Below are 72089 nucleotides of genomic sequence, written 5' to 3' on the forward strand. Positions count from 1 at the left end.
AATTTTGATATTTTTAGGTCAAACCGTTCTTGTCTGTCAGTCATATAATGCAGGTCTATGGTCACTGTCTCGAAACACAAGCACAGAATCCAAATTAAAACAATTCCCCATCGTCCAAATGAAACAATTCCCCATCGTAAGTACACATTGATGGCCTAAGACACGAAACGAGCGGTTTGTGTGAGAAAACGAACAGTATTTATATCGTTGTTATCTCTTGAAAACAGCACACGTCCAAATGATCTGACGGCGCGGGCGGGTATAGATGTATACACTAGATGTCGCCTTGGCTACTGCAGTTCATTGGAACGAAACCGTAGCCAAGGCGACATCTATGTATATATCTATACCCGCCCGCGCCGTCAGATCATTTGGATGTGTGCTGTTTTCAAGAGATAACAACGATATAAATACTGTTCGTTTTCTCACACAAACTGCTCGTTTCGTGTCGTAGGCCATCAATGTGTACTAATGATGGGGAATTGTTTCATTTGGACGTGGGGAATTGTTTTAATTTGGACTCTGTGCTTGAGTTTTGAGACAGTGACCATAGACCTGCATTATATGACTGACAGACAAGAACGGTTTGACCTAAAAATATCAAAATTGAAACTACTGCTGAAACAAAGACACCTACATCTTGGATGCCCTTGAGGTAAGCTAAAACATATCAAAAATTAATTTCAAAGTGAACTATCCCTTTAAACAGATGGGACCATTTATCATTAAAATTATCAAAATGTTTCTCACAAAAAGTGTTCAAAAACTATATATTTTTTTTCATTATGACAATGATTAATTCTACATTTACAATAAACTGCCAGGTGTCAGCTTTCAAATGAGACCATACTTGTGCTTTTAGTACAAAGGGTTCATGAACTGTATCTGTTTCAGTTTGGGTATGCCATTTCTGGGGATTTTTCAAAAGTGGGGTTGCAGCTTAACAGGTTAAAAAAAGGAACATTTTGAACAAAAAGCAGCGAAAAACATGTTTTTGTCAAAGACTATGTCTAGATCATATTTAGAACGATTATCAAAACCAGTCATATAGCTTGTCCTGGGTCAACATTTCAATGCCATGGAAGTGTTGTTTCATAAATGACGGAAAATTTGGTCAATGGCAGGGAAAGAGTTAATTGCCTTCAAATAGATTTTTAAAGTAAATAATTTACAAGCCTGATTTTCAACTCACCTGGAATTCATGCTGATTGCTTGAACTAACCCCTTCACTGTCACTCTCCAGTCTGTTAACAACAAAATAATTTATTAGTTTCCTCAGAATATGATGGTGATGGTCTTTAACACACACACACACACACACACATACACACAGACACACACACACACTGTGGGTGATGTGTTAAAGGGGTGGTTCGGGATTTTTGACATCGGACCTCATTTTTAAGTCAGCCTGGTTGTTATTCATCAGTGGAGACATTTTTTTTTTTAAATGATCCAGTCCTTATATTTGGATAGTTAGCCGATGCTAGGCTAGCGCGAGTCAATGGTATATGTTAGCCAGCCATTAAAAACCGTTTTACCCACTCCACAGTGCACCAAACGCAAATCAATTATAACACTAGACTATCGATGTATATGTCCGTTGAGAGAATAATGTTAGAAATCAAACTTACCTTTCATCACATTGCATTAGTTATAAGTTGTTCCCTGTAATCATAAGCCTTTTCTACAGCAGCAGCGGAGTGATATTGATTACCTAGGCAACCGAGTGAGCCGGTACACACATGACGCAAGTGTATTTACCTGTGTTTACTTTTTGCCGTATTACTAACCGGAGCAAAGTAAAATTCCGCAGCTGCTGAGAAACTAGTTCCTTTAGGATCATTGAGATGAAAGGTAAGTTTGATTTCTAACATTATTCTCTCAACGGACATATACATCGATAGTCTAGTGTTATAATTGATTTGCGTTTGATGCACTGTGGAGTGGGTAAAACGGTTTTTAATGGCTGGCTAACATATACCATTGACTCGCGCTAGCCTAGCATCGGCTAACTATCCAAATATAAGGACTGGATCATTTAAAAAAAAAAATGTCTCCACTGATGAATAACAACCAGGCTGACTTAAAAATGAGGTCCGATGTCAAAAATCCCGAACCACCCCTTTAACTTTACATTATTGGTTACAACAGCTCTGTGATGTTACGGGAAGGTTTTTTTTTTTTTTTTTTTACACACACACACACACACATCAAGAATCAGCATTTGAATATCAACAACTATGACAAACAGTATATTCAGATAAACAGATCAACTCTTGAACATCACAAAATCATTGAGAATCATACACTGATGCTTGATGTCTGTATGTCTAAAAGATAGAGTAGTTCAAAGTTTTTTGATCAGAACACCTTTTAAAAATTCCTCTTATGATATTGAAAATGGCAGATCTTATGCAGTAGAATCAAAGGACTGCTGTAATCAATAAAATAAATCTAACTTAGAGATTCAGGTCACAAGATGATGCTTTTTGACATAATCATCATCTTGTGACCTGAATCTCTAAGTTAGATTTATTTTATTGATGGTCCTATAGCCATTTGCAGTAATACACCGCTCCCGGTCAGAAACAACCAATCAGAGCCAGGAGGAATGTCTTAGCAGTGTCAATCAAGCTCATGTACGCGCTGATCACACTCCTCTCTTGCACAGCGCATACCATCGTTCAAAATTGTGCTAATGGTGGACAAACAACCAAAACTGCCAATTTCTCGAGTGGCACCTGCTCATACAACAAATACAGGTAAACGGAAAAAGACCGATGATGATAAACAAGCCCGTCGGAGCCCATTGACTCAAAAACTCTAGCCGCATAACATACAGATAAAATGTCACGCACTGTGCAAAGCCACAATTGAAATCTGCTAATTCACTGGTTTGTCATGTTTCTGAAATAATGTACTAGCTAACCTTATTTAGCATTACATATCGCTAGAATAATTACTTGCATACTGTAACGTTAGTTACCGTTATATTATCTTACTAGCCATTTATAACTTATAGAAAGAGTGCAATGTTATAAAGTTACATTACATGTATTGCAAAATACGTAATGATTTGAGGACTGAGTTTGTAGTCAAAGTATGGGCAGGCCATAGTCAGTGTAAAGCATATTGTTGATGTTTCGTCTCTACCAGTGAATGTGCCATAACTGTTTATCCGCCGTCATCGGTGGCCCTGCTTACTAGCCTGCGCGTTCACGGCAGGCTCCGTTGAGGGCGAGGAGTTGTGGAGGCAGGGCTGTAGCGCAGCAGAGAGCAAGGGGGAGTGACCTGTAAGTTGTGCTTGTTCAAATGTTCAGGCTAAGTCAACGTTTTCTAAAAACTCCTGTAGCTTTAATTATCTAATTAATTTTAACACTCTTGAGTTCAGACTCAAACTTTGATGAGTTAATTTAGCACCATGGGACAATGGTCGCCTTCAGATCTATAGTGTTTACTTCACAAGTAGCCTGTTTCTTTAAAGTCTGTGTCTATCTTTAAAACTTTTTTTTTTTTTTTGCAGAACTGCTTAACAGAAATGAACTGATTTAATAATTGACAATCTTTACAATGGAACTGAATCAACACTGAACTGACTTCAGCTGAACAACAGCCGAAATGCATTATTTTCCTGTTATCACTATAAAGCTGCTTTGAAATGATCTGTAGCCTATTGTATAAAGCAATATAAATAAAGGTGACTTGACTTGACATAAAGTTAAGTATATCACAAGCTACACTGCCCACATGATACTTCCATATACCCAAACCAGTGTTAAAGTGGGAAGCGGAGTAACGAGGAAAACATAAATTGAAAAATACATTACGCTTCTGATACTGGTTTAAACTGTTTAAAAGTGCAACTGTGAATGTTTCTTTCTAGGTGGATATCAGTTAACCAACAGCTGAGTAACATCAAACTAAAACCCACAGAGCACTGAATAATAGTACATAAAACAAAAAGGAAAATTGCCTAGGCCAACATATTCGAAAAGTCGACTCATCGATATCCACGAAATAAAAACATTTAAACCACCAGATATATAAGTATGTCTTAGATTCATAATTTCAATGGTTTAACCATGAATACAGACAAGTCACCATGATACCTGCACCACCAAAAGTAATAAATTGCCACACTCATTTTGACACGTAACACACACTCATTGCGGCGCGTTTAACAGATGCATAACTTTATGGTAAGTTAGATCTGCTTAAACTGCAACCGGTAACAAAAACATACAGTGTGAAATTATCAACTAACTACGACCAATTATATAGCACTTTAAACATGAAATAAAAAATCATACCTATAGCCTTCTCAGTAGAGCTGGGTTCTTCATGCCAATAAAAATGTGACTTTGAGAAACAGACTGTCCTTAACTAAAATGTTGCTATAGTGCCCTAATATTAATGCTAGATAGCCTATGCACTTAGCAATTAATATATATTTTAAATAGTCAATTTCATCATCAAAAACCATTTCCACATTCATCTTGACTGAGGGGGCAGGATAGTCTGGGACATTATTTATCACTCAAAAACGGTCTCATCAAATACAAACTACGGAATGGGTTCAAATGCCACACATATCAAGGGTTAATACACAGATTATTCACTGGCCATAACATACAGAGGAATAAGAGTGAACGATCTCCCTTACCTCCTCAGAGAAAACACTCCTGGGTCAGGTTAGAGAATAATCCAGAAAAGCAGAGATATTTTCAGTCAGAGAACCAACGACGACTATTATGGGCCTACAGATGTACAAGTTTTATCTGTAGACTTTTTGAATCTTCGGAAAAATGTTAGGCATAATGGCATTAGAAGGTAGTCAACCAACATTAAACTATAGTCATCCTTAGTGATTTCACGTTATGATAGGCTATTGGTTGAAAACAACCTTTGTACTTGTTATAGGGTGCACATGATTTTTGAGAATTATCCTACAGATAAGATTACAGAGAGTTTTACAATCTTCCTGGTTCTGATAACCGTTTTGATCCAGTTTACTTAAGAATCTCGTATAATGCTTACAGTGCTGTGCAAATGTGAGTTTTATTTTTGGTGCACTGCAAAACAAATCTTATTTCCCCCAAGTATTCATTTATTTTTCAGTTCACGAGTTCACACTTACATATAATTTGAAGGGGTAAAGTTTAATGCGTATTTGGCGTGCTGTCCGGAGGGAGGGCTCCGAGCTCGGAGTTCGGCCCGAACCCAGAGTACTCCCCCCGTATGTAAGTGTTTAGGACTAGAAGCGTGGAGAAGGGGTGGTGGAGGGATGCTGCAAAAACTGTCAATGGAATGAGGTGAGACTGCTGAGTATATATACACCTCTTACCATTGATTGCTGAGTGCTCTCCACCTGTGTTAATTATCTGAACGTGCTCCTCCCGAACCTTGTTAATAAAACATCATTTAAAATATCTAATCAAGACTGTTTTCACCCCTTAATTTTATAACAGAATGTTTGCAATTTAAACACAAAATGTTTCATTAGATACATGGCAACTTCTGAATGGCCAGTAGAGAGACAGCACTGAGGCCAGATGGTGTAGTAACGACTTCTAACTTTACCCATTGGCAGCAACTTCAGAGGCTCACCTCACCTTGATGAAGTCATTGCTTTTTTATTATTATGTGTCCCAGTATCTCATTTGTGAGAGCACACTTGGAAAAAGCTCTTCCTGATTTGATCAAGCCGATGGTGATTCGTCAGCATAGTCTTCATGCATGCAAAGCACAAAGTGAATGACCCGCAGGATTGGGATTTAGCGGGAATGGTGTGTTTCCGCATGGAAACGTATCAGCAATACCGTTACACAGAATGGTGTACTAATTCATTTATGTGAAGTCATTATGCAAAACAACTGATTGTGGATTTGTCTATTAGCCCTTATGGAATGAAAATATATTTCCATATATTTATGATCAATATATGAAATGGTTTAAATATACTGAAAAACATATTAAATAATATATGGCGTTAATATATTGTGTTAATAGTTTACAATATATTGAATAATACATGAGGAATAGCCGCTTTTCATATATTGAAAAATTTATTTGATAAATTCAGTAGAAAACATGAGGAAGACAATTGCCTTAAATGTATTAATTTTAATTTTAATGTATTAATGTATAAAATATTAAGAATGTTTTACTCAAAGTTGTAAGTTGTTAATACAAAGACATACAAAAGAGTGTTGGGACTATGATAGACTGTGCATTTATTTGTATTTATTAAACTGCAAATACTTTGTGCACAAAACTCAGAACCACTTTAAATACCAACAGAAAATGAAACACTAACAGATCTGTCAAGATCTCAGCAGAGGAGGATTAAACAACTCCACAAACAGCATTACCAGCTTCACTTATTGCTAACCAGATTGACTTTATTTCTGTATACATCTGCAGAAATTCTTATTGAGAATCAACAGAGGTTTAGATGTTGATGAATGTTTGAAAATAATAAAGTTTGAAGTCACCATTATGATGATCGGTGTTTGCTTTATTTGAGCCCTTGCTTATTTTTTTTCCTTTTTTTTTTTTTTTTTGGGCTGCTGTGACTGTTTGTAAGATACAGACATTATGGCAAAAATGTTAAAAGAAATGCTGTGGATAATCTGTTGGGTGTTTATTGATGATGACATAATCAGCATTGAATAGTCTGGGTCACGTATCTCATCCCAAGGTTTATCACTGATCAAAACTGTGTTAGATCATTAAATGCATTTTAAATATAGTAATATAAACACTTATAATGTCATAAAATATTTGTGTATTTTTTTAACAATAATTATGTAAAGAAAGACAATCTGAGGGAAATAACATAATAAAAGCCAAGGAGATAAAAAGGAAAGATGAAGATAAAATGTAGAAGAGTTTACCACAAAGGATTAACACAAGAGTAAACACATCAACTTTCATAGATGTGACATCTTTTGTTAAAACTACCATCCATTACCCCAAAATGTATTGGATTGGAATGGCTTGCCTTTTAATACTAAAAGCAGATGAAAATTAGCTTAATCCTTGAATAAACAAAATATCTCACTACTTTCAGATCTACCAAAAGTCAACTGCATTGATTTCTCATTTTATTCAGTCTTAATTTTAATTAATTCATCTCTTTTCTTCACTTTCCCACCAAAGAAATGTTCCAGTTTGACAGGCCTGCTTGAAGATAACTCAGAGCGTCTTTATTGGCTTCTTCAGCTTCAGCAGTTTTCCTCAAGTCCTCCAGCTCTCGGACCCAGTCTTTTTTCCCAGCCTCTCTCAGTTTGGGGATGAAGAAGTCGAGATGCTGAAGAGTGAAGGCCGAGTCTGGCTTTAATGCGATCTGAGACAGATGCTTGATGGTCTTGTAAGCATTGAACAGAAGAATGAATTTTTGGTCCTCGAGCTCCTGCAGATCTTTGTCAAGATCATTCATTATAGCCAAAAATCTCTGTAACTCTTCTTGAGCTTTTTCATATTCCTTTCTAAAATCATCAAAATCTATCATCATGCTCGAGTTTTTGATGACATATTTCTTGTCTTCTTTGACGTGTTTGCTGTGGTGACACTTCCCTGTGCACACGGTACAGTAACCGTTTTTCATGACTTTACATTTGCTGGGATCAGAAACCCACCAGCAGTCAAACTCATGGCAGTTTTCCTCACAGACGGTGCAGATAGTCGCCTTCCTGTTCTTCCATGAAGCACTTTCAATGGGAACCTTCTCTTTGACAGTCCTTTTGAATTTAATGGTGAAGTTTTTACGCTCCTCAATCTTTTCCTTGTTTTCGGTCATTGCCCGCTGAATCTGAAGTTTTTCAGCCCTTTTCAGCTCTTTCTCGTGAATTCGCAGCTGTAAGTTGCACATGGACGCTTCTAATATAATGCGCTCTATCAGGACATCGGAAGTCAACTCTAAACTTATTCTGTTCTTTTCATCCAGTGACTGAAGAAAATGCTTAATCTCTTCCATGCTGTCCTCCCAGGCGTCTCTTTGAGCACGAATATAACGTGTCTCATTGTGGTGGGCATCTGCCTGCCTGTTGTTGAATAAGAAATAAACAGGTTGGCCGCTGTGGTCTCGTCTGCAGGGGATTCTAGCTTTATTAATGGCACCGATGACGTTTTTGGGTGGTAGACCATCAGAGTGTGTGATTAGAAACACAATGTTGTTCACAATGTCTTTTCCAAACAAAGAAAGAACTGAACTGATAATGTAATGCTGTCTGTCTGAGAGACGATTCTTAGACGCTTGAGTCACAAAACACACAGCGTCAATATGACGAACCCCATCATTATTCTGAAACAAAGCAGATAAATTCTCAGCAACTTCCAGATCTTTTTCCAGTCCTCTAGTGTCTCCGTATCCTGGAGTATCAATGATGGTGAGAGATATGGGACTCTCTTCAGGACAGACCTCATACATGGTGATTTCAGAGGTTTGTGATTCTGATTGGTCTCTGGCTTCTTCTTCTGTGATTTCATACCATATTTCATCCTCAAACTTCACTCCCATTAAGTAGTTGACCATGGTGTTGATGAGAGTCGTCTTGCCAGCGCCGGTTTCTCCCACAAGCAGAACAATATTGTTTTTTTTACTGGTGTCTTTTTTCCCATAAGTCCATTTTCGGACTTTTCCATGATCATCTAGCACTTTTCTCTCTGTGTGTAGACAATATCGTTTTGGAGGACCTTGATCAACCAGAGTTGATCTGTTTAGTGGAAGACTCTGCTCTCTGTAAAATAAACACGTAAATTAATAAACACTAAACAAATATCAGATTGTTTTTGCAATGCAGACATTTTGAATTATATACATTTTCAACATGAATAAAAATGTAAAGACACAATATTTAACTGTAATATTTAACAATGTTATAATTGACATTTAAAACATTTATATTTATCTTGAGGTCAACAGTCTTCTAATGGCATGTTTCCATGTTAAGTTTAGATATAGATGGTTGGAATGCAGAGTTTTGCATTAATTATTTTGACTTAAACATATGAGACCACTAATCATTATCAAAATTTTTCATCTCAAAAGAGTTGGAGGAGAATATGAACTTTTGACTGACAGCTCCACTTACTGTCTTACTACCACTTACTACGGTGGTGTTCAACAGAATAAAAACTGCATCATAATAATTGGGCTTTAAAACTGGTGAGCTAAATAAGCACAAAGATCACAAATTCTCAATGCTTGTTTTTAAAAATGGACATTTAAAATTGAGCGCCACTTTTTTTATTTTAATATAGCGTCACGTTTAAGACGTGGGTGCAATGGTCATGTCAGCTCATGTTCACATAGAAAAACAATGAAAAACACACAGTGGACTGCAAAAACAGAACTGATGCTGTATAATCTAGCATACATTGCGTATCATCATGACGTGGACTCTAGGAGATTGATGTAAAATCATAAAACATATATTATTAACTTATATTATTATTCAGTGGGTTTCAATCCTGATTAAACCACCCTCTACACATTTTGTAAGTCTTACTTATTTAACACACCTGATTCAGATCATCAGCTCGTTCAGAAAGATCACCGTGAACTGAACTAAGGGTACGTTTACACGACAATGATGTACTAAAAACATAAGTTTGTATAGACAACAACGTCGTCCAAACGATCCCCGTTCACACGGATCCACAAGAACAATTAAAACTCTCATGCCAGGCCAGTAGTTGGCAAAGTCACTTTTTAAAGAAACACCACGCACCTATTGTAATTCCGATTCCCACACCTTCCATGATTTCTGCAGATTTTTACATGTTCCCTGAAGCGCATTAAAACTCCCAGAAGAGAGGCTCCCAATGTTGGTCCAAGAAGGAATTGAAATATCTTTAATGTCCCCAAGGGGCAATTTGGTTCACAACAAGTAGCCAACACATACACATTCGCACAAAACACATAAAACCATGAGATAATAAATAGATAAAAACATAAATACACATGTACCTATAGTTTGTTGAGAAACCCAACAGCTAACGGTACAAATGATCTCAAATATCTGTTGGACCTGGCACGTTTTCGGTAGGTATACCTCCTTCCTGATGGTAGGAGGCAAAATTCACAGTGTAATGGGTGAGTGATGTTAGCCAAAATGGCCATTTCCCTCTGTGTAGCTCTGGCCTCGTACATATGCTCAATGCTGTTGAGATCAGTGCCAATTGGGGTGTCATTGAGGCTTCGACCCTGGAATTGAAAGGAGCAGTTGAAGACTAAACGACTCTTCCCATTATGGATCACTAAGTGGTGGGGTATGTACCACGACTTATCTGTGGTTGAGGCTTCCCTTGGGTCACTCTTCTTGACAGCTCCTGTCTCCATCAACTTGCGATTCGCTGCACAGTACTCATCTGCTCGTAGGGGGTCCCAGGCCAAACGTCCCTCCAGACTTCTGAGGCTGGGAAGGACGGCTTCCTTGGGAGCTTGGAGTGGGGGAATGTTTCACTTCCGTGTCTGAGAACACCTGCTACCTGTACTCGCCTCATCTTGGCCTCCAGGAGCTTCACCCATTCCTTATCCTGCTTTGATCTCATAACCAGTTTGCTGCTCTGGTATGGCAGTATGAAGTATGAAGAGACACTGCTGGGTGCTCGGTGCCCACTGGGTAAGGTGTGCGGTTCCTTAAAGCATCCATCACAGTCTCGCGCAAATGTCCACCGGTCATCCATTTTCACCGGCTCGATAGAGGCAAGTAGATGGGGGTAGTCAGCACCAATTACCTCAAGCAGCTTTACGTGATCAAATGGTTTAAGTGGGAGGTCCGCCAGGTGCTTGTACTTTCTCTTCAAGCTGGCAATGGGGTAGGCGTGGTCCCTTCTGGGTTTGGACTTCCTGACGAATTGTGCAGAGAGCAAGGTCCCCAGGCTTCTTATGCAGGTCCAGTTTGTCAACCAGCTCAGGGAGGAGCATTGTACATGAGAGTGGGTTGATGGTCTGTCCAGGTAGAGAAATTCCATACTGGTCCTCACCAGACAACTTTTAGCCTTCAGCTGCTCAGCCTTGGGGCGTGCGTTGGCATCATGCAGTATTTAAGAAGTGCTCCGTGCCCTCACAATATGGACAGTAGGGTTTTGATTTGCCCTTCCATCATGCCGTGGATGCGCTCTGACCCTCTTGGTTTGGCATTTAGCTCTCATTTAGCCTGATGGCCCTTGGGCACGGATGTCTGAAGTTATTGTAACCTTGGCACCAGGACTTGTATCAAAGACATTCCTCCAGGTCAAGCAGAGCATGAGCTCATCTCTATCGGAAGCTTGGTGAGGATACGAGCCACATGTAAGCCACATCTCAGCTCGACTTCTCCATCTGGGCCCAGTGTCTGTAGCATGTCCACAAGTTACTGTACATACAGGGAGAACCTCTCAAAGGCAGCTATATCTCCTCTTCTGATCTCATAATCCATAACTGCAGCGGTCCTCTCCAAGGCTACATGGTGCAGGTGGCCGAACTTCTCAGTCAAGGCTGCCAGGGTGTCCCTGTACGGCCTGGGTGAGTTGATAAAGGAGTTGGCGATGAGACAGGCCTCTTCAAGTTTCACATGATCCACAAGAATCTGATACTTGAATAGCTCTGTAGTGTCGGCGGGTAGCAGGTTTGCTAGGGCTAGTTTCAGCCGAGAGAACTCCATTGTGTCCTTATGGACGAAGAGAGGAATTTTCTGCGCTGGACCCCTTTACTCTCCTCCTCCCAGCAGTCGCCGACACCAATGAGAACTGTCTTCCTCGGGCGAGGCATGGTTGGTTTGTATCAGGCCTGTCTGGGTATTGAGTTGAGGATCCCGCATCCGTGTGATACATACTGCGCTGCGGACGGGAGATGGGTGAGTAGGATTCTGGCCTCGGGGTGTGGGACCAAACATGATACACTTCATGACCTCATCTAGACTCAGGAGGTTCAAGCTACAAGTGATAGAATGTGGATGAGTGTGGGCTGTGTTTCTGGATGTTACACTGTCCCTCATGAGCTGTAGCTCGCTCATCATTCAGTCTATGATGATGACAACTCGCTGTTCCTAGGCAGCCTCAGACATTGGAGGGTAGTCAGACGAAGATCATGGCGGAGGGCAGTCCCTCGTCATCCTCCTCTTTCTTCTGGCACTGGCCATCCAGTAGTGGAAGGGGTGGCATTGGCCATCGCTCCGAGGACTGATCCTGCTGCACTGCTCCTTGCTCTCTGTTGACTGTTGACACGCACAGTTCCCTTCTAGTGTCATGAGATGAGGCTCTGCTCCATCCTCAGTGTAGGGCGGGGTGTGTGGGCATCCTAAGCTTGTGTTGTTAAATCTCTCAGAATAATCGTCCTGTGCGTTGTGGGGCCCACTCCACTTCACATGAGGCTGTGAGCTCCAATCTTCCGCTTTCGAAATGTGTGGTGCCAGGCTTGCACGCAATGGGCCACGTATCTTTGGAAGAGCCAAAATGTATACAAAATGTAGCAAAGTGCTACCATAAGCTGGTAGGGCTAGTTTCAGATCGCACAGGTCTTACTAGGCCTAAAACACTGATTAGCTGGTTCATGACTTAACATTATAAACATTATAACTCGGAACATTGTAGGTCGACAGATAAGTTATTAAAGCTAGCACGGATGAATTAGCATCATCATGTAACATCACACAGCCGATAACTGCGCCATAACTGATAACGAGCATACATCAGGGAACATACTAGGATTAACAGAACTCACTCTTTTAGGACGCACACGAACACAAGATACATCCAATCAGAGGCCGATAATGACTTTAATGCACGTCTTCAGAAGTTCTGAAACTTCTCACACTATGTGCTTTCATAATAAGAGTCCCTGCTATGGTTAGCGTGACAGCGCTCTGGCATTCTTTTACTCATCAAGTGGCCTTTTGCACACCTATAGACTGAACACGTACAGTAATACGTATGCGCATGCCGTCACCGTCTTCACAAATGTACGTTTTTGTAGTTTTTAGTGACAGTAACAGTATTGTTTTCAAAAGTGTGCATTTTCAGGCACCCAAAATGCCATTGTCATGTAAATGAATGGCCCAAACATAAAAAAAAAAAAAACGGTGTTGTGTAATGTGCCAGATAAGAGAGAAATACAAAATGTGCAGAGCAGTCCCCAGAACCAGGATTGAAACCCACTGTTATTATTAACATAACCCAGATATAGATACTGATGCTTATTCTGTTGATCTTTGACACAGTCAGTGTTGGAAATATCAAACGCAGCGTTAGTTCTCACAGGTCATGTTAGTCAAGCTCACATCAGCTGACTCTCAGCTGATCCATGTCTACCTATAGGAATATGACACCTATCACAGCATATATATATATATATATACACTACCATTCAAAAGTTTGGGGTCAGTAAGATTTTTTAATGTTTTTAAAAGAAGTCTCTTCTGCTCACCAAGGCTGCATTTATTTGATAAAAAGCAATAAAAAAATAAACAGTAATATTGTGAAATATTATGACAATTTAAAATGATTGTTTTCTATTTTAATATATTTTAAACTAATTTATTCCTGTGATCAAAGCTGAATGTTCAGCATCATTACTCCAGTCTTCAGTGTCACATGATCCTTCAGAAATCACTCTAATATGATGATTTGATGCTCAAGAAACATTCATTATTATCATCAATGTTGAAAACTGTTGTGTACAATTTTTTTTATTTTTTTTTTATTCTTTGATGAATAGAAAGTTCAAAAGAACAGCATTTATTTAAAATATAATATTTTCTAACATTATAAAGGTCTTTACTGTAACTTTTGATCAGTTTAACTCATCCTTGATGAATAAAAGTATTGATTTATTTCATTTCTTTCCCCCAAAAAATACAATTAAAATTCTTACTGACCCCAAACTTTTGAACGGTCGTGTTACAAAAGCTTTAGATTTCAGATAAATGCTGTTCTTCTGAACTTTCTATTCATCATAACATCATGAAATAAAAATGTAAAAGACTGTTTTCAACACTGATAATAATCATAAATGTTTCTTGATCCTCAAATCATCATATCAGAATGATTTGTGAAGGATCATGTGACACTGAAGACTGGAGTAATGATGCTGAAAATTCAGCTTTGATCACAGGAATAAATTACAATTTACTATATATTCACATAGAAAACAGCTGTTTTAAATTGGAATAATATTTCACAATATAATTTTTTTTTTTGTATTTTTAATCAAATAAATGCAGCCTTGGTGAGCAGAAGAGACTTCTTTTAAAAACATAAAAAAATCGTACTGACCCCAAACTTTTGAACAGTAGACTCGGTAGTGTATATATATATATATATATATATATATATATATATATATATATATATATATATATTTACAGGGTTATTGCAGGGTTATTGCTGCTCTTATTCATGCTAGGGAGTTCTTACCCAGAACAGAACTGTATCGCCAATCCAAACTGTATGCTAATTGCCAATCATTATTGATGATAGTGGCCCTGACAGAGATATAAGCTATGACTGTTGGATTGATATAAAAAGTCAGTTCACAGACTATCACAACAGATGAATGTAACAGCTGATTGCCTTCAATTTAATTAAAAAAAAGTAAATAATTTACCCGCCTATAAAAGTATGTTAATTTCAACTCACCTGGAGTCCATCGTGATCAGAAGACATTCACTGTCAATCTCCAGTCTGCTTACGGCAACAACAACAAAAATCATTAGTTTCTTCAGAATATGACTGTTTTAACTGTTAAAATTGTGTATTTTGTATGTTATATATATATATATATATATATATATATATATATATATATTACAACTATACATTCTAAAAAATGCTGGTTTATTTTCTTTACCAAAGCACTGTGTAGTACTGAGCCTTTTGGGTCTTTTTTTGCCAATTTTTGCCAGTTGAGCGTCCAACATAACAACAGCCCACCCAGCTATTGAGTTACACAGAGCGTGGGATTTTTGTATCCTCGTCGGGAGAGCTTCTCAACGCCACAGAATTGGTGCATTTATTCTGCGAAATAAAGGTTTGTATACATTTTATTTAATCTATAAAGTCGTTACAGTGCTGTAGCCTAATTCATTTTATATTTTGTGCAACGCAAAACACACAAGATGTCAGTCAGCATCTGTCGTCTCCCATGATGGAATCGCCTTTGCCTTCGCCTTGCATAAATAAACTGATTTTATTCTTTATAATACTGAATCTAACTGCTCTGGATATTAAAAGATGTACTGTTTGTTTATGTGCAGATTATAAGGAGCCTGTCACAATATCTTTTGCCTATGAGAAATGCTCAGCGGCCGTCTGATGTTCACATGTGATTTAAAATGTTACTTTTAAATGTTTAATATTTACTTCTAAAAATGTTTGTTAAAGGAGTTTAAATGTAGATGGTAGACATTAATGCAAACTCTATAAATGTGCTATATTTGGTGTATTTTTTCTGAAATAAAGGATGTATCGTGTAAACAGTGGTTGTGTACTGTATATTGCACATTTTTTCAAGATACAGTAAGTTAAGATGTAAACCCATTATGTCAAGTTAAATGAACATCTCAACATGCTATGTGTAAATAACTCACGGTTGGGTTTATTTGACCCATCACTGCAAAACAACCCAAATTACAAGCTCTAATATGCATTTTTAGGATGTTTTCCTTTAATGTTCTTATTTTTCACGTGTCAAATCCAGACTACTGAATGCCTTCAAATGCCACACATATCAAGGGTTAATACACGGATTATTCACTGGCCATAACATACAGAGGAATAAGAGTGAACGATCTCCCTTACCTCCTCAGAGAAAACACTCCTGGGTCAGGTTAGAGAATAATCCAGAAAAGCAGAGATATTTCCAGTCAGTGAACCAACGACGACTATTATGGGCCTACAGATGTACAAGTTTTTCAGAAAGGTGTAAGAGCATTAGAAGGTGCTCAACCAACAGTAAATCACAGTCATTCTTGATTTCATTTGATGAAAACAACCTTTGTACTCGTTACAGGGTGTGCGTGGTGTTTGAGAATGATCGTACAACTACAGAGAGTTTTACAATCTTCCTGGTTCTGATAACCGCTTTGATCCAGTTTATTTCTGAAACTTGGAAAACACTTTCAGTGCTGTGAAAATGCAATGCAAAACAAATCTTATTTTCAGATATATATATATATATATATATATATATGTATATATCTTTTTTTTTTACATATTAAATTAAAACATATAAACGAGATTTGTGTTAATTATATAACAAAGTATGTGCAATTTAAACACACAATGTTTCATCAGATACATGACAACTGTGATGCCCACTAAAGTGTTACCACCACATTTGTGGTAGTTTCTGGAATTTTATAATTAATGTTTTGAATATTTGTTCAGGGGTAATGAACCTGTTTCCACCATCCTTGCACTAAAATATTTTCTATATTATGTCAGGAGTGACTGTGGGTCGCCAGCAGGGGGCGGTGTGTTGTTTATTGTGCTCTAGCGGCTTTACGTCAGTTTGGTCCGCTTTGCAGCTCTCCTCTTTCTGCTGAGCGAGATGAAAACCGGACGCAGAGTTTGCCCTGTCTCACTTATTTCTCCTGTTTCCAGGTTGGTGGAATAGTAAATTAAGCTAAGTACCTGGAGTATAATACGTTGACATGTTGCTTAATGTTTTAATGTCAGCTAATAAGGCTGTTTTATGAATATGTGGACCTGTTGCTACCAAAGTCACGTTTTGGTAAAATCAAAGTTCTATTTTTAGCTCCTTGAACATTTTTGTAAAGTCTAATAGTTTTGAAATGTATGATATTTTGTAAAATGTGAAAAGCTAATGTTAAAAACTGAGTTTATGTAATGGTTAAAAGCTAATATTAAAAACAAATTTTATATATTTTAAAAGTGGTTAAAAACTATTTAAAAAAAAAATCTGTCAGCTCATGCATTTTGGAAGAGTAAAAATGATTTTAGTTGGAAATGGAAAATGCATTCAGGAACCATGTAAGTGGTAACATAAGCTATGTATTATTTTAAGTTGAAAACAGACAACTTACAGGGTAACAGTGGTTATTGTCATTTTGATTTATTTAATCACACAACACATATAACTCAATATTTGCTGAAAGATGAAAAAAAAAAGACAAATTGTATTTTATTTTGAAGTCGTGTTTATTTCATAGAGACCACTGAGTGTTTTTAACAGAGGAGGATTTAAATTGTGAATGTTTAATAAATCCTCTCTCCTCTTTTGCCCTGTCTCACTTATTTCTCCTGTTTCCAGAAAGAGCATATACGCTGTTTATGTGGTGCCAGCCGGTCAACATCACTGTGGCCAGATGGTGTAGTAACGACTTCTGATTGGACGACTAACCAGACAATCTTTACTCACTGGCAGCAACTTCAGAGGCTCACCTCACCTTGATGAAGTCTATGCACTTCATTAATATGTGCATCAATACTTCATCAACGCAATATGTAAATTCACCCTCAGCACATTACCCATAAACACCTCTTCTGCAATACTGCATCTTGCACATAAATGTGTTTAGTGACTTGCACATGTACACTGTAAAATCTAATTAGTTAACTTTACTTATAAACGAAAGCATGCAAACCGATTGCCTTAAAAAAAAAAAAGATAAAAAAAAAAAAAACTAATGGTGTATTAATTTATGTAAAGTCATTGTGGAAAAAATATCCATTTAGCCCATTAGGGCTCCATGTATGACCCATTTTGTGAATAATTAAAATAATAATAAGTCAGATAAGTTAAATATTAAAGCTCATTCACTTATATAATCATAAACAGAATAAAAATTATAAAAGTTCTAAGGTTCACACTGAAATATTATATTGCTTCCAGACGCCACTGAATGCCTTCACTTTCATTCATTCAGGGTCTAAAGTCAAACCTCACCAAGAGCCAAATTATGGCGCATTTATTCTGCACAAGGAACTGCAACATAATACATGTTTACATGGAGCTGCAAGAGCGACAGATATTGATGGAATGATGAGATTCATATCAAACCATTTACTAAAGAAAACTTCACCTCAAACGACTCCTAGCTAATCATTCCCCCGTGGAAAATCTGCCATCAAAAGTTGGCACATGCCTACATGTTTTTGTTTTTCTTTTCTGACAACTTTGTGCAATAGGCTATAGATGATTTACAAAGAGGAACAAAATCATAATAATGCAATGTATGAAATTATTAAGGGCCTGTACAGTAAATATACCTGCAGTTGACCAGTGTGTGGCTAAATGTTTCTAACTGGATCTCTGCTATCTTGTGTGATTGTTGTAAATGATTAACCATCAGCACTCTTGCACAAATGAAGTGAGTTCAGTGACTTTCGAGAGTTTTGAGACACACAGATATTATTGAAAATAAGGTAAGACTGCTGCCTCTCTCTGTGAAAAAAATGTACTACGTTACTTTAGACCTAAGAGGTCCATGCTGTATTATTATTACTCCATCTTGTTTCGTCATAATCATTAATTCAATGCCTTTGTCTTGGTCTGGAGATGACAAATACTTTTTCTAAGCACAATATAAATACACCTGCATCATAAATGAGAGAATTTATATTTACTTTGATCACAGACTCAGGTGGAAATATTGTTTAATTTAATAGGAGGAGTTAACTAGCTATTGTAAACAATGGTTAAATGCGACCTAAATAACAGAACGGAAAAGACGAGATGGATTTGATAAATGTTTCACAGCAGCAAAATTGAAATAGAAGAGTATAAATGGGCCTGAATCATGAAACAAGCAGGACAAAAGTCAGTCAAAATCTACATTTATCTTTTCTTTGCATTCACACGGATTTTTTTGTTTTCTTTGTGCTTTGTAAATAAAGCCATTATAAGAAACACAGGAGTGTTTGGGACTGTTCGCAGGTAGTGCAGTATAAAACTGGAGTTTTATTGTTGTCATTCTAAATATTCACATTTCCCAATGTGATTAGTGATAGGCAGTGGATTTAACCAGTGACATTATTAATAGATCTGCTATAATCCGGCATCTTCACGTCTCCCCCTCAGTCTGCTTCCCTTAGTGTTTTTACATGTAGAAAAGGCGAAAAAACGCATTAGATTGTCCAGTTTTCTCCCTGAACGATGATGTGGGTTATATGGCAATTCTCCGGCACACTCAGTGTCCGAATTCACTCACTCGTTTTCATGCACTCCTTCAGTGGACTATATTAGTGGAGTGATGCAGAGGCGGACAGAGTACACAGCTTCATTACTTGAGTAAAAGTACAGATACCCCTTGCTAAATTTTACTCAAGTACAAGTAAAAGTACTACAGTCAGATGTATACTTAAGTAAAAGTACTGAAGTACTTGTTTTTAAAAGTACTTGAGTATCAAGAGTACAAGAGTAAATTTTTTAAATATTGCATTACTACTGCCACAGTGCTTACATTGGTAAACACAGCAAACACTTGAAGCGAAAACTATCATTAACTTGTTCAGAAAATTGAAATAGTCTGGCGAGGTGGGGCCACGGGTTGGCACATTCCCGGGATGGACCTGCTGCGTCTTCATCCATTGTTTCATCCATGGTTTCGTCTCTTATCTAAATCTGACCATGGAGTTGACTTTTGGCGGAAAGCTGAAGGTGATTGCTGATAGGCTGTCCCAATCAGTGGTGCCTGCACAATCCAATCACGTTTGAGAGGGAAACAACAAATTGAGGGTTTCCGAGATTTCCTTTTTCTTTTTTAGAAGTAACAGGTACTCACGGTTATGGATAGAAATGTAGTGGAGTAAAGAGTACAATATTTTCCTCTCAAATGTACTTGAGTAAAGTCATGAGTACTCCCCAAAAATGATACTCGAGTAAAGTACAGATCCCTCAAAATTGTACTTAAGTACTGTACTCAAGTAAATGTACTCCGTTACTGTCCGGCTCTGGAGTGATGTAGGGAATAGTGAATGAGGGTGTATTAGTGGGCGATTTCAAACACGGCTATAGAGCAAAAGAAGCACATGACATGATCACATGAGGAACAAGGGAATGACATGACATGACACAACAGGAAACTTTAAAGAAGAAAAGAAGAAAACATTAACCAAAACCAAACACATACGTGACAGAAAGCATGTGTGATGTCCTTATATATACACAGACATAAAATCCTTCTCTACTCAAACTTTTCGCTTTGCAGAAGTTTCAGAGATGGGCAACAATCAGTCAGAAACCAAATATCCCGGCTACACATTAGTGAGTGAAGACGAGCAGATGATCCTGGTGAAAAATGAAGGTGGAGATCAGTTTGTCATTAAAAAGTTCAGTGTTGGCCAGGTAAGACGGACACAAAGGTTATCATGATATTTTAAAAATAAAATGTTAAATGAAAAGAGAGATTCTGATTCATATGTGTGTCTGTTTTTAGGAAAATGTATTAAACTCTTTCCTACAACTCAGTCATCCACACATCGTCCATCACAAGGAAGTCATCGGAGGTTGAAAGAAACTTAATATTATTCATATTCAATACATCTAAAGTTAGCTATAGGAGTATATTTATTCTTGTAAATCATTAAAGTGTTGAATGAATCTGCTTTCAGATGGTGACTGTCTGTATCTTGTACTGGAGCACTGTGAGGGTGGAGATCTCGCTCAGAAAATCAAACGCAAAATACAGGCTGCAGAATCATTTGAGAATGAGGTATGATTGTGAGGTCAAATATACAGGTAAATTGTGTAATATTCTAATGATACCAAACTGTATAATTAACTGCTGTCCCCATGACTCAAAGCATCTGAGTCAACAAACAATGATAGTCAATCTTTTCATGCATATAAAATGTAATAGGATGTCAATAATCTTGTAAATATATAACCCACAATCAGTGTTGGGAGTAACGCGTTACAAAAGTAATTAATTACTGTAATGCATTGCTTTTTGCTGTAACGCGGTAATGTAAGGCATTACAGGGGGGGGGAATGTAATATTTTACTCGGTACAAATGTCAGTAACGCGCGTTACAAGCAGTTAACCTGGAATAAAGTGGTAGTTTTTTTTTCCTTCATGCAAATTCGCCAAAATCACCGCGAGATCAGCAGAGGAGAAACGTCCGCGCAAAATGTTTCACTCCGTTTCCATGGCAACTCTGCGCCGCGGCCGCTCCAGTGTTTGAAAAATAGACAGTATGGGTTTGAAAGCGACATGAATGTTCAAAGTTCACGCGCACGGCCATTGATTAAACCACGTCAAAATCATGCAGCATTTACAAACATCTAGAATTAGAACATTACTTAAATAAAAATCTCATTAATATTACATTATACATTTAAAACTGATTTTGGAGATCTATGACTCGTTCATAGACCAAATGGCCTATGCCCACACTACTGCAGTCACTCACAATAATAATTAAAATAAAATAAAAATATTTGGCTTAGTTATTTTTATTTTTGCTAAAGTTTAACCCTAAAGTTTACCCCGGGCTTAAAGTAAAAAGATTTCTGTACCATGCGTCCATGCAAAGTACCATGGTAATATTTGAGGTACCAAGGTTATATCTGAGGAAGTATGTACCATGGTAATATGTACGGCAGAATGTACCATGGTTATATCTGAGGTACTAGGGCATGTACCATGGTAAATCTGAGGTACCATACTATGTACCATAGTAACATACTGTACAGTATAGTACTTCAGATATTATCATGGTACCATGATAATATCTGAAGTACTATAAAGTATGTACCATAGTTATATCTGAGGTACTATGGTATGTACCATGGTAGGTACCACGGTAAATCTGAGGTACCATACTATGTACCATAGTAACATCTACAGTACCATGCAATGTACCATGGTACCATGATAATATCTGAAGTACTATATAGTACCATGGTTATATGTAAGGTACCATGGTACTACCATAGTACTACTATGGAATACCATGGTATGTACATCATAGTAAAATTTCTTATGGGTCCAAGCTCAGTCGGATACCACATCACCTTCTACTGGATGTGTAATGAGCTAATTGAGCATCATAAGCTACATTTAGATTTCCAAATCCATATTTGCAGTTATTTGGGTGAGAGTAACTTAAAAGTAATGCAATAGTAGTGTAATGCCTTACATTTTAAATACAGTAATATTGTAATGTAACGAATTACTTTGAAATGACAGTAATAAGTAATAAATAACGCATTACAGTTTCGAAGTAACTTGCCCAACACTGCCCACAATACTATTCCTACAACAGGTGGGTAGTTTGTAAACTCGGTAGTAGCAATCTAATATAAAAAAATAAATAAAATAATAATATGAACGTGTGTATACATACTTAAAATCTATTAATATGGCCTAATAAAGAAACATATCCAAATAATCCATACAATTTGCAATGCTCTAAATAGTGATGTATAATGTTCTGTTTATGTGAATTAAGAAAAAAAACAAAAATGTCACAGTGTCACCATACTTGTATAACAAAAAATACAAAACTATTGCAAACACTTCTGATTTGATTTTTGATCAATTTACAGATTCTGGACTGGACTGTGAAGATTAGCATGGCATTAAAGTACCTGCATGATCAACAGATTCAACATAAAAACCTGCAGCCCAAGGTACGAATGCAAATCAGATAATATCTGAAAGCATGTTTTCATGTTTCCAATTTGACTGATATTATTGCAAGCCACTCATTCCCACCATCCTCATCAACTTGTCAAATATGTGTTTTCTCATGACAGAGCATATTTTTCACTGCATGTGGAACCGTTCGTCTTGGAGAGTTTGGAGAGATTAATGAATGGTAACTCTTCAAAACGAAATGCAAAATAGTCCATATGTGCAAACATAATGTTCTTTACCATATATTTCTGTTTTTATCAGGTCCAGTGATGCACAGACAGCAGAAACTCAAGATCTCTCATATGTTGCACCAGAGAATTTGAGTGGCAAACCTTATGATGAGAAATCGTAATAAGCATCCTACATTTGCAATGTTGACTATTTATATTTCCATATCCGAACCCCCAAAACTCAAGCCTTTATAATATTCGCTATTTTACAGTGACATCTGGAGGTTGGGATGTGTCCTCTACGAGCTCTGCATGCTGAAGTGTGCTGTAAGATCTTTGGTTTAGTTTTTAAGATATTGCAGAGATTTAACTGAAAGAATTTATAAATTCCAACACTGTTATATTGGTGATAATTCATACAAGTTATCCAGTTGGAATAATATATAAACAATATTCTGACTGCAAAAAATGTATTATAAGGTCCATCCATGCTAAGAACGATAACGTCTCGGTTACGTATGTAATCCTCGTTTCCCTGAAGGAGGGAACGGAGACGTAGTCCCGTCGCCACTATTGCTGGATCACCGCTGACTCCGGGCTCCACTCGGCTCCTCAGCGAAAAACAAGTGGTACGTGCATCTGGAGCCCGGAGTCAGCGGTGATCCAGCAATAGTGGCGACGGGACTACGTCTCCGTTCCCTCCTTCAGGGAACAAGGGTTACATACGTAACTGACCCACTCAGACAGACTTGGATAACACTGGGAAAGCGTGCCCTTTCGGGGGAAAGGGAGACGCTGCGGAAGCCACATCCTGCCCGTAGGTATCATGTGGAGGTTACACATATGGACTGGGCGTTTCAGATTCCACTTCAGGTTCAGGTTAACAACAGGTTCCACTTCAGGGCGTAAGCATGCCTCGTAGAGGGTGCTCTCGCCGAAGTGATGGTGTTCTCACCGAAGTGATGGTGTCTACGACAGCTTGTGGTAGATCACCTAGAACCTCCGCGTCCCGTCCAGGGACCAGACTGTCGAGAGGAGCATCAGTTCGGGGAACCAGGTCCGGTTGGGCCAATAAGGGGCAACTAGCAAGACCTGCTCCTCTTCCTCCCTGACTCTGCACAGTGTCTGTGACGGGAGCGTAGACCACCTTGATGGTTGATGTACGCAACGGTCACATTGTTGTCCGTACGGACCAGTACATGCTTGTCGAGCAGCAGCGTTTTGAGGCGTCTCAGAGCAAGATGTACTGCTAGCAACTCGAGGCAGTTGATACGCCAATGCAGTTGGGGGCCCGTCCAGACCCCCGCTACTGCATGCCCGTAGTACATGGCCCCCCAGCCGGTGTTGGAGGCATCTGTGGATACTTCAGCATACCTGGACACTTGTTCTGGGGGCACTCCGGCCCGGAGAAACGAATGGTCTGACCACGGGCTGAGGGTTTGTTTCCGCAATGGGAACATGGAAATTCCACAAAAGCTGCTTCAGCGTGCTGTAAGCACAAACATGTGATGCATCTATTGTGACCATCAGCTGGGGACAGGAACGACCGCATCCAGAAACGCACGGGTGGAATGGCAACTTGAAAAAGAGGCAGATACACCCTTGTTTCTCTTTCAGGAAATAGTGCTCTCAACCAGTGCCGGAGCACACAGGGGAATGACCGCGGCAACACTGACAGGAGAAGATGCAGCCTGTACCAGTGAAGCCACTCACCCTCTTCACTCTCTAACCAACCGTCAGAACAAACAAACACAAAGAATGCTGTTAAAACAGCAGTTAAGAGCTCAGAGGGATCGTGATCATCGCTGCACTCGCGCTGTAACACACCAGCACTGGGAGAGACTTCCGGAAGAAGCACGATACACTCGCTCGTTGAAAACACTTCAACACTCTTCAGAGACAACGACATCCGATTGGCTCCGAAGCGAAGGACAAGTGGTCCGCTTCCGTATTTATACCCGAGCTGCGGGGCGGAGCGCAAGATGCAAATCTCACACGCCAATGTGCATTGGCTCGTTTTTTGAATACTCGAATATGACAGGCTGATATTGTTTCTCTGTGTTGTTATCTGTTATTCTTTTATATTTAAAACTATATCTTTATAGTTATCGTCCTTGGTGTGAATGGGTCTTTACTCTTATTGAGACAAATCAATCAACCTTTCATCACATTTTCAAACCAATACAATAAATGCAATTATTTTAGCTGGTTCTTTCGGGTTAGATTGTGGTTTGGCGGTGATTATTGATTTGAAATTGTGTTGGTTGGACAGTATAGGTTGTTTTGTCACAATTGGCGTAAAAGTTGTATGTTGTAATTTTCACGATTGCAGCTGGTTAACTGGTTAATATTTTAATTCCATTTAGTTTACCGCAAGAAGCACAGTTGAGATTATTACAAAGATACTTACCTGCTCCTATGAAGCTCTTCCTGAGACCTTCTCTGAGGACCTTCGTCAGCTGGTAATCGACACACTTCAGACCGATCCAGCGAACCGCCCGTCTGTCAGTGAAATCCTGACCAGGCCTTTCATCATTAAACACCTTCATAATGGTGAGTTAGCTTTTATGTTTACATTTTACTATACAAAAACAGGTTTTATGAAATGATAAAGTAACAATGTTTTGGAAATTGGCATGGGTTTTAACCAAATTAACTGAGATTTTATATTTTTTTTTTCAGAGCATACAAACTATTGGAGACCTTTACAAGACTCTAGATGTACTGAGATCCCTGGCTGATGATTTGGAGAAGGTCCACTTCAACACAACCGTCAGCAGTCTGACAGGAGGTGTAGTGGGATTGGCTGGAGGAATCACATCTGTAGTTGGGCTTATTCTATTATTGGGCTTGCTTCTCTGATAGTAACAGGAGTGGGAATCGGTGTAGCTGTAGCTGGTGGAGTAACATCTGGTGTGAGCAACATAACAAACATGGTTAACCAGCAAATAAACCGACAGAAGATCAAAATGATGATAACAGAAAAAACATGAGTTCCAAGAAAAAATTACCTCCACAATTTGCTGCATCCAAAACATCCAAATAGCAGTGGAAAATTTAGAAAAAGAGTTTTCCACAAGCAATGGGTAGTTTCCCAATGCACAAGATGGAGCGAGTGCTGGAGCTCTGTCATGATTCTGCCTTCTTGTCTCTGATTTTCCTTGGTCTTGAGGCAGGATCATGACAGGCCCATGTTTTATGTGTAAGCACATGGCCATTTGTTTTGGCTGTGTGCTTGCGTTGTCTTGTCACCTTACCCCGCCCTCTTGTTATCTCATCTTGTAATCATTAGATTGTTGCTTTCACCTGTTCCTGATTAGTTTGCTCCCTATTTAATCCCCTCATGTTCTCTGTCCTGTGTCGGTACATTGTCTAACATTGCATGTTATTCTCTGTGACTGCCCTGTGATACTTCGTCTGAATCCTGTGTATGTTATTAGTGAGTTTGTATTGCTGTTTGTTTCTTTTCTAGTCATCGTCAAGTCTGAGTCTTTATTTATCATTTTGGTCTTAGTCTAGTTGTTCTCTTCCCCAGTCCTGTTTTGCCCCCTCGTGGGTTTTGTTTTCAGTTTTTTGTCATAATAAACATTGAGTGTCTGCACCTCGTCTGCTTTTGGGTTCAGTCCTGCCACCGCATGACAGAGCTCGACTTGGACGAGGACTGGGAGGAATTCCAGAGCTTCTCCGTTTAATTGAAGTTGTAAATGTTGGGAAAGTTGCAGCTCAGGCTGCGAGAGTCGTCCGTGTGGCTGAAACAGCTACAGGAGTTTTATCTGCACTGTTTGTAGCTGTTGACGTCTTCTTTGTTTTTCTCGACTCCAGAGAAATCCACAAACTCCGCCAAGATTACGCTTTAAGAGATAGTCAACGAGAATCAGAATCCACCAGCAACCAAACCACTAGGTCGAATGAGAAGACGCCAGATAACAGCGACACCGCAGATCTGCTGCCCGCAGACACTCAACAAGCAGAAGAGCTGAAGTCTGAGACCATGAAATTTGTCACAAAAATAAAGGAGACAACAGAGGAGCTTCAAGCGATCCTGGATACACTACGAGACGCAATGCACCCAAACTGAGAAACACTTCTAACTAATAATTATCAGAGCTGGCAGTTTGTAATGTTCAGTATATTTCATCGTAGATATATGTATTATAGTAGTAGCAAAGGTTAGGTAATGGTCCATATTCGGGTTTTCATAATGAAGTCACTAAACCAATATCGCTGGTTAGGATAATGCTCAAAGAAAATTTAGGAAGCAAAAAAAGGAGCATTTTCACTCCTAATTAATTATGTCAAGAATGAACATTGGGGCGTGGCCTTTACTAACATGATGTTTTGAAATTGTAAGCAAAAAACTTGTCCTGTCTTTGTGAGTAGCTGATAAATGTAATTTTTCTTTCTACTGTGTTTGTATAATGCACTTTAACTGAAATAAACACATAAATGTGAACATTGATGTGTTGGTTTTGATTGAGGATCAACAGAGTGAAACCTGATTGGCCTATCAAACCCTTTGTAATGTGTCTTTAGGCTTCTTTAATGAGCAGGTCTGACAAGATTTTGGTGTTAGACAGACACTGGCGATCGCTGAATAAAAACTTAAATTCAGGTGTGGTCTTGGAATAATTATAACCAGAAAGAAATGTGCAACTTCAGCATATCAGAATGTGTACAAAAAAAAAAAAAAAAAAAAAAAAACAAGTACAAACTTACCTTACAGAGGTCAAACATTTCCTGTAGTTTTTCACCAGGTTTGCACACACTGCAGGAGGGATTTTGGCCCACTCCTCCACACAGATCTTCTCTAGATCAGTCAGGTTTCTGGGCTGTCGCTGAGAAACAAGGAGTTTGAGCTCCCTCCAAAGATTCTCTTTTGGGTTTAGGTCTGGAGACTGGCTAGGCCACGCCAGAACCTTGATATGCTTCTTACAGAGCCACTCCTTGGTTATCCTGGCTGTGTGCTTCGGGTCATTGTCATGTTGGAAGACCCAGCCTCGACCCATCTTCAACGCTCTAACTGAGGGAAGGAGGTTGTTCCCCAAAATCTCGCAATACATGGCCCCGGTCATCCTCTCCTTAATACAGTGCAGTCGCCCTGTCCCATGTGCTGCACCCCCAAAGCATGATGCTACCACCCCCATGCTTCACAGTAGGGATGGTGTTCTTGGGATGGTACTCATCATTCTTCTTCCTCCAAACACGTTTAGTGGAATTATGACCAAAAAGTTCGATTTTGGTCTCATCTGACCACATGACTTTCTCCGATGACTCCTCTGGATCATCCAAATGGTCATTGGCAAACTTAAGACGGGCCTTGACATGTGCTGGTTTGAGCAGGGGAAACTTCCGTGCCATGCATGATTTCAAACCATGACGTCTTAGTGTATTACCAACAGTAACCTTGGAAACGGTGGTCCCAGCTCTTTTCAGGTCATTGACCAGCTCCTCCCGTGTAGTTCTGGGCTGATTTCTCACCTTTCTTAGGATCATTGAGACCCCACGAGGTGAGATCTTGCATGGAGCCCCAGTCCGAGGGAGATTGACAGTCATGTTTAGCTTCTTCCATTTTCTAATGATTGCTCCAACAGTGGACCTTTTTTCACCAAGCTGCTTGGCAATTTCCCCGTAGCCCTTTCCAGCCTTGTGGAGGTGTACAATTTTGTCTCTAGTGTCTTTGGACAGCTCTTTGGTCTTGGCCATGTTAGTAGTTGGATTCTTACTGATTGTATGGGGTGGACAGGTGTCTTTATGCAGCTAACGACCTCAAACAGGTGCATCTAATTTAGGATAATAAATGGAGTGGAGGTGGACATTTTAAAGGCAGACTAACAGGTCTTTGAGGGTCAGAATTCTAGCTGATAGACAGGTGTTCAAATACTTATTTGCAGCTGTATCATACAAATAAATAGTTAAAAAAGCATACATTGTGATTTCTGGATTTTTTTTTTAGATTATGTCTCTCACAGTGGACATGCACCTACGATGACAATTTCAGACCCCTCCATGATTTCCAAGTGGGAGAACTTGCAAAATAGCAGGGTGTTCAAATACTTATTTTCCTCACTGTACAAATGAGGAATACAGTAAGCGATTTATTGTGAAAAGGCAAATAAACACAAGAAGTGCTCAAAAGACAAAGTTTTAGACATTGCTTTGAGTAGCATAAGCTAGAATAGGGAGATCATAAATGGGTTTGTTCCACAAGCAAGTGTGACCGGTCTTCGTTTAGCTCTGCATTGTGTCGGTCGATGAACGAGAGCGGGCAGCAGACATTTCTCAGGCCAGATTTTATTCTGCATGAATAAAAATAATTTTAAGAACAAGCTCGAGTCTGTGGCCTTCTCTCACAATTCAGCCTCTCTTCAGTCGCATTTACCGCGAACTGCAACATTTTACACTTTTGTCTTTATAAACATGTATTTCAGTTTCTCATTTAATCAAATCATGTTTGTTCAACAGATTTCATTAAAAAAAAAAGCATTTTCCATTTAACACTGAGGATTTTACTGTGTAGAATGTTGAGTTGTTAATAAAAATGTTATGTATATTTACCATCATACAACATTTTCTATTATTAAAATTGTATATATATTTGTGTTTTATAAATGTCACAACACAAAAATGCTGTTTGTAAATAAGTTTATTTGAGTAGGTGATGTTGAGCTCTCCTTTGAATTACAGGTTGCAAAAAACTTTATACTCAGCTTTTAGTTTTTCTTTAAGAATAAACCATTTTTCATTTTCAAACAAGTAATTAGTAAATCTATGACTAGTGCAAAACACAGGAGTGAGGAGAAGAAAGAAGCCACACCACCAGAATAACAAGATCCCATCAACTGACGTGGCTTGTGCTTTGCTTTTATTTAAAACAGCCGATATACTTTGAGCCACCACAGATGAAAACTCATGTTGATGTCATGGGGTCTTTAAAACATATAGTGCACATTAGTATTTTAAATACTCAAAGAACATTACATTGATAGAGAAAAGACTCATATGATACTTTTAAATTACAGAAATTAATTTAATTGTACTGATATAAGCACATTATCTGATGATTAAAACAAAAAAAGTGTTTGCCATTTAAAAAATCTTTTGCTTAAGAACAACACAAACACATCCTTCACTCCTAATATCTGCTGCAGATGAAGTTGAGTTTGACGTGTTCAGGACGGCTGATCCAGCGCTGATCTCCTCCAGACCGAACTGCTCCAGATCTCACTCCAGACACACAGTCCTCCTCTCCTGGAGCCCAGTTATGATAGCACACGGTCTCTCCGCTCACCCAGTACCAAATGCCCAAAATACAGGAGTGACGTAAACCCAACCACACCGCCCCAGTAGACGCACGTTTAACCACATTCATCACCTCCTCCTGCATCTCCTCTGAATGAGCCGAGACCAGATCCGTATAATTCTGTCTGCAGTATCTCAGAGCTTCAGGCCACGTCAGAGTCTCTTTGATCAGAATCAGTTTATCTGGACACAAAACAAACCACAAGCAAAAACTAGAGAGAGACTGATCAAAAACAACATGCAGAACATACACTGTGGAGGAATCTGTCATGTCAGACATGTAGCGTGAACTTTAAAGGGTTAGTTCACCCAAAAATTTTAATTCTTTAATTAATTACTTAGCCATGTTGTTCCAAAGCCAAAAGACCTTCATTCATCTTTAGAACACAAATTAAGATATTTGGGAAAAACATTATAATGTCCACCCATTGGCTCAACGACGGAATCCAGTGGCCTGGGCGAAGGGATAATGTGTGTATGTCTTTTCAGCGCTCCAGTGAAGTTCACTTTATTTTTTAGAATTTAGTTTCAATATTACTTTGGCTCTACGCTTAATCTGACTCCAATTTCAAATGATAATCAAATTTAGATTGTGTTTCTGATTAGAAAATAATCATAAATATTGATTATGACTTAATTTATATCTTTGATTACTGTGAGTATCCCATACTTTCAATTATTCATTCATTAAGGACCTGGTGTCGCTTTGAGACATCATGTCGCGAATGTGCGCTCACGATCACAAACTAGCCAGTTCTGAAATAGTCAGAGGATGCAGTGCGAACTGTTTTGCCCTTTATAGGGCACTCATTGAAATATTTGGAAATTCTAAATTTTAACCTCAGAAAGCTAATGGGGGATGTTACAGGACATTTAAAAAATAAAAATGTTCTCAATTTTATTCCTCTTTGCATTGCAAATCAAGGTCAATGAAGTTACCATATACACTTGCCTGTCTAGGGTAAAATAAATTACCGTATAAATTGCCCCATAAAGGATTATATAGTGTTATTTAAATAAACTCCTGATGTACTCACAAACTTCCCAATGCCTCGTTTTATGAGTACAGAATCTAGGTAACACTTTACAATAATAGTACATGAATAATCATGTACTAATTCCTGAATTAATAATTACTTTACTATGAACTAATGATGAGTTAAGACATGTATTAATGAGGTACTAACCTTAATTACGACATGAGTATCATGAATTCCTACATGAATATACCATCTTAACTACGCGTTAGTACATGCTTGTTAATTAATGTATTAATTAACATTTCGAGGTAAAGTAAATCAAACATGCTCTAGATCAGAAGAAAGATGTACTAAAAGGGCACAATGTTAAATTGTTCATAAATTTAACACCATCAATTGTCACATACATCAGTGAATGACACAAGATGTCTTGAAATATTTATATTAAACCTACTCATTGAACACACATTCCGTTTTAAGTGATTCCACTGCTGCCTTCAAGTGTAAAATACCTACTACACTAGCATATTCATTAAACAGATGCAATTTTCAAAATTAAAATCAGTGTTAGCACAGATGATGGTTATTTTCTGGATTTGTTTACTGTCTTTATATCATAATGCAGTCGGATGTTAGTCTTGTTTGCTGGCTCTTCTTTGGGGCCACTATTGCCCCTTCAAAATTTGTCCACTTTTTTCCTACCGTTCAGTTCCTTCTCCATCTAAATTCAGGCACAGCACCTCTGCTCTTCCACTTCTTTACAAACCACCGACAAGCACCAAATGATATCTGATTTAGAAGAGCTGAATATGTATAAAACATGTGTAATTGATACATTTTTGAAGATTTACTCTTGGATTTTCCAAGTAATTAATGATGAGTTAGTAATGATGTGCCCCCCCAAGTAAAGTCATGACATTATGATACATTAACAAGTCATGAATTCATGTTACTTTCCAAGTAATTAATGATGAGTTAGTAATAATGTGCCCCGCCATGAAGTAAAAGTAACATGAATTCATGACTTGTTAATGTATCATAATGTCATGACTTTACTTGGGGGGGCACATCATTACTAACTCATCATTAATTACTTGGAAAGTAACATGAATTCATGATTTGTTAATGTATCATGTAATTTCTTGTCTTGGCCCTCCAAGAGTAAATCTTCAAAAATGTATCAATTACACATGTTTTATACATATTCAGCTCTTCTAAATCAGATATCATTTGGTGCTTGTCGGTGGTTTGTAAAGAAGTGGAAGAGCAGAGGTGCTGTGCCTGAATTTAGATGGAGAAGGAACTGAACGGTAGGAAAAAAGTGGACAAATTTTGAAGGGGCAATAGTGGCCCCAAAGAAGAGCCAGCAAACAAGACTAACATCCGACTGCATTATGATATAAAGACAGTAAACAAATCCAGAAAAAAACCATCATCTGTGCTAACACTGATTTTAATTTTGAAAATTGCATCTGTTTAATGAATATGCTAGTGTAGTAGGTATTTTACACTTGAAGGCAGCAGTGGAATCACTTAAAACGGAATGTGTGTTCAATGAGTAGGTTTAATATAAATATTTCAAGACATCTTGTGTCATTCACTGATGTATGTGACAATTGATGGTGTTAAATTTATGAACAATTTAACATTGTGCCCTTTTAGTACATCTTTCTTCTGATCTAGAGCATGTTTGATTTACTTTACCTCGAAATGTTAATTAATACATTAATTAACAAGCATGTACTAACGCGTAGTTAAGATGGTATATTCATGTAGGAATTCATGATACTCATGTCGTAATTAAGGTTAGTACCTCATTAATACATGTCTTAACTCATCATTAGTTCATAGTAAAGTAATTATTAATTCAGGTATTAGTACATGATTATTCATGTACTATTATTGTAAAGTGTTACCAGAATCTATTTGTACTACTGTAGAAGTTTGGGACCATCACGGGCATTATTAGTGGGGTCATTTACGAGATACAACCTTGGATCCATTAGCACCTGCACTAAGCCATTCAGCTGATATCTCGAAATAAGTTCTAACTGTAATAATGTTCGACCAAGAAAAAAAAAAAAGCTTCTGGGGCGGGTGTTTGGCTCGAGGTCATGGTGCAAAGGACCCTAAGTTGAATTTACTCTGACCCATCCCTTTCAGATTTTGCAAAGCAATGCCTGGGAAAAGCCGTTAAGATATATAAAAAATCAAGCAGTGGTAATTATGTGCCTTTTTCTGCAAATAAAATATGCAGTTGACACAAATAAGCTGTGGCAGCTGCTACAAGGGCTTTTTAATTGAATGATTATTCATAAGGCATATGTCTAAAAATGGACACTTGCTAGTCTTAGGTGAACGGGGCATATGATCAAATATGGTCCATTTAGTTTTCAGCCAAACATTAAGCTAATTTTTACAAATGCTATGCAAATAACAACAATCTTAATCTTTAACACAACTATTCAACCAAATAATTTGCGAGTTACATCAGCTTACCATGTTTAGTTATGATGTTATTACTATAGCTGTGGGAGAAGCCAGGTTCAAAAAAAGCAATATTTATGATTTCTGCAAGATGGCTGTGTTTGAGGTGCTCCAAGCCACTGCTGATTGGTCAGATGCCTTGATGTCAATATCTGTCAGATGGCTTGATCTCCCATGATTGACTGAGAGAAAACCACATGACTCTACAACTCTAAATGGAGGCAGGGGGAGGGCATTTTGAATGTGTGCGGAAGTGACTAAATATGGTTACTTGCCCCATAAAGCGGCCGCTCAATGCTGACTCATAACAAAAGGTGTAATTTTTTAATAGTCGCAATATGCAACGTGCTAAGTCAGTAATCGGAAGGTCTCCTTAAAGGAAAACTCCGACTTTTTGGGACTTTAGCTTATTCACAGTATCCCCCAGAGTTAGATAAGTCCATACATACCTTTTTCATTTCTGTGCGTTCTGTAAGTGTTATTTGACGCACCCACCGCTAGCCTAGCTTAGCACAAAGACTGGATGTAAATGGATAATGGTAGCATACTAATCCCAATAAGTGACAAAATAATGCAAACATTTTCCTATTTACATGTTGTGATCTGTATAGTCACAGCGTGTACAAATAACAAGGCTATATGAGACAGAGACCATTTTTAATCGTATAAATACTGGGAACTATATTCTCACTAGGCGTAGGAGCACAGCTAACGTTACTTGGGCGGAGTGATTAGCGCAGCACACGAGACGCCCTGTTGATGGTTCCGTAAACAAAACAAACGTGACTAACTAGCTAGTAGCGAACGTGACTCGTGATCATGGCTGACTTTGAGGAATTGTCAGAGGAATTTTACTGTGTATCAAACCAAGATCCAGAACCATATAGTTTTGAGCCAGAATACACAGACGAGGAGTTACAAACTTTGGAAGCTGTTCATTAGCAAGTTGAATGTTACAGTCCTGAGAGTTACATTTAGTGCCGCTCATTTGTTATTGAGCGATACAGTGTGTTCATGACAACACAATAATAACAATAAAGGGGATACACGGAGCCCCTATTCACGTAATAGTGTCACTACTAAGGTTACATTACAGCATGGCACTGTTGCAGTATGGCTAATGTTAGTCATCTCAAAACATAACGGAACACTTACCGCAGCAACAGGTGATCCAATTTGTCCTGTCTTTATTATCGATGGGATGGCTGCATCCTTTAGCACACGTTTCATGGTCCGTGTGGCAACTTGCATTTTTTCAAAATAGTCGTCTATAGTAAAATGTTCAGAGCAAACGAAATACTTCTTGATGCTGTTTACAGGTGTGTTTGGATCTATACCCAGAACAAGTAGCCATCGATTCATCAGGTCAGCGCTTTTGGTTGGAATTCTATGAAACATCATAGTATTACCTGGTCTCCCCTGTTTATTGTCGCAGCTCTTTACAATACAGCGAACACCCATGATTGTAAACTATAAATTTACTATCTAGTAATTGCTGACTCTATTACTCCAACTCTGAGCGAACTCTCTGCTCCTCACCACAGGGCGTCTCGTGTGCTGCGCTAATCACTCCGCCCAAGTAACGTTAGCTGTGCTCCTACGCCTAGTGAGAATATAGTTCCCAGTATTTATACGATTAAAAATGGTCTCTGTCTCATATAGCCTTGTTATTTGTGAATAAGCTAAAGTCCCAAAAAGTCAGAGTGTTCCTTTAATGATGTGCCCCATGCTCCATTCATTAGTGCCTTTGGTTTGATCTATCCTGACAGAGATTTGCAGAAACACCAGACTGCACATTAATCTACTAGGAATAATGATTTCAGAATAATTCAAATATAACGTTTTATTTGTCAGGTAAAAATGTATCATGCCAATTACACAAGTAAATGATTAAAAGCCAATTCAGAAATAATAAATACATGACATCAATTACTCAAAGATGACTAGGAGTAAGCAATGCATTCCTGACAGAGACACACAGCAGTGTGTGAGTGTGTTACGAGTGAAAGACTTGAGAAAACACGGACACATCAATGTGTGGGGGATGATCCTGGTTACAGGCTCCCAAAGACTGTCACTTCCCCTTAAACACCCAGACCAGAACAAAAGGCTTGTACAAATATTTTTTAGAGTTGTTTTGGGTCAGTTCATGTACCCCAGGGGGAAACACCTGGTTTCGGGGACATCACCCAGAGAAGAGAACAGGATTCTCCTAAGTTCTCAATCTTTCTCATTAAACCAATGACTGCAATGAAATTAAGATCATTTTACAAATCGCTCTGAGACACTTAAAATGATATCAAACATGAAAAGGAAAAACGTCTCGGTTACGTATGTAACCCTCGTTCCCTGAGTAGGGAACGGAGACGTTACGTCGGATGACGACGAATGGGGTTTCGCTTAGAAATCCTATCATCTTCGAGTATTAAAACACGAGCCAATGGCAATGAAATGCCATGGGTCTGCGGAATTTGCATAGCGTAACTCCGCCCCACGCAGGGGGTATATAAGGAAGTGCGCGAGCAACATGCAGACTATGTCTTCGCTGAGGAGCCGAGACTGAACTCAGGCATTCCAGCGGTACAGCGGAAGTGGCAGGGAGACGTAACGTCTCCGTTCCCTACTCAGGGAACGAGGGTTACATACGTAACCGAGACGTTCCCTTTCGTTGTCACTCCCGAGTTACGTCGGATGACGACGAATGGGGTTCCCAGTGTAATCACGCCACCTCTCGACTGTCTTCCAGTGCCCTGCGTAAGTCTGAGCTCCCTGTCGTGAGACTGGCACGGACGAAGGACTCCTACTTAACACAGGAATACCAAGGTACACTGGGAAGCATATCTCAGTGGAAATATGCAATCATGCCCAACCCGAAGGGGGGGACTTGGAAAACACATATGACCCCGAAGGGCTGCATACGGAGTCACTGGGGTGTCCAGCCGCAGGTGGAATATTTCAACCCCAGGGGTGGCAAGGTGGCTTGCCAAGGGAAAGACACATGCTCAAAGAGGCTTACAGTGGAATACACATGTGTGGGTCGCCCGGAGGGGGAACCATGCACATGGAGGCACCTAGCCAAGCGCGAAAGCTGCCGGTGGCATAACTCTGGCGTTGACGTCAACAGTGCTGGAGGAGACTCAGGGCTTATGAGGCTCACCTGAGGAAATATCGCACGTATCCCGTCCGTGGAGAGGAATGGCGAGCAAGCGAAGACACCTGAGCAGAATCTAGCACCGGCTAGTTGAAGCGAGTACATGAGAAGAAACTGGCTCAACTCGGAGATTGTAGAATCACGCGAAAGTATTAGGTGTCGCCCAGCCTGCAGCTCTGCAGATGTCTGTTAGCGAGGCGCCATGCGCTAGAACCCAAGAGGATGCCACACTCCGGGTGGAGTGGGCCGTCACACCAAGGGGGCATGGTCGACCTTGCTGCTGGTAAGCCAAAGCAATGGCGTCCACTATCCAGTGAGACAACCTTTGCTTCGAGAGAGCCTTTCCCTTCAGCTTCCCACCATGACAGACAAAGAGCTGGTCTGAGGTCCTGAAACACTGCGTTCTGTCTACGTAAGCACAGAGGGCGCGTACTGGACAGAGCAGTGCCAAGGCTGGGTCTGCCTCCTCCAAGGGCAGCGCTTGCAGGTTCACCACCTGGTCTCGAAAGGGTGTGGTGGGAACCTTGGGCACATATCCAGGCCGGGGTCTCAGGATCACGTGAGAGATAGCCGGCCCGAATTCCAGGGACGCTTCGTCAACCGAGAATGCCTGCAGGTCCCCTACCCTCTTGATGGAGGCCAATGCAACCAGGAGCGCTGTCTTCATAGACAGGAACTTAAGCTCCACTGATTGCAGAGGCTCAAAGGGAGCACTCTGCAGGGCAGTTAGAACCACTGAGAGGTCCCAAGAGGGAACGAGAGGAGAGCGAGGAGGATTTAGTCTCCTCGCTCCTCTCAGGAACCTGATGATCAGGTCGTGCTTCCCCAGAGACTTACCTTCAACTGCATCGTGATGTGCGGCAATAGCGGCAACATACACTTTCAGGGTGGAGGGAGACAGCCTTCGCTCCAACCCTTCTTGCAGGAAGGAAAGCACGACACTGATCGGGCATTTTGTGGGTTCTTGCTGTTTAGAAGAACACCAGTTGACGAAGAGGTTCCACTTCAACGCATAGGCATGTCTCGTGGACGATGCTCTAGCGGAAGTGATGGTAGCCACCACCGCTGGTGGTAGGGTACTCAAACCTACCTCCTCCCGTCCAGGAGCCACACGTGGAGGTTCCAAAGATCGGGACGAGGGTGCCAAAGGGTGCCCCGTCCCTGAGAAAGCAGGTCCTTCCTCAGAGGAATTGGCCAGGGAGGTGCTGTCGCGAGGAGAACTAGTTCTGGGAACCAGGTGCGGTTGTGCCAATACGGGGCAACCAATATTACCTGCTCCTCGTCCTCCCTGATCTTGCGCAAAGTCTGCGCAAGGAGGCTCACTGGGGGAAACGCATACTTGCGTAGGCCCCGCGGCCAGCTGTGCGCCAGTGCATCCGTGCCGAGCGTGCCCTCGGACAGGGAATAAAACAGGTCGCAGTGGGACGAGTCGTGGGAGGCAAACAGATCTACCTGTGCGTCTCCGAACTGATCCCAAATCAGCTGGACCGACTGGGGATGGAGTCGCCATTCTCCAGCGAGAGGCCGAACTCGAGACAGCTCGTCGGCCGCCTGGTTCAGGTGTCCCGGGATATAAATGGCTCGAAGCGACCTCAGATGCTTCTGACTCCATATGAGGAGGTGGCGGGCGAGTTGCGACATACGGCGGGAGCGTAGACCACCTTGATGGTTGATGAACGCTACTGTGGCGGTATTGTCTGATCGGACTAGTACGTGTTGACCCTTGAGCAACGCTCGGAAGCGGTGCAGGGCAAGGCGTACGGCCAGCAACTCGAGGCAATTGACATGCAAAAGGCGCTGAGGACCTGTCCAGGAACCCGCAGCAGCATGTCCATTGCACATGGCACCCCAGCCCGTGGTGGAGGCATCTGTGGAGACAACAACATGCCTGGAAGCTCGTTCTAAGGGCACTCTAGCCCGTAGAAAATTGAGGTTTGACCACGGGGTGAAGGTCTGACGGCAGGTCGGAGTCACTGGGACTCGGAGCGTGCCGTGTTGCCATGCCCACCTCGGGACTCGATCGTGAAGCCAAAGCTGAAGCGGTCTCATATGAAGCAATCCGAGCGGCGTTACTGCGGCTGCGGATGCCATATGCCCCAGGAGCCTCTGAAATAGTTTCAGTGGAACCGCATTCTTGCCCTTGAATTGGCGAAGACAAGTCAGCAGTGACTACGCGCGCTCGCTCGTAAGCTGCGCGCACATGGCGACCGAGTCGATCTCCATACCGAGAAAAGAGATCCTCTGCACGGGGCAGAGTTTGCTCTTCTCCCAGTTGACCCGAAGGCCCAGACAAGCTAGGTGCCGGAGCACAAGGTCCCTGTGTTCGCAAACCTGGTCTCGAGAGTGAGCTAGGATCAGCCAGTCGTCGAGATAGTTCAGGATGCGAACCCCGTGTTCGCGTAGGGGAACAAGGGCTGCCTCGACAACCTTCGTGAAGACGCGAGGAGACAGGGCTAACCCGAAAGGGAGAACCGCGTACTGTATGCCTGTCCCTCGAAAGCAAACCGTAGAAACGGTCTGTGTCGAGGAAAAATGGAGACATGGGAGTAGGCGTCCTTCAGGTCGATCGCTGCAAACCAATCCTGCGGCCGCACGCATTCGAAAATGCGTTTGGCCGTGAGCATCTTGAACGGCGTCCTCTTTTTTGAAGGGAGCGGTTCAAGACGCGCAGGTCCAGGATTGGTCGTAACCCACCGGATTCTTCGGTACAATAAAGTAGGGGCTGTAAAACCCAGACTTCATTTCGGCTGGAGGGACAGTCTCGATCGCACCCTTCGCCAGTAGGGTAGCGACCTCCGCTCTCATGACAGGGGCATTGCCACCGGCCATAGTGAGCGGATTCCCCTGAGGCGGGGAGGAGACCACGCGAACTGAATCACGTAGCCGAGCCTGATGGTTCTCCGACCCGGCGGGACAGTCCGGAAAGCTCTAGCCAGGCCTCCAGAAACTGCGCCAGCGGGGTTATTCGAACCACAGACGTACTGTCGGGGGTGCAGCGAGGCAGAATGACCGGCCCAGGCGTGGGTGGCATAGCGGCCCGGTGCGGGGGCACGGCCATAAACCGCGTCCTGCCAGAGGAGGCCAGGGGAGGACCAGCGTCCCACGGGGGCGTGCTCTGGCAGGGGTCTGGCGACAGAGGGGGATGAGAGGAGCGTGGCCCGTGGGCGGCGCGTGCTGTCATCCACAGCCTCTTGGGGCTCAGAGAAAGAGCATTAGTTCTTTTGTAGAGATCTTCACCCAGCCCTCAAGCGGGGGAAGGAGTGGTCCTGCTACCAGCTCCTGAAGAACTGAGCCCTAACTCCAAGCTGCCTGTCTCAGGTTTGTGCTGCTCAGCCAGGTGTTAGCCGGCTAAGGGGCAGACAGGCGGTGCCAGCCTCCAGCGACCCCCTTGTGCTCAGGCCAGTGAAGGCTCGAGGGGAGGAGCCGCAAGGAGGCGGCGTCGGTGGGAAGCAGACTAAGCAGACCACACTGACGGATGACCGTCAGTGCAGAAGCCTCAGTCTGCTTGTGGATTGATCAAAGACTGTTGGGCGCAGTCCTCAACCACCCCGCCGACCAGGCTGCCCGCCTCAAGGTGCTGCTTAGGCTGGTGTGGCAGTCTAAGGGGCGGAGACCGGCAGCGCCGCCCTCCTGCGGCTTCCTCCTGCTCAGGTCCGTTTGCAGGCCAGATGGGAGCAGCCGCATGGAGGGGGGCTTGGCTTGAAGCAGACTGAGGAGGCCGCACGGATGGATGACCATCGGTGCCGGACCCGAGTCTGCTTCAGGTGGTCGAAGCCACACCGCCAAAGAGCTCAGCCTGGGACATGGGGGAGCTGAGAAAATGAATTCTCAGACCCTGCCACATCAACCTGGCTAAGCCCATGTCTGGACCACATAGTGGACATCACCTGACCCAGGATCACGCAGGTACCGATGTCGCCCGAGAGCGAGGTCAGTAGTGTGCGTGGCGGAACAACCAGGCCGGGCATGGGAGGCATAGCGTCCCAGCATAGGGGCGTGGTTAGAATTTCCGCGTTCTGCCAGGGTTGGCCAGGGAAGGACTAGCGTTCCACTGCGGCCGGTTCGACAGAACTCCCGGGACAGCACTGCATCGAAGGCGCAGGCGACACACAGCACTGCATGACCGTGCCACTATAGTGACAGGGAACATACAGACCATGATCGCCGTGCGATCGAAAGCAGCGAAGGCGGAGGACACCCGCGGGCCGCGAAAGTCACGTGGAGTCTCGCGCAGCGCAGGCGTCCTGATGCACGTCCGGGAGAAGCTTACAGCGCTCGGGGGGAGGGCGGGGCCACTCCAGCCGATGCTTTCAGCTGCCCGGGAAAGCATGGCTGACAGCTCTGGATCGGTCCCGGCAACGATGGCACTCCCGTGGGAGGCAACGCAGTCGAAACTTCATTTCCAGAGGAATCAAGCCCGCCTTGTGATGCTGTGAGTGCATGGTCTGCGATGTGGAGGGGGGTGTGGCCCGAGGAATTGAATCGTCGGTTGTTGTGCCACACCAAACCCTCAGATCACCCTGGCCACCAGCCAAAGTATCCCTTCTCGAGGAAGAGATAAATTGGGGTGTGGCAGAGGGGACTCTACTCACATGGAGAGTCTTGATCTATAAACATCGCGATGGTCATGTTCCCGCAATGAAAACATGACTCATCAACGAGCGCTGCCAAGCGTGATAAAGCCCAACACGCAAAACAGCGCTCGCGACCGTTAGGCAGATGACTGACGCACACACATCCAGAAAATACACGGGCGAACCGTCTTGAAAAAGACGTGCGTGCAGCTCTTTTTAGAGAGTGGAAAAGCTCAGCAGAGTGCTGAAGCACCCAGGGAGAAACACACTCACTGTCGGCAGATTACTGCACAAATCAGCAGCAGGAAATGCGATCTCGCTGGAAGCGCCGTCACACCAACACACTGAAGAGCCGCTCGTCTCGAAGAGATTTGAGATGACACTCAAAAGGCTTGTGGAGTGAAGTACTGAACTTGGCTCCGAAGCGAAAACATAGTCTGCATGTTGCTCGCGCACTTCCTTATATACCCCCTGCGTGGGGCGGAGTTACGCTATGCAAATTCCGCAGACCCATGGCATTTCATTGCCATTGGCTCGTGTTTTAATACTCGAAGATGATAGGATTTCTAAGCGAAACCCCATTCGTCGTCATCCGACGTAACTCGGAGTGACAACGAAAGTCAAGTCAAGTCAAGTCAAGTATATTTGTATAGCGCTTTTCACAATACAGATTGTATCAAAGCAGCTTCACAGTATTAAATTAAAATAATACAACAAGGTTTGTTTCTAGTGGAATTTATTGATAAAATCAAATTAGATATCCCCAGAATATCCCCAACTGAGCAAGCCAAAGGCAACAGTGGCAAGGAACCGAAAAACTCCATCAAGTGACCTAATAGTGTCCTAAAACTCCATCAGGTGACCCAATGGAGAAAAAAAAACCTTGGGAGAACCCAGGCTCAGTCGGGGGCCAGTTCTCCTCTGGCGTTTATTAACTAGAGGCCGGATTGTAATTTGAACTGTAAGATTAAAAATATTATATGAATGCCTGGCTGAAGAGATGCTACTTTAATCTAGTTTTAAACTGGGAGAGCGAGTCTGAGCAACGAACACTATCAGGAAGGCTATTCCAGAGTTTTGGAGCTAAATGTGAAAATGCTCTCCCTCCTTTGGTGGTTCTGGATATCCTAGGTATGACCAAAAGCCTTGAATTTAGTGATCTTAAAGAGCGCGATGGATTATAGGGCGATAGAAGATCCGTTAAATAGACTGGAGCTAAGCCGTTTAGGGCTTTATAAGTCAGTAGCAATACCTTGTAATTAATACGGAACTTTATAGGTAACCAATGCAGTGATGATAAAATCGGTGTTATATGATCATATTTTCTTGATCTAGTAAGAACTCTAGCGGCGGCATTTTGGACTAACTGTAGCTTGTTAATTGAGGATGCAGGACAACCGGCTAATAAAGCATTACAGTAATCTAGTCTCGAGGTCATGAATGCATGAACTAACTTTTCTGCATCAGAAACTGATAGCATATTACGTAGCTTAGCAATGTTTCTAAGGTGGAAAAAGGCGGTTTTTGTAACATATGAAATATGATTTTTGAAAGACAGGTTGCAATCGAGTATAACACCCAGGTCTTTTACTGTAGAGGATAAAGTAACAGGACATCCTACTATATTAAAGTTGTATTGCGAGAGGTTTTGTGGGCGGTTTTTTGAACCGATAAGTAGTACCTCTGTTTTGTCTGGATTTAATAAAAGAAAATTACGCGTCATCCAATCTTTTATATCTTTAACACACTCTGTCAATTTGGATAATTTAGCGTTTTCATCTGGCCGTGATGAAATATATATTTGAGTGTCATCAGCATAACAATGGAAACTAATTCCATGTTTCCTTATAATATTTCCAAGTGGCATCATATATACTGAGAATAATAGAGGGCCTAACACAGATCCCTGCGGCACTCCATAGTTTACTGGAGTTATGATCGATTTTTCTCCATTTAAATAGACAAAATGGTAGCGGTCAGATAAGTATGATCTAAACCAGCTTAATGCTTGTCCTTGAACACCAGTATAATTTTGTAGTCGATCTAAGAGTATTGTGTGATCTATAGTATCGAACGCAGCACTAAGATCAAGTAAAACTAGTATTGAGATACAGCCTTGGTCAGAAGCTAAAAGTAAATCATTTGTGATTTTAACGAGCGCAGTTTCAGTGCTATGGTGCGGCCTGAAACCAGACTGAAACTTCTCATAGATATCATTTTCTTGCAAGAAAGAACACAATTGAGCGGACACCACTTTTTCTAATATTTTAGACATAAATGGAAGATTTGAAATGGGTCTATAATTTGCTAGGTTATTATGATCTAATTGTGGTTTCTTAATGAGAGGTTTTATAACTGCCAGTTTAAATGTTCTTGGAACATGACCTAAAGATAAAGACGAGTTAATAATATTAAGGAGAGGCTCTTCCACTACAGGTAACACTTCTTTCAGTAGTTTAGTTGGTATCGGATCTAATAAACATGTTGTTGTTTTAGAGGAAGTGATAAGTTTATTTAACTCTTTTTGTTCTATAGTTGTAAAGCACTGTAATTGTTCTTGCGGGGTGATAATTGAGGCTGAATTATAAGGCGCAACTGAAGATTGAACGTTTACAATTGTGGTTCTGATGCTTTCTATTTTCTCAGTGAAGAACTTCATAAAATCATTACTACTAAACTGTAACGGGATATTTTGTTCGGGTGATGTCTGTTTATTTGTTAGTCTAGCCACGGTGTTAAATAAAAACCTTGGATTATTTTGGTTATTTTCTATTAGTTTGCGGAGGTGCTCAGCCCTGGCTGCTTTTAGGGCCTTTTTATAACGTGACATACTGTCTTTCCACGCGATTCTAAACACCTCTAAATTAGTTTGTTTCCATTTACGCTCTAAAATACGGGTTTCTCTCTTTAGAACATGCGTAGTATTGTTGTACCACGGTGCTTTAATTTTCTCTCTGACCTTTTTTAATCTAATAGGTGCAACAACATCCAATGTTCTAGAGAGAATAGTGCTCATAGTGCTAGTTAGTTCTTCTAGTTCATCTGTTTGTTTGGGTTCACTGAGCAGCTGAGACAGATCAGATAAGCAATTTGAGAAATTATCTATGGTGGATGGAAGGATTGTTCTGCCTGGTTGATAACGCGGCGCCGCATGACATATTACAGCAGTACGTAATATGCAAGTTACCATGTAATGGTCAGTGACTTCATCACTTTGCGGTATAATATCTATATCGGTTGGATCGGTTCCATGTGATATAATTAAATCGAGTGTATGATTAAGACGATGAGTTGGTCCAGTGACGTTTTGCTTGACCCCAAATGAATTTAATAAATCTGTAAACGCAGCCCCTAACGCATCATTTGGATTATCTACGTGTATGTTAAAATCTCCAACAATTAATGCTTTATCGACATTGACTAATAGGTCTGAGAGAAAATCTGCAAACTCTTTTAGGAAATCAGCGTAAGGCCCAGGCGGTCTATATACGGTAGCCAAGGCTAGAGATAATAGGGATGTTTTTCTAACATCTAAGAGCGTAACATTTAGTACAAGTACTTCAAACGAAATAAACTTATAACCCGCTTTTTGAGTAACATTGAGAATATCTCTATAAATTGTCGCAACACCACCGCCACGACCAATCAGACGGGGCTCATGCTTATAGGAGTATCCAGGAGGAGCAGACTCATTTAGACCGAAATAATCATTTGGTTTAAGCCAGGTTTCAGTAAGGCAAAGTACATCGAAGCTATTATCTGTGACTATTTCATTTACAATAACTGCCTTAGGTGTGAGTGATCTAATGTTTAGAAGACCTAGCTTTATAAATTGTTTTTGTTTACTAATAGCAACATTTTCTGTTTTAATAACAATTAGATTTTTCCTAGATCCTGCAGTAGATTTATTATTTGATCTCACTAAACGAGGAATAGACACGGTTTCTATGCAATATTCTACACTAGTATTTATATCAGTTAAATTGGTGCAGCAGAGACTATGATTTGGACTTTTGGTTACTAGTCAAAAGGTATTTAACATTTTGGAGATGTTATCCGACAGAAGATCTGCTCCGAATCTGCTTGGGTGTAAGCCATCGGCACGGAAAAGCCTAGGACGCTCCCAAAACAGATTCCAATTATTTACAAAGAGCAGTTTCTGCTCATTGCACCATGACATTAACCATTCATTTAGCGCAAATAATCTGCTAAACTTTTCATGTCCTAGTCGGTACGTGGGAAGCGGTCCTGACACTATGATCGTTGTTTCAGGCGATGTGCTGCGTACCGTATCGATCAGATTCCTGAAGTCTTTCTTCAGAATCTCTGTCTGGCGCATCCTGATGTCGTTCACTCCCGCGTGCAGGACAACAGTTCCGACGCGCTCGTCACCGTTCAGAATCTCGGGAACGTGAGTAGCGATTTCAGAAACACGAGCACCAGGAAAGCAGTGACTGTGCACCTTACTTTTACCTAACGTTGCGCGTACGTGCCGAATGATGGAATCGCTGATGATCACAGCATCGCGTTCTGTTTCGCGAAGAGGGGAGAAGCGGTTTTGTGTGGATAACTCGAAAACCGGGAGGGTCGGAGAGAGTCTTGCTCTAGGCCTGACTCGCGTCTTCCGCTGCGGAACCACCCAGGCTTCGTGGTGGCGTGTTGGAGCCGGAGTGAACGAGACCATGGCTGATCGCGACCTCGGCGCTCGGGACCTATGTTGAGAAACGCACGGAGTAGACGAAGTCGGAGTCAACGGGATAGTAACGTTAATCTCTGATTTGTGTGCATCGGCGCGTGATGTTTCAAGAGCTAACCGCCGGTCTATCAGCTCGGCTTGTCTCAATAAAAGGTCGTGGATCTGTTTCTCAACAGCTTCCAGCTCAGACTGCAGTGCGTGCAGCTCAAATGTGTCCTCACCTGCACCAAAAGGTAGACTACTTTCATCTGATATATTCGCCATTTTAACAGATGGACAGTAAGTTAGCAACGAAGCTACCAGTGATGCTATCAATATTAATACTAATTTATGACTGAAGTTTTAGATATAATCCGTCTTTTTAGTGGTACGGGTGTAGAGTAGACGCACGATAGGCGAAAAATGTTTGTAAGTGAGTGTTGAGAAGACGCGTTCAGCGTCTGAACGAGGAACAATGGATTCAATGGATTCACAGCATACATCATATGTGATATATAGACAATCTCAGTGAACTTTTGGTGACTTGACTCAGGGAGAGATGAGGGAGAGGGAGAGGGAGAGGGAGAGGGAGAGGGAGAGGGAGAGGGAGGAGGGAGAGATAAGGAAGGAGAAATGTTTGGACAAGACAATGTCCTGTGCTCTTTCTTTGCGATCTTCTGTCCAGGGTGTGTTTTACTGCTTTATTGTACGGTGAGTTTTATCTCAGCTTTTGTCTTAGCAGGAAAATCAGTTCTTACAACATCATTAAAATAGTCCATGTGACTACAGTGGCTTAATCTTAATTTTATGAAGCAACGAGAATACTTTCTGTGCGCTAAAAAAACAAAATAACTTTATTTAACATTTTCTTTTCTTCCGTATTAGTCTCTGAGGCGCGTTCACGAGAGCAACACGATGCATGCGTGACCTCGTGTGCGTCTTCCTCTGCTTGGGGTCATATGTCAGAACACCAGATCCTGCACCATCAACACCAGCAGACTGATACGGAAGAGGAGAAATGACCGAATAAAGTCAATATTTTGTTTTTTTGGCACACAAAAAGTATTCTCGTTGCTTCATAAAATTAAGGGTAAGCCACTGTAGTCACATGGACTATTTTAACGATGTTTTTCCTACCTTTCTGGGCCTTCAAAGTGTTAATTAAATAGCTGTCAGTGATGTTCAGAAGATGAACGAAGGTCATACGAGTTTGGAACGACATGAGGGTGAGTACTTAATGACAGAATTTTCATTTTTGGGTGATCTAACCCTTTAAGATATCTGGAGGTGATGGATGGATTGTGTGTGTTTGTGAGGATCTGCTCACCTTCATGACACACAAAAGGAAATCGGTTGTTGCAAGTGATGTCATTCCATTGACCCTGAGCATTCAGTCTGATCACTGTACAGTCTTCATTTCCTCCATGATTATTAGGTTCACCAGACTTCCAGTATCTGAAAGAGGAGTTACTCTGATCTGACCACTGCCATGAGTCTCTGACTCTGAACAGACCGATCCAGATCCATGATCCTGATAACTGACGACCACTAATGAAATCCTTAACCTGTTCATTCTCATTCTGGTTCCTCACACTGACCAGATCAGTGTGATACTGTCTGCAGAAACTCTGAGCGTCTCTCCAGTTCTTCTTCTGATGGACAAAGACGAGTCCTGTGTTCGCTTCAAGAAAAAAAAAAAAAAAAAAATTTTCATAAATCAGAGTCAATTTGTCTTACATTATTTTATGGGATTTTAATGTGAATAAGAGCAGTGGTTGAAGCATCAGAAACATGTTTCCATTACATTGAAAATTTTACATTTTAAACATAAATGCACATTGCTCTAAAGGGCATCATCCTCTACCTTTTACACAGATACATTTACTCAAATTCAAACTTAAACACACACACACACACACACACACACACACACACACACACACACACACACACACACAGCAAGGCCAGGGACAGGACGGGACAAAACATTTGTCAAAATAGACCTGTGCATTTAGTGCATTTAGTGCTGTAGTGTAAATGCAGACTAATAGACCCACAGCAACATAGACCAGAAGAAGAAAACAGATCTGTGTTCTCTGGGTCATTTTAGCAGCTTTTAAGATCATTTTATAAAGCACTCTTTTTTCCACGTGTCCTTTTTAAAGCAATGTTTAAAGGAACACTCCACCGTTTTTTGAAATAGGGCTTATTCACCTTCTTTCCTACATTTAGATAGGTGGGCAAATGCATTTTTGTCTCAGTGCATGCATTGTTTTAGTTTGACAGGGTCAGCGCTAGCTTAGCTTAGCATAATGAATGGAATCCTTTGTTGCCAGCTAACATGTCCTGAGTAAAAGTGATATAAAAAACTATAAAAAAAAAAAACTAATTATTTATTGTGGCCTGCGTATTCACAACGAGTACAAATAGTGATGCAGATTAACACTAGGCGATTTCCTAGGCAGATATTGATTTATATATTAAGGACTATATTAGGGGGAAGCACAGGCAAAGCACTGCTACTTGGGCGTGATATCTCTGCACCCAAGTAGCAGTGCTTCGCCTGTGCTTCCCCCTAATATAGTCCCAAGTCAATATCTGCCTAGGAAATCGCCTAGTGTTAATCTGCATCACTATTTGTACTTGTTGTGAATACGCAGGCCACAAGAAATAATTAGGTGTTTTTTATTTTATTTTATATATTACTTTTACTCATGACATGCTAGCTGGCAACAAAGGATTCCATTCATTATGCTAAGCTAAGCTAGGGCCGACCCTGTCAAACTAAAACAATGCATGCACTGAGACAAAAATGCATTTGCCCACCTATCTAAATGTAGGAAAGAAGGTGAATAAGCCCTATTTCAAAAAACGGTGGAGTGTTCCTTTAAAAATCTGCCTATTAGATTTTTTATTTTTATTAAATCTAAATATTTAAAAGTATTTAATGTATTATTTTATTAGCATTAATGATTTGTTATTATAGCTATTTTATAATAACTCCAAAAGCAAAACATGAAAAGAACTACATTAGATTATATGCATTGAGACATGCGGTAACTTAACACCGTCTCTCGTGACGCTTTGTTTGCTCCCTGCTGTGTGTTCATGTGTTTTGAAGGAGCCGTGGGTTTGGAGACGCTCTTGAATGCTTTCTCAAATGCTTTCAAAGCTAGCTTGATATTGCTCTCCGAAAATGCCTACCTTGTCCTTAATTTAGAACTTAATACTGTTTGTGTTAGTAGGAAATTTTCAGGAGCCGTCATATTTGGTGTATGGTGTGTCTATAAATGAACGGTTGCTGAAATTTTAAATAGTTGCACTCACTGTTGTTGCAGATGAAATGACGAGTATTACTACATGGCAAATCCTCCCATTGTCCATTTGACATCATTCCACAATAACTGGTTTCAGGTTGTCCAGGTTTCCAGTTCAGATAGAGCGCAGGTTCACCTGAAGACCACTGCCATTTATCAACACTCGTCCTCTTCAGCCCAATCCAGACATCCTGAACACCTCTATCATTCACACTCTTCTTCAGCTCGTTCATGTCGTTCATGTTGTCAACGGTGGCCAGATCTGTGTAATTCTCTCTGCAGAATCTCTGAGCTTCAGTCCAGGTCTTCCTCACGTTTATAAAGTGATACTGACGCTGAACACATTCAGATACGGAGCAGAGAGCTGTGAAAGAGAGCGTTTGATTTAATGCTTTTCATAACAGGGTCAAACCTGATGAAACTATAAACCATAAATAATACACCAAACACACTCACCAATGAGAAGAAGAATCAGATATAGAGTTTGGTCCATTTCTGAGGAAAAACACATTGAAAATCCCAAATACTTACATATTCATCTTGGAGTAAATGATGATCATGTAATTAAAAATAAATAAATTAATTAATAAATTAATTAAAAAAATAGCAGTTTTAGCAATTATTTAGACAATAATAACATTTGAAAGTGTAATTGTGTGTGAAGAATGAACATGTTCTTACTTTAGAGGTCGTGTGTTTCTGTCCTGAGTCTGATGTTTCTGTCTGCAGATTTACACTACGCTATTATTATATCTGCTCTCATCCCTCATTCAGCTCATCACATCATTTGTGTATTTCTCTAAAACTAATTTTCATGTTTTCCTTCCTCCTTTTTTTTGTTTGTCTACCTCTGTATTTGCATATTGGCATCTTTGTCAGTTAGTATAAGTTCATATTTATATGAACCTTAATCAAAAAAATATGTGAACATTCACAATTTATATTGTTATATTCACAACTAAACAGCTGCTTTAATGATATTGCTGGACTGCATAACTCGTTTCATCCCTGTTCATCTTGACATGTATCGGCCTGTCCACCAACACTTGCGATCTTTCCACTTCACCATTTGTCTACTTACATTACATTTTGTTCTTGTATTTGGCCCAAGTGATCAAGTGTGTGTAGAACTTTTGATTACCCGATGGAGGACACTTACAGTATTGTAAAAATGCAAATGTTTACAGAGCTTTATTCAGATTTTCAAAGCTTTGCATTTTTAAATAATCCTCTAAGTGTGTGTACAGCAGCTTTTAATTAAGTGATAAAAAGCAGTTGCAAATGTTGTAAAATGACAAAATTCACATACTCATGTTTGCATCAGTAAAATGTGTTCACTTATATCCTGTTGCGTGCACATACTCTCTAGTGGCCAAGACTGCGAGTGTGGGTATTTGGACAGACTCCATGTTTGAGTTTTGGCCACTTTTATCTGTTGCTGTTTGAACCGAACAACCCACTAATGATCTGACTGATGAGGGTTGAGTTCATTAGTGAAGACTGGTGATACTGGTTACTGAGAGCCTTTAAAACCCCTCCGTTTGAGACTCCATCTCACACACGTTTATTTCTCTTTGACTGAATGAGTGAGTTTGACGATTGAGAGAGATTGGGGCATTTCACGAGTTCACACTTACAAATGATCAGAGAATAAATAGTTATGCGTATTTGGCGTGCTGTCCGGGGGGAGGACTCCGAGCTGGAGTGGTGAGAAGAGCTGAAGTGGACTTGTTGAGTGGACCTGTTGATTACTGATTGCTGACAGCTGGTTGGAATGACTTGATTGTTTGATCATCATTAGAACGTGTTCCTCCCGAACCTTGTTAATAAAACATAATTTCACGAGTTCACACTTACAAATGATCAGAGAATAAATAGTTATGCGTATTTGGCGTGCTGTCCGGGGGGAGGGCTCCGAGCTCAGAAATTAGGCCCGAACCCAGAGTACTCCCCAAAAAGCTAAGTGAGCAAAGGACAGCCGCCAGCTTAAAGACCCCCCCCCCCAAAAGAGCGCAGAGATTGGCGGGCTGGCATTTTAAGGAGAAGCCTGGATGTTTGGCCAGGAGAGCTCTCGCCGCGTCCGGCGGGAGTTCAATACTTATAGTGTCAGACGGGTAAGTCCTGCTGGCATCCTGGAAGGTAAAGTATGGATGTTCGGCAATAGTCATGGCATCGGAACGGGTGAACCTCGTCAGTCAGGAAAAAGAGAAAACGTAAATGACCGGAAGGGTTTTGCAACGTCCGCTGGGAGATCAATACTCGCTGGACGGAAAAAGAGAAGACATGGATGCTCGACCGGGAAACCTCTCGTTGTGTCCCCTGGGAGCTCAATACTCGCTGGACGGAAAAAAAGAAGACATGGATGCTCGACCGGGAAACCTCTCGTTGTGTCCGCTGGGAGCTCAATACTCGCTGGACGGAGAAGGGGGAGACGAAGATGCTTGACCTGGGGAACTCTCTGTGTATCCGCTGGGAGATCAATACTCGCTGGACAGAGAAGGGGGAGACGAAGATGCTTAGCCTGGAAACTCTTGTTGTGTCCGCTGGGAGATCAATACTTGCTGGACGGAGAAAAAGAAGACATAAATGCTCAACCGAGAAGGCTCTTGCTGCGTCCGCTGGGAGATCAATACTCGCTGGACGGGGAAAGAGAAGACTTTTTTTTTTTACCCGACAAAGGTTTGGTGGGCTTTTTTGATATGGAATCGGTTGGTCCTGATGTAGCTTTGGTAAGCATCTGAGGACCATCTTCCGAGAGCTTGGATCTTCTGCTGAGAGAGGCCCTTTTGGGCTGCTGAGGTTGCTGCCCCGATGCGGAAGGAATGGCTGGAGAAATTCTCTGCTGGGATGCCTGATTGTTGGAGAACAGATTTGAGGTGCTTTTGGAACCAAAAGCGTGTCACGGGTTTGTTGGAGTCGTCTACGAATAGGGGTTCGATATGGGATTTAGCATGAGAGTTTCTCAGTTGGAGGTATGCCAGTATGGTTTGGTATGGTTGAATTGGTGATGAAAGGTTGAAAATGTATATTAAATGACCTTTTTTGGTTTGGTCTGTTTTGCTTTGTTTAATCAGTAAAGAGATTGTTTCACTGTCAAATACTGATAGGTCTGAGATGCTTGGGTGGACTTTTGGGTCAAATCTGGAAGTGACAGCCAGTTCCGAGCATCTGAGAAAACCGAAAAAGGCTAGAATAAACATGGCGTCGAGTGTGCGAGAGGTGTTAAGGGATTGGTAGCCTGCGCGGAGGGTATAAATACATTTAGTAAGAATATCTAACGTGATGGGATGTCTTGAGTCCGGACGGGTGGGCTGGGATCGTTGGATGCCTTTAATTAGGAGGGAGGTTTGAGAATTATTTATCTCCGGGGAGGGGGTGCCGTGTATCAATTTGTGAAAAATTGGATGCCGCTCAGGTAGCCTTTGATGGACCCGACTTGGAGGCCCTTAATGCTGTTAAGGTAAGAGATGAAGGAGGTTATTGAAAGGAGAGAAAAATCATGGAATGGTGTGTTGTAGGAAAGGTGGAAGGCTTTCAAATATCTCCATGCGGTCACGTAGGATTGGAGAGTCCTGGGAGAAACTGCTAGGAGAATGGTGTCGAGCGATGTGTCGAGGAGGGATTTAAACGGGTGGGTTACGGAAATATTAATTCCGAATAATGAGGTACTGGAGTTGGGAATTTGTCCGCCTCTGGAGCCAGCGTCCTGAATTTCTGAAACATAAAGCGTGACAGAGAGTCAGCAATTTGTTTTTTTTTGACCCGGGGATATGTTTAGCGATTAAGATAAATTGATCACGCGCTGAAATCCAGATTAGACGTCTTAAAAGTGGCATCATCGCGGATGAATGGGAACGGCCTTTATTAATGCACTGAACTGTAGCTTCGTTGTCACAATGCACTATGATACTGCTAGTAGTCCATTCTTTTCCGCACAAGAAGGCTGCTACTACGAGAGGGTAAAGCTCGAAGAATGCGGAGGACTGTAGCGTGTCCTGGATTTGAGGGGGCCATGGAGACGCGAACCAGCGTCCTTGGCAAAACCCCCCGAAGCCGACTGAGGGGGCTGCATCTGTGAATAGCTGGATGTCGATGGGGGATGATATTAGGTTCTTATAAAAAAAAGTTAGGCCGTTCCACTGATTAAGGAATGTTATCCATAGCCTGAGTTCGTCGCGGCACGCTGCAGTTAGGGAAATAAGATCCTCTAGCGCGTGAACTGAAGACGCGAGAGAGAGGATTATAATAGTAATTATAATAACATATGTATGTATGTATGTAAACTTCTGTTAAAAACCGTACTTTATTGTATTTATTGTTTCTATTGTATTGTATTTTTTTAGTTACATTGTATTTTTTTTATTACAATTAAGCACAGAAGTACAGGGCGTGTCACAAAAACATTTCACTGCGCATCTTGTATGAGTATGTGACAAATAAAACCTTTGAACCTTGAACCTTGAGGAGATGAGAAATGAAATGGCGGCCTTGTGGAATGATGTGCATGGCAAAGTTTAAGTGGCTGAGCAGGGATAGGAGTTCGTGTTTGGAGCACTTTGAACGGTCTATGAGAGTAGATGAGATGAGGATTATTCTATCGATTTTTTCCTTGGGCAGGGATGCCTGGTATTTAACTGAATCTAAGTTAATGCCAAGGAACTCGATGGATGTGGCGGGACCCATGGTTTTCTCTTGGGCGATGGGGATTCCGAGCTTGGAGAAAACTCTTTGAACTGTGAGAATATGGGCGGCTGGAATGGCGCCGGGAGGCGAAATGATTAGAAAATCGTCTAGCAGGTGAATGAGGTGAGGAATTGCATAATTATTTGACAAGATCCAGCAAATGGCTTCGGATAGCATGTCGAAAAGGTTGGGGCTGCTTTTGCATCCGAAAGTTAAGCGTACGGCAAAATAGAATTTCCCATGCCAGCGCACTCCGAATAAGTGCCATGAATCCGGGTGGATGGGCATCACTTTGAAAGCCGAGGTGATGTAAATTTTTGCGAGCCAAGCGCCCCGACCCACGATTTTTATCAGGTCGACTGCGTGATCCACGTCGTGGTATTTGAGAGAAAATTCGTCAAGTGGGATCAGGCTGTTAATGCTTGGGAACAGGGAATTATGCGGAGCTGACAGATCGACTATGAGACGTTTCTTACCTGAAAACTTTCTCGTAGCCACTCCAATGGGGCTAAAGCGAAAAACTTTGAATGGAGGATCATCAAAAGGGCCAATCATAAAGCCTGAATCGACTTCTTTTTTAATCAGGTTGTCTACTACGTCGGGCTCGGCAAGAGCCGATTGGAGATTATCGCAGATGATGTTTTGGGAGAGCGGGCATACCACTCCAGGTTTAAAACCGTGTTGGAGGCCGGACAACAGATACTCAGTAAAGTCGGAGTCCGGGTGGTGAGCTAGTTCGATAGAAAGCCGAGAAATATCCATGGGAGTCGATAAATCATTTTTAATTTTTTTTATTGACATCTTTAAACACAGGGCATACAGGACGGGCATGAGCACCGCCACAGAAACTGCATATGTGCAAGTACCGACAACGCTGCCTGGTGCATTTGCCAATGTTAAAATTGTTACAAGGCTGTTTGCTGTCCGTAGATGCTCTGGAGCTGAAATTGGCATCGTGGGGATTTGAGTTGATGGTTGCCGGTCTTGGCACGTAGCTGGAGGATTTAACTTGTGCTGTTTTTGGGCTGGGGGGAATGGAGGGGTTAACTTGTGGGCACGATATTGTGGAATGTGTTACTGACCTGCAGACCTCGCAAGAAATGTTCCTGCAGCCAAGGAATACTCTGCTGTGAAGGTCGGTGTCGAGTGCTCCCCAGTAAGGGCACTGGTTCCACTGTGAAACTCTAACAGCGCATTTTGCTGAGAAGAGTTTTTGATATGTGTAAAAGTTTCCTCCCCCATAAGACAACGCAAGCTCGGCTAATTGCTAAATAGTCATTCAGTTCGCGCCGCTTATGAGGGAAGGCTGAACAAATGACTTCTGTGAAGTGGCTGAAGGCGATAGAAAATTCAGAAAAAGAAAGTAAACGTGATGTATGTGTGTTTTGATTTTTTAACGTGACTGAAAAATCCCCGCAGTCTAACTGAAGGTTAGAATCGGACACGGGAAGCAGAGAATGTAAATGTGAAAGGTCTATGTCCGCACCTGCCAGGATCTGTGCTCGGATGTTGTGGGCCACTGGGGGAGGCTCCAGAGCGACGGCGTTTGATGGGACAGGCAATGGTGTAGCTGTGAAAAGAGAATAATGTGATTTTGCATTTAAGAGAGAGCTGTAAGGGAGAGAAGCCGGGGCTGCGACTAACGGCGGAGGCAGCCTCACGCTTAAGTCGGCCTGAGGGGCTTGAGGAGGGAAATTAAGAGAAACATGAGGGGAAAAAGGAGGATAAGAATGAGATGCGTGAGCCTGTGTTACAAGCGGAGGCAGCCTCGCGCTTGCTTGTGCTGCAGGCCACTGAAAAGGGGAGGGGTTAGCGGAAGTTGCAGGAAGATGGAATGACTGGGCCTGCGCCGCTAGCGGAGGCAGCCTCACGCTAGCGTCTGCTACGGGAGCCGGAGGCCACTGCAGAGTAAATAAGTTGGAAACAGCGGGAGGAAAAAACTGGGAGCCTGAGGGTGGGCCGGCGGGCCCAGCGGTGTATGGCACTATGGCAGGAAGTGCCGCGCTGAAGAGCTGAGCTGAAGCGGGAGGCGAGTGAGGTCTTGCAGCAGTGGAAACTGGGGCTCGCTGAAGGCCTGGCGCTGCGGGCTGATGCACGCAGAAAAACGGATCTTGTACGAGAAGAAGGTGTCGAGCGACGCGGATCCGGGGCCTCCCGAGTTTTGCCCTGCCTGCTGGCCGCCTTGGAAGCTGGGGTGGACTTAGGAGGGAGATTGGATGATTGCAAGGTAACGTACAAGTTGTATTATTGCGCTTTGTTCATCCTGCGCGAGGGCTGAATATCGGAATTCATCAGCGCTTGTCTTAGACTCAAAAATGTCCACTTTCCAATAGGCGGAATCGTTGGTACGGCCGAATGATAAGAGGACGCCGGGGAGGAAGCTGGAGTCCTCACCGGTGGAGGTGAGGGCAGGCCTCGGCAACTTGGCATGCTTGAGCAGACCGGCACCCGCGAGATGAAGCCTGGGGCGCGGAGGCGGTATCAGGCGGAGAAGAAGATAGAGCATGGTTGAGCTCATCATTGGATGGTGAGAGTTGCATTTGAGACATCGTAGCAAAAACGGAGAACCAAATGCTGAAAACTGTAGAGGATTATGGGTGAGTCGACTGTGTGTTTTTATAGGCTTTTAATCATGCTGATTGAGTGGACCTGTTGAGTGGACCTGTTGATTACTGATTGCTGACAGCTGGTTGGAATGACTTGATTGTTTGATCATTAGAACGTGTTCCTCCCGAACCTTGTTAATAAAGCATCATTAAAAGAGATAAAATGAAGAGGAGGGGAAGACAATTCTTTTTTTTTTTTTTTTTTTATCTTTGGGAAAAAAAGTAGAAACTGTTTTACTAATTTATAGGCTTGTTCATTTATAGGCCTTGAAGTAGAGCCCTGCACGGGCCTCAAATCTAGGCCCGAGCCCGGCCCTGGCCCGAGACGCTCAGGCCCTAGCCCGACCCGTGTCCGACAGCTCATCAGAATTATCAGCCCGAGTCCGATCCGAGGCCTTTTTTTTTTTTTTTTTTTTTACAGCAGCAGCCTGCCCTATTTGCAGCCATTAAAATATGTCAGTTTTGTTAGTTAGGTTTCTTTTCTTTTCATTTCTTTATTAAGTTAATTTAGACAAATGTTTGGAGCATTTAAAAAAAAAAAAAAAGTAATAAAAACTCAGTGAGTGTTTTAGCGCAATCTTCTGACGTCATGGGATCACAACACTAAGAGATAGTAAATCTTTTCCTGGATTTTTTTTTGTGCGTTCCCGAGATTAGACCTTCCTTAACATAATGCCGAAAACCCGAAGTCTCTAGGGGGTCTGGTTGAGGAGTAGATAGAAGTGCAAGATTGGTGCGCACAGACAGAACAGAAATCATGAGTTAACAATCGCAATTTTGTCCGGTGGAAAATTGCGCTAAAAATTACGACCAAGCAGCCGAGCCAACAGCGAGTAAAACATGTTTGATCAATTTAGCCTCTCAAATCAACGCTAATACTTTACTTGGCTACAATAAAATCCATAGATATAAAACACTTCAAGCATATCACAGACAGTTAGTTTAATGTTTATTTATTAAACCACAGTGAGTAATTTTTTTTTGAAATACTGAGGCAGGCTCAGGCTGCTCGCAACAGCGCTCGCAAACGAAATGAGCAATAGAGCAAATTAAATAAAACAAATCAAAAACAAACTTGCAGGTTATCTTACCTCAAAAATGCACCACAGAACATGGCCATTCTTTTTTCCAGTAGTTTCCAACAGTTAAACGAAAATAAAGTCCAATCAAACGAAAAACGAAAAACATCAGTAGCCTAGTTTCCAACAGTTAAACGAAAAGAAAGTCCAATCAAACGAAAAGTTAGAACAGTTTCTTACAGAGCATCGTGGAGAAAAAGAATAGCATCCACAGTGGGAGATTTTAACCCAGTCCTCTCTTCTATCACTCTGCGATTTTTCTCTTAATATTCTCCATTAATTGCACGAGGTGAATCGTTGGTTGCGCTAACGGGAAACCTTCTGTGTGTGCGCGTGCTTGCGTGCGTGAGACTGTCATGTCAATCATATGTCAGTGTAATTATAAGATTATGAAAGTTATGAGGTTATTAAATGTCTTTCTATGTTTGTTCTTCTATCGTCGACGTCAACTTCTCATATTTTTTTAATTAATGTCTAAAAATATAAAAAGAAGGATAACCCAAAAAAGGCCCGAGGCCCGGCCCGCATGTTAACTATGACGTGAAAATTGGCCCGAAGCCCGGCCCTAGGGGCGTAAAAAAGTCGGGGCCCATCGGGCTCGGGCTGAAATGCAGGGCTCTACCTTGAAGTCCATTTCTAATGTTAGTAAAGGTTGTTGGACTCTCATTATCCAACTGAAATAATATCATCATCTTCTGCTACTTCTGCAGAATATGCAGTGGGATAAAAAAGGTCAGCCGGAACCAGGAACACCACCCGATATACTCGTTACATTAGATGCCAATGTTAGTTTTTCAGTTTATTCCGAGGTTTACTGAAGTCAGCCGGATCCGTGCCGTATCCAGACCAGATGGATGACCTGCGCCTAGACACGACCACAACATATGATGTAGTCAGCCGGATCTGGGCCGTATCCAGATCAGATGGAGGACCTGCGCCTAGACACAACCACAATGCATGATGTAGTCAGCCGGATCCGTGCCGTATCCAGATCAGATGGAGGACCTGCACCTAGACACGACCACAACACATAATGTAGTCAGCCGGATCCGGGCCGTATCCAGATCAGATGGAGGAACTGCACCTAGACACGACCACAACGCATGATGTAGTCAGCCGAATCCGTGCCGCATCCAGATCAGATGGAGGAGCTGCACCTAGACACCTAGAAATGTATGTATGTGAAAGGAGAATGTATGTGTGTGTGAGACTAGAAATGTATGTATGTGAAAGGAGAATGATGTGTGTGTGAGAGTAGAAATGTATGTATGTGAAAGGAGAATGATGTGTGTGTGAGAGTAGAAATGTATGTATGTGAAAGGAGAATGATGTGTGTGTTAGAGTAGAAATGTATGTATGTGAAAGGAGAATGATTTGTGTGTGAGAGTAGAAATGTATGTATGTGAAGGGAGAATGTATGTGTCTGACAGTAGAATAATGGATTTTGGCTTGTACGGACCCTCATAGTTTACTGTTTGTTTGTTTACAAAACATGAACACATTTGCATGTAAACACATTCTCATCACTCATTTGTTTAGGTCCACATTTAGACTTTCAGGGTGGACAATCTTTACATCTCTGACGTGAAACAGAAGCAGAAACAGTGTGTTATTGTTCTAGACATATTTCATTGTTTCATTCAGTCTTATTCATCTGTTAGTTTTATTGCAACAGTAAAAGTTACACTTCTTAACATTAGTTCCCTTTCGAGGGAACTCAAACTGCGTCGAATAACACTTTGGGGGAACGCCCCTCAGCGTAGCGCCTCTGAAGTATGACTGAAACTAAGCCAATCCTGATTTGTGTTGCGTCATGACGTAACGTGTGACGGCATATGTGGAAGCTACAAAAGGAAGCCGGCACACAACAGAGACAGCTTTCTGTTCTTCAGCAAGCGCTCTCTGTCTCTTGTCTGTCTTATTTGGTGTTGTATTGTCACAATCACATATATCATATATCATATTATGGCGAATTCAAGCAGTTACAGGAGGTGTGTGCATCCCTGCCCACGTTATATTACGGGTGGGGACACACACCAAATGTACTCTCAAAGGGGCGGATTGCGAAGCATTAACGATCCATGTGCTGCGCTCCCGCCTGGCCATTTTTAACAAGGATGGCCAGGCTCGCGAGCCCCGTGGCAATGCTCTTCATGGGGTTCGCAGATGGATCTGGCGGGGGATCTTGAGACTGCCGAGGCACGTTCTTGTGATTCATCTGCCAGTAACAATGCTCTCCCTCCTCGCGCGGAAGCCCGCATATGAGGAGCTGGTGGAGGTTGTCTCTCGTGCAGTGGCCCGTTTTAACATCAGTTGGCCACATGAGAGGCAGGAAACACTTATAAAAAGCAAATTGGACAAGCGTTTCCTGCAGCACAGAGAGTAACCTCATCATCAGGGTTTACCGTTCTTTCACAAGCCACACTCTTCTTGCGTGTCCAACCCCCCTGTGTTAAATTACAGTAATATCTTGGGGGCAGAGAACGGTTATGGGATGATTTCTCGGGTGGAACAGCCGCTTGTCACCTATTTAGCCCCCAAGTCCACATCATCCCTAAAAAACCCTGTGTTGCCCACTAAACCATGCCGAGATACATCTTCGTTAGTGGGCAGGGCTTATATGGCTGCGGTTCGGGCTGGCGCTAGTCTGCACACTATGGCAGTACTTAAAGCATACCAGGCTGACCTTCTTAAAGACATCGATGAGGGCGAGGGTCCAACTCCGGAGGACATTGCGGAGTTGAGGAAGGCTGCAGACCTGTCTCTCCGAGTCACCAAGAAAACAGCTGTTCCATGGCGGCAATGGTGGTCTCAGAGAGAAATTTATGGTTAAATCTGTCGGGCATCAAGGAGAAGGACAGGGCTTTCCTCCTTGATGCCCCGATTTCGCCTTCTGGCCTGTTCGGCGACTCAGTTAACATCGTCGTTGACAGGTTTCAGGAGGCGAAGAAACAGTCTGCAGCCTTCAGAGAATACCTCCCTCGCCGCTCTTAGTCTAAGAAGCCTGCCCCCAGTGGGCAGCCGCAGTCATCCACCAGCTCCTCCGCCTACAGACAGGCGCAAAAGGAGAGCGTCGCTTCTAGAGCCCCCCCTCAAGCAGCCTGGGGGCATAGACGAAGAGATCTCAGCCGAAGCCTCAGCCTAATCAGGGCGACCTGAGGGCCGTCCTGCAAGCAAAGAAGGCTTCGACAAAGAGGTCCTAGTCACCCTAGGTCCTCTGCGGGCGGCCCCGCGAGGTCGCCTCCTCTGCGGAGCCCGCAGGAAATCGATGTCGACTTCCCGCCGCCAAGTGCGCTTCAGGACACATTGGTTTCCAGCGAACGCGCCCTGCACTGTCCGCCCCACAGGCTTGCGGCCAGGCAGCACTCTTGTCCGCACATCGAAAATCGTTTTCGGTCGAACCCTGCCGGAGATCCGCTTCAGGGGGCCAAGAACGAATCCCAAATAATACCCGAAGCCAGCCTCAAGAGCTGGTTCCCTTAGTAGAGTATTTCGATGCATGAAAAAATCTCAAGAATATTTCTCCTTGGGCTCTTCGCACCATTCAAAAGGGGTACAGACTACAGTTCGGTTCCCGCCCACCAAAGTTCAAAGGGGTGGTCTGGACTGTAGTCAACCCAGAGCAGAGTCGGGTATTGGAACAAGAAGTAAACTCCCTGCTGGTAAAAGAGGCTATAGAACGTATTCCTCCTCCAGACAGGGAGGTTTTACAGCCTCTACTTAATAGTTCCCAAGAAGGATGGGGGGGTTGCGTCCGATAATAGATCTCAGGCACTTGAATCGGTCTCTGAGGAGATTCAGGTTCAAGATGCTCACTATTCCCATCATCGTGAACCAAATTCAATCTGAGGATTGGTTTGTCACGATAGATCTGAAGGACGCATACTTCCACATTTTCATCCTTCCATCTCACAGGAAGTTCCTAAGGTTCGCTTTCGGGGACGAAGCGTACTAATATCGGGTTCTTCCGTTCGGCCTAGCTCTCTCTCCCCTCGCACATTTACAAAATGTATGGACGCAGCTCTAGCACCGCTGAAGCTTCAGGGTATCAGGGTCCTCAATTATATCGACGACTGGCTGATTCTGACCCAGTCACAAGAGCTGGCAGTTCGGCATTGAGATGTCGTCCTTGCCCACATCCAGAGCCTGGGGTTGAGACTCAACACGAAAAAGAGCGTGTTGGCACCAGCCCAGAGAACCACGTTCCTGGGAGTGGTGTGGGATTCGGTCACGATGCGGGCACAATTGTCTCCTGCACGGATCGAATCCACCCTGGCCACGGTGACCACAATAAAGCTAGGCCAGACCATCACTGTAAAATATTTTCAGAGATTGTTAGGGCTCATGGCAGCAGCATCCAACATCATTCCATTCGGTCTCCTGCACATGAGGCCCCTGCAGTGGTGATTGAAAACCAAGGGGTTCTCCCCGAGGTGAAACCCATTTCGCATGATCAGGGTTACGCGGAAATGCCTTCGTTCCCTATCTATGTGGAAGAAAGCTTGGTTTCTGTCCTAAGGTCCCGTGCTGGGAGCGTCATGTCGCCGGAAAGCCATCTCGACAGACGCCTCCCTCACGGGCTGGGGCGTGGTCATGGACGGCCGCTTTATGAGAGGCCTATGGCAGGACCATCATCATATATGGAGTGGAACTCTGTATAAACCCAATTGGGTTTCGTTCCCCTCCTTGTATTGTATCCATGTGATATCCGTGCAGAACAAATAAAATAAAAATAAATATATATATATATATACTGCCTGGAAATGTTGGCGGTGTCCCGAGCTCTGAGGAGCTTACTGCCGGACCTCAAGGGTCATCACGTCCTTGTGAGGACAGACAATATGTTGGTGGTGGCCTATATAAACCATCAGGGGGGTCTGAGGTCTTGCCCTCTATGCAGACTGGTGCATCAGTTCCTCCTGTGGTTCCAAGGGAAATTCTTGTCTCTCAGAGCAACATACATCATGGGGAATCAGAATCAGGGAGCAGACATCCTGTTGAGGCAGGGGCTGAGGCCCGGGGAATGGAGACTCCATCCCGAGGTGGTGGAGTCAATATGTCAGAGGTTCGGCCCAGTGGAAGTGGATCTAGTCGCGTCTCGAGAGACGACTCACTGTCCACTGTGGTTCTCCCTCACACATCCAGCCCCGCTGGGGTTGGATGCCATGGTACAGACGTGGTCGAGGCTGCGTCTGTATGCATTTCCACCGATCGCTCTGCTCCCGGGAGTTCTAGAGAGGGTTCGTCGCGACGGGATCAGTCTATTATTGATAGCCCCGTTGTGGCCGGCCCAAGTATGGTTCTCAGACATGATATCACTCCTGGATGGCCCTCCATGGGAGCTTCCCATCAGGAGGGACCTGCTGACACAGGCAGAGGGCTCAATATTTCACCCTCAGCCCGAACTGTGGAAACTGTGGGTCTGGCCCCTGAGGGGCTGGCCTGTCAGCAGGAGTAGTAGAGACCATACTCGGCTCTAGAGCTCCCTCCACGAGGAAATTGTACGGCCTAAAATGGAATGTTTTCAACGTATGGTGCAGAGAGCATGAGGTGGACCCAGTTAACTGCCCTGTGGTTTCAGTGCTGGAGCTCCTCCAAGATTGCTTCTCGGCTGGTCTTACCCCGTCCACTCTCAAGGTGTACGTGGCTGCCATTTCGGATTTCCACGCTACTCTGAGTGATGGGCCTCTGGGAAGACAGCAGTTGGTCGTATGTTTCCTCCGTTGGGCTTGGAGGATGAGACCTGCGGCTCGTACCAGGTTCCCACTTGGGACCTGGCGGTGGTTCTCGAAGGGTTGGTTGAGGCCCCCTTCGAACCGCTGGAGTCGGCTGAGGCCAAGAACCTTTCCCTAAAGGTGGCTTTCTTGTTGGCCATTACTTCTCTGAGGAGGGTAGGAGATCTCCAGGCGCTCTTTATATCCAATGGGTGCCTGGAGTTTGCTCCAGGCAACATCAAAGCCATCCTACATCCTAGGCTATTTGCCCAAGGTGCCATCTAATGTGGCACGGCCTACGATTCTGCAGGCTTTTCATCCTCCACCTCACGTGATGGCGGATGAGGAGAGACTTCACCTGCTCTGCCCTGTCAGAGCTCTCAAAATATATATCCAGAGGTCCTCCTCATGGCGGAAGTCAGACCAGTTGTTAGTGTGTTTCGGGCGCCCAAGAAGGGGATTCCCGCTTCCGAACAGACCATTAGCAACTGGATTGTCCAAGCTATATCTATGGCCTACCAGGTGTGCAATTTGCCTTCACCTCTGGCCGTGAGGGCTCACTCTACCAGAGGCATGGCGTCCTCTAGAGCCCTCCTCTCAGGGGCCTCGATCCAGGAAGTCTGCAATGCAGCAGGATGGGCCACCCCTCACACTTTTATTAGATTTTACAGCCTGGACATTCCATCAACACCTGGCACCCTTGTGCTCTCGTCCTAAGTGTGCCTATGCGCAGCTTCACACTGGGACAGGCAGGGCTCGTTGTGGCATAGGGGGTACTCGTTCCCCCAAAGTGTCATTCGATGCAGTTCGAGTTCCCTCGAAAGGGAACGTCTCAAAAAGGGTTAACCGTTGTTCGAGAACTGCATCCCTTCGTCACGCCTCCCCCTGCCTGGGAGCGCTTGCTTCATCACAGAAGCTATCTCTGTTGTGTGCCGGTGTCCTTATCTCTGTTGTTGTGTGTAGCTTCCGCATATGCCGTCACATGTTACGTCATGACGCAACACCAATAAGGATTGGCTTAGTTTCATTCATTCTTCAGAGGCGCTACGCTGAGGGGCGTTCCCCCAAAGGGTCATTCGACGCAGTTACAGTCGTAACCCGAGACGTTTTCCTCTGGCTGTTGTAACAGAGATTATAAAGCACACTTGTTATAGGAAAAAATAAATAAACAGTGAGAAGTTATTATGTAGTAGATGATTATTATGTTGGGTTAGGGTAGGGTTGATTATTAGTAGTGGCCTGAGGCCTAAATCATGAAGCCGGTTTAGGTGGTTAACAAGGTGTTTCAGTTTAGTTTGCACCAACCCTGGATTTTAGGCACTATGAAAGTGATTATCGTTCATCGCGATAGTCATGGTACCAACAAACCTGATTGGATTGGTTTGGTTTTGTCAACTTTGTCAACTGCTTTGGCCCCTGATTTACTGATCTAATCCAGTGTTTAATCAGTTATCAAACGTGTTATATTGTTAACACACTTAAATTATACATTACCACCACTGTGAAACTACAGCAATGTGCTATTATAAGGGATTTTTAAACTCATCGTTCATTTAATAAAGAAATGTACTTCACAGAGATCAAAAATCAGCACATGAATCTCAACATGGTGACAATCAAACCAACTAACACAAAAATATACACTCTGAACATCACAAAACAGGCTACAGAAAGTCACAAAACAACAGCAAAAATAAAAACAAATAAATAAAATAGTAAGACTATTCAGCTGCATTTATTAATGCTGCAGTGCATGCTGGGAGTTTTGTACCATGGAGTCACGACCGGCTCAGAGCCACGACAAATGAAGGAGGCAACAAGAACAAAAGCGAATCAAAAAGTATTTATTAACAAAAATAAAGTTTACAACTCGAAATAAGAACAACTAAATAATTAAAATAAGAAAAATAAATAAATAAGAAAAACACAGCTATGGAAAACATTCCAAACATAAAGTGAAAGGAAAATGTATGTGTGTGTGAGAATAGAAATATATGTATGTGAAAGGAGAATGATGTGTGTGTGAGAGTAGAAATGTATGTATGTGAAAAGAGAATGTATGTGTCTGACAGTAGAAGAATGGATTTTGGCTTGTACAGCCCCTCATAGTTTACTGTTTGTTTGTTTGTTTATAGAACATGAACACATTTGCATGTAAACACATCCTCATCACTCATTTGTTTAGGTCCACATTTAGACTTCCAGGGTGGACAATCTTTACATCTCTGACGTGAAACAGAAGCAGAAACAGTGTGTTATTGTTCTAGACATATTCCATTGTTTCATTCAGTCTTATTCATCTGTTAGTTTTATTGCAAGGCAAGGCAAGTTTATTTATATAGCACATTTCATACACAATGGCAATTCAAAGTGCTTTACATAGAAGAAATTAAAATAATAAATCAGTTTAGAATAAAAAAATAAAAAAATAAAAAAAAAATAGTCTGGACGTGAAAGTGGTACTGTAGGAGCACATCTGATCTCTTCTGGAAGCTGGTTCCAGCATAATAGCTAAAAGCGGACTCGCCATGCTTAGAGTGAACCCTTGGTATTTCTAGCTGATATGATCCTAATGATCTGAGTGATCTGTTGGGTTTATATTCAGTGAGCATATCTGCAATATATTGAGGTCCTAGGCCATTGGATGATTTATATACCAGTAATAATACTTTAAAATCAATCCTAAATCTAACTGGGAGCCAGTGTAAAGACCTGAGGACTGGTGTGATGTGTTCATATGTTCTGGTTCTGCTCAGCGTTCTGTATGAGCTGCAACTGTCTTATGGTCTTTTTGGGAAGGCCAGTGAGGAGTCCATTACAATAATCCACCCTGCTGGTGATGAAAGCATGAACAAGTTTCTCTAAGTCTTGTCTGGAAACAAAGCATCTAATTCTTGCAATATTTTTCAGATGATAGTATGCTGATTTAGTTATTGCTTTGACATGACTACTGAAACTAAGGTCTGACTCTAGTGTCACACCAAGATTCCTGACTTGATTTTTAGTTGTTTGACCCCTGGAGTGAAGGTATGCGTTCACCTTGAGAACTTCATCTTTGTTTCCAAACGCAATGACTTCAGTTTTGTCTTTGTTTAACTGAAGAAAGTTTTGACACATCCAGCTGGTGACTTCATCAATGCATTGGCAAAGGGAGTCAATGGCTATGTTCACACTGCAGGGCTTAATGCTCAATTCCGATTTTTTGAAAAAATGCCATTTTTTTGCAAGGCCGTTCACATTTCCAATTAAATGCGACCTTTTGTGATCTCCTGTGTGAACGTGAAATGACCCAGAAGTGACCCGCATGTGCAAAAGAGTGCTCAACGGTCAACGACGTCACTTGTTGTTTGCGGAAGTAGCTAAACTTCAACTAACATTGGCTGCGTCCGAAACCGCGTACTCAATGAGTAGGTACTTATTTTCAATGAGTACTTACTTAACGAGCGCTAAAAGAGTAGGTACTTAAATAGCCAAATCTCGTTGAGTATGAATGCGAACCGGACATCTGCCATGTTGACGTTATCATGTGACCTACGACGCATTATCACACGCGCAACAACTTAAAAGATTTGAACGACACGTTTAATTCATCTATCTGTAAATATTGATATTGATTAAACTTGCTCATTTTGAAGAAACCGCTGCCCATTTATTTTGTGAATACATTTAGGGTTGATAAAAGTTCTTATATTTAACCCTACTAATGTGACCCACCGTTTTATCCTTACAATATTATTTATTTTTATTACGAAATCCCAAAATGGTCATCTCTTGAATGTTGTTAATTTCTTTATTTTATATCCAAACATTTTTATCCACAAGCAAAAGTGGCTAACTGCTTTATGTTTTCCTCTTTTTCTTGTTGAATTTAACACTCGTTTCATCCCTCAGGCCTATAAATATATATATATATATATATTTTTTTTAAATGCATTTTTAAATGTATTATAATGAATTATTTAAGAAAAAATATATTAAAATATTCAACCTTGTACTAGGTTATTTTTTCCTGTGTAAAAAATCTCATATTATGTATGCAAACCCATGATATATATATATATACACACCTCATAACATCAGTAACTCAACAGCCCTACCTAGAGCGGGTTTCCTCAGCGTTTGTAATGTCTGCACAAAGGGCAGCTGTGCAAAGATTTGCCTTTGGAGAAAACTGTTGATTTTATACTCAAATTTAAGTATCATTAATATTAAAAATTAATATTACCCCAGAATGAATTGCATTGATATCCCACCCCAAAACATACAATAATAACAACGATAAATGCTGACCAATACTTAATTATATTACTTTTTACTGAAAATAGTAGTAAAAAGTATATAGTGAACATATCTACATTTGCATTCAAACAATTAAATAAAGCATTAATTAAATAATTATATTGTATTTACTGACAACAATGAGAAATATTAATAAATTAGTAAAAGAATGAATGAAAGTCACCATCACACAATAAACAAATGCATATACAAGTCAACACATGAAACAAAGCTTTATTCAAACTACAATCATGTATGTAGGCTGAAGGCGCTGAGGTTGTTGCGTGTTGTGTTGTGCTTCACAATCTGAGGCAATAAGGGCAGGTGGAGTGATGGAGGGACTCGTAAGGGCAGGTGGAGTGATGGAGGGACTCATGAGGGCTGGTGGAGTGATGGAGGGTCTCGTAAGGGCAGGTGGAGTGATGGAGGGACTCGTAAGGGCAGGTGGAGTGATGGAGGGTCTCGTAAGGGCAGGTGGAGTGATGGAGGGACTCGTAAGGGCAGGTGGAGTGATGGAGGGACTCATGAGGGCTGGTGGAGTGATGGAGGGTCTCGTAAGGGCAGGTGGAGTGATGGAGGGACTCGTAAGGGCAGGTGGAGTGATGGAGGGTCTCGTAAGGGCAGGTGGAGTGATGGAGGGTCTCGTAAGGGCAGGTGGAGTGATGGAGGGTCTCGTAAGGGCAGGTGGAGTGATGGAGGGTCTCGTAAGGGCAGGTGGAGTGATGGAGGGTCTCGTAAGGGCAGGTGGAGTGATGGAGGGTCTCGTAAGGGCAGGAGGAGTGATGGAGGGTCGCGTAAGGGCAGGTGGAGTGATGGAGGGTCTCGTAAGGGCAGGTGGAGTGATGGAGGGTCTCGTAAGGGCAGGTGGAGTGATGGAGGGTCTCGTAAGGGCAGGTGGAGTGATGGAGGGTCTCGTGAGGGCTGGTGGAGTGATGGAGGGTCTCGTAAGGGCAGGTGGAGTGATGGAGGGTCTCATGAGGGCTGGTGGAGTGATGGAGGGACTCATGAGGGCTGGTGGAGTGATGGAGGGTCTCGTAAGGGCAGGTGGAGTGATGGAGGGACTCGTAAGGGCAGGTGGAGTGATGGAGGGTCTCGTAAGGGCAGGTGGAGTGATGGAGGGTCTCGTAAGGGGAGGTGGAGTGATGGAGGGTCTCGTAAGGGCAGGTGGAGTGATGGAGGGTCTCGTAAGGGCAGGTGGAGTGATGGAGGGTCTCGTAAGGGCAGGTGGAGTGATGGAGGGTCTCATGAGGGCTGGTGGAGTGATGGAGGGTCTCGTAAGGGCAGGTGGAGTGATGGAGGGTCTCATGAGGGCTGGTGGAGTGATGGAGGGTCTCGTAAGGGCAGGTGGAGTGATGGAGGGACTCATCATGGCACCATCTCCAGGATTCAGCTCTGGGCTCCTCATCCTCAGCACTCACACCAGCCTGCTGACATTTCAGATTCTACAAAATGCACAAACATAACACAAAAGCAGTCATTTTAACCACACAATGTCATATGATTTCAGTATTATTTAGAAGACAAAAACGCTTTTTTTCCACAAATGCCGCCATCATCTTCCCTTGCAGGTCCTGCTCCACCACAAAAGCTGTGCAGCTAATGCACAGAAATCAAGAATCAGAAAAGTGCTGTAATAGCTCTGTTTGAAATTACAATAATTAGTTATTGTTATTAATTTCTGTGGTATACTCACTCAAAGCCTTTGATGGCAGCATTCAGCTTCATGAGCCACTCTCCACCGGATAAAAACACATCTGTTCATCTGACCCTGTAACATCCAGACAAGATTCACATTACCTCTGTGATTTATGAGCTTGTTTTAACTTTTTATCCAACATAAAAGTTCCTCAATTTATCAACAGTACTAATGGACAAATAAAATAGATAACTTATGTTTAGTTTATAGATTTGTTCTTCATAATAGCACACATTCATCACTCAGATGTCTATTTCATGTTGTGATGTGTTCTTCTGCAATACTTACTGAAGATGTTCCTGTCAGAAGTAAATAGACATTTAAAATAAGCGTCTTTAGGATGTATATGGTTTATGTAAATCCACTTTAGAGACGTAACTTACGTGTCCTTACTGGAGCTCGCCTGTTAGCTAACGTTATACATAATAAAACGTGTTTTTACAGCAAAATCACAACTATACTACACTGTGTAACGTCTTTACACCTTCAACAATTCAACAGTTTACTCTACAGTAGTTCAACACATGCAATTTTAACACAAGGACCCGTGTTTACTCACATTTGAAAGCACCCGCGTCGCCGTTCTCTGCGATGTTTGATAATGACGTATCCTCTCGCGTGGCCTCCTGGGATAGAAAAGTATTCATCTTCGAGCTCTTCAAAATCTGGGTTGAAGCAGTAAGCCATCCGGGAACTTCTCGGCTACTCTTTTATGAGTACTGAGGTTTCGGACATACTACTCCGTTCACGTACTGTTTTCCCATACTATATAGTAGGAAAGTAGGAATATTCGGACGCACTATAAGTATATGTACGCCCGAATCTCGCGATAATTAGTACGTCACTCTGGTAATTCTCGCCTACTCTTTTATGGATACTAAGGATTCGGACATACTTATTCGCTCGCCTACTGCTTTTTCCATACTATATAGTAGGGAAGTATGCGGTTTCGGACGCAGCCTGTGATTCACTCACACACACACACAACACAAGAGCGCGCGCAGCGACCGTAACACAAGAGCCAGACAGCAGCCGCTGACCTATCTAATATCAGCACAAACAAGTTAACATAACGTTAGTCTACTCTTATTCACATTGGATATATAATGATGGTGGCCGTGGGCTTTTATTTATTTTTTTAATTAACGGCCTCGTCGAGGTCGACCCGTTCGGCAGATTTACCTCAGCTCGACGAATATGCAGTCCGTTTTCAAACCGACGACTACTTCACCGCAGACTTATGATGTTTATCGCGTATCAATGACGTGCGGGTCGGATACATGCGACCTGGCCGTTCAGACTGAAGTCACATTTCAAAAGATCGGATACGTATCGGATTTTGGACCACATACCCAAGTGGCCTGGGTCGCATTTGAAAAGATCGGATCTGTGTCGTTCAGACTGTCATGAAAAGATCAGATACAGGTCGCATAGGGGCAAAAAAATCGGAATTGGGTCGTTTCATCCTGCAGTGTGAACGTAGCCAATGGGGCTGTAATCATTAGGCGATAAGGCTAAGTAAATCTGTGTGTCGTCTGCATAGCTGTAGTAGAGCTGTGTGTCGTCTGCATAGCTGTAGTAGAGCTGTGTGTCGTCTGCATAGCTGTGGTAGATCTGTGTGTCGTCTGCATAGCTGTGGTAGATCTGTGTGTCGTCTGCATAGCTGTAGTAGAGCTGTGTGTCGTCTGCATAGCTGTGGTAGATCTGTGTGTCGTCTGCATAGCTGTGGTAGATCTGTGTGTCGTCTGCATAGCTGTAGTAGAGCTGTGTGTCGTCTGCATAGCTGTAGTAGATCTGTGTGTCGTCTGCATAGCTGTAGTAGAGCTGTGTGTCGTCTGCATAGCTGTGGTAGATCTGTGTGTCGTCTGCATAGCTGTGGTAGATCTGTGTGTCGTCTGCATAGCTGTAGTAGAGCTGTGTGTCGTCTGCATAGCTGTAGTAGATCTGTGTGTCGTCTGCATAGCTGTAGTAGAGCTGTGTGTCGTCTGCATAGCTGTGGTAGATCTGTGTGTCGTCTGCATAGCTGTGGTAGATCTGTGTGTCGTCTGCATAGCTGTAGTAGAGCTGTGTGTCGTCTGCATAGCTGTAGTAGAGCTGTGTGTCGTCTGCATAGCTGTAGTAGAGCTGTGTGTCGTCTGCATAGCTGTAGTAGAGCTGTGTGTCGTCTGCATAGCTGTGGTAGATCTGTGTGTCGTCTGCATAGCTGTGGTAAAATTAAAGTAAAACACCGTAATTAAAATAAAGTGCAAAAAAGTTCCTAGAGAGCCAAAAAGACTATTCTAGGCACGATCTGGAGCCCTGTATAAGATAACAGTGAATTGCAATTGAAAATATAGACAAATTTAAAAGTTACTTATATTGCCCATTATTAATTTTCATAATCTTTGGTAATGCAGGTGATGGAAATCAAACAGAAGAAGACATTCTTAAATGGTAAGTTTGTCTTGCTCTAAGATTTGACTTAATCAGTTTATTGATGTTATTAGAAGGACAGCAATATTTTTAAGTCATAGTTAGTGGTTAAACACTTGTACAAGTTCTTATATAGCGATTAGTCACACAATGTACATTAACAAAATAAATTCTCTTTTTGAGGCCAATAAAACTATAAAGCACTCAAAACTAATTTCAAATACTCTAATCCTGATAAAACGTTTGATATTTCAGGGAACTTATGAATGATGAATTGAAAAGAAACATTGAAGAACTGAACTCAGAATTTGACAGAAATCATCAAACTCTCGATGATGAAATAAAGGAGCTGGATGATGCCATTGATGAACTTGAG

At 42.2% G+C, this 72089-nt stretch overlaps 4 protein-coding genes and 1 long non-coding RNA gene across 12 annotated transcripts in view; 1 reads left to right on the top strand and 4 right to left on the bottom strand.

Moving 5' to 3' along the window:
• The window catches only part of LOC311288312 (uncharacterized protein), a 3532-nt gene extending 2289 nt beyond the window's left edge, over positions 1-1243 (bottom strand). The window contains exon 1 of the mRNA XM_084405653.1: positions 1193-1243. Within this exon, the coding sequence (XP_084261779.1) occupies positions 1193-1203 (11 nt within the window). The 5' untranslated portion in view covers positions 1204-1243. The remainder of the gene's footprint in view (positions 1-1192) is intronic.
• A 5040-nt stretch (positions 1244-6283) lies between these two features.
• LOC311288306 (uncharacterized protein) lies at positions 6284-14665 on the bottom strand. The gene is made up of 2 exons (XM_084405647.1): positions 14626-14665; positions 6284-8744 (listed from the first exon to the last, which is right to left on the bottom strand). The coding sequence occupies exons 1-2, from the start codon at positions 14634-14636 to the stop codon at positions 7148-7150; spliced, it is 1608 nt and encodes a 535-aa protein (XP_084261773.1). The 5' UTR covers positions 14637-14665; the 3' UTR covers positions 6284-7147.
• Positions 14666-16519: 1854 nt separating this feature from the next.
• Positions 16520-27213, top strand: LOC311287220 (serine/threonine-protein kinase Nek1-like). Of its 7 annotated transcripts, XR_014626710.1 has the most exons (12): positions 16520-16590; positions 17261-17454; positions 20160-20296; positions 20388-20457; positions 20563-20663; positions 22502-22585; positions 22712-22773; positions 22854-22940; positions 23035-23089; positions 25129-25315; positions 25445-25553; positions 26585-27213. XR_014626710.1 is itself a non-coding variant. In XM_084403913.1 (11 exons), the coding sequence occupies exons 3-11, from the start codon at positions 20171-20173 to the stop codon at positions 25501-25503; spliced, it is 831 nt and encodes a 276-aa protein (XP_084260039.1). In that variant the 5' UTR covers positions 16520-16590; positions 17261-17454; positions 20160-20170; the 3' UTR covers positions 25504-25717. The 7 variants fall into 7 exon arrangements, 4 of the variants coding, with proteins under 4 accessions (XP_084260039.1, XP_084260038.1, XP_084260041.1 ...); XM_084403913.1 differs by lacking the exon at positions 26585-27213 and having other exon boundaries at positions 25445-25717; XR_014626711.1 differs by lacking the exons at positions 16520-16590; positions 17261-17454 and adding an exon at positions 18306-18375.
• A 2175-nt stretch (positions 27214-29388) lies between these two features.
• LOC311288276 (C-type mannose receptor 2-like) lies at positions 29389-49970 on the bottom strand. Of its 2 annotated transcripts, XM_084405604.1 has the most exons (5): positions 49927-49970; positions 49702-49740; positions 49256-49609; positions 47256-47609; positions 29389-30244 (listed from the first exon to the last, which is right to left on the bottom strand). In XM_084405604.1, exons 2-5 carry the CDS (start codon positions 49736-49738, stop codon positions 29895-29897), a joined length of 1095 nt encoding a protein of 364 aa, XP_084261730.1. In that variant the 5' UTR covers positions 49739-49740; positions 49927-49970; the 3' UTR covers positions 29389-29894. The 2 variants fall into 2 exon arrangements, with proteins under 2 accessions (XP_084261730.1, XP_084261729.1); XM_084405603.1 differs by lacking the exon at positions 49927-49970 and having other exon boundaries at positions 49702-49778.
• Positions 49971-68668: 18698 nt separating this feature from the next.
• On the bottom strand, positions 68669-70256 carry LOC311287560. Its single transcript, XR_014626755.1, has 3 exons — positions 69861-70256; positions 69299-69373; positions 68669-69047 (listed from the first exon to the last, which is right to left on the bottom strand). It is a non-coding gene; the product is annotated as an uncharacterized lncRNA (long non-coding RNA).
• Positions 70257-72089: the final 1833 nt, after the last annotated feature.

This window comes from Rutilus rutilus (assembly GCF_951802725.1).
Source record: "Rutilus rutilus genome assembly, chromosome: 3".
Taxonomy (NCBI): Eukaryota; Metazoa; Chordata; class Actinopteri; order Cypriniformes; family Leuciscidae; genus Rutilus; species Rutilus rutilus.

Bases quoted from the DNA above. Each gene is read 5' to 3' on its own strand.
- LOC311287220 (XM_084403913.1), top strand. From the start codon at position 20,171: ATGGGCAACAATCAGTCAGAAACCAAATATCCCGGCTACACATTAGTG. The intron at 20,664-22,501 runs GTATGATTGTGA...ATCAATTTACAG, and splicing joins CAGAATCATTTGAGAATGAG to ATTCTGGACTGGACTGTGAA. The intron at 22,586-22,711 runs GTACGAATGCAA...TTCTCATGACAG, and splicing joins ATAAAAACCTGCAGCCCAAG to AGCATATTTTTCACTGCATG.
- LOC311288276 (XM_084405603.1), bottom strand. From the start codon at position 49,756: ATGTGTTTTTCCTCAGAAATGGACCAAACTCTATATCTGATTCTTCTT. The intron at 49,610-49,701 runs GTGAGTGTGTTT...TCTCTTTCACAG, and splicing joins TCTGATTCTTCTTCTCATTG to CTCTCTGCTCCGTATCTGAA. The intron at 47,610-49,255 runs GTGAGTGCAACT...TTTTTCTTGAAG, and splicing joins TCATTTCATCTGCAACAACA to CGAACACAGGACTCGTCTTT.